Raw genomic sequence first — 71,843 nt, 5'->3', positions numbered from 1 at the left:
GAAAAGCTGTGAGCTCTGCGCAGTTCTTTACCCTTTTGCCAGATGATGCCGTTGTTTATAAAATCGCACTTCTCTGCCAGGCGGCTTGCACCCTCCGTACTAATTCACACTACCGAGTCATTTATCCAGCTTTCATTTCTCTCTGAATTACCCGTCTCGGAGTCAACCAGAAGCACCAAATTCCTGCCTTTCTGATGAATGGACAATATTGTCTGCTCTTTTCAGGGCGAGAGAAAAATAGCTCGGGCAAAGGAGAGCGAAGCCGGGGGCTTCTGGGCGGCTACCCCACGGGGAGCCTGGTGGGGCCGGTCCCCGCTCCTGGGCCGAGCCGCTCCGCTCCGCGCCGCGCCGCGCGTGGGCGAGCCGGAGGCGCGGCTGCGGCCGCGGGTGGGAGACGCGCCGGGGGAGGCTCGGGCGGGAGCCAGGCTGCCCCCGGCACGGAGAGCCACAGCCCGCCCGCCTCCGCTCCCCGGCGTGCCGTGCCTGTGTGCGGTTTGCCCGGGCTGGCTTTGGGCTGCTTCGCAGGAGGCGCTAATTAGAGTGTAACTGCCAGGTCATTGATTTCATGTTACCAGAGTTGTTGTTGTTGTTTGGTTTTTTCTTCTTCTTTTTTTTTTTTTTCTTTTTCCCTCACACATGAAATATCAGCCCAGCTCAGAGGCAGTAAGAACTGGGTTGGGGACAGCCTCAGAGATCCCCCAGACCCACGAAACCCAATTAACCTAATACACGCACACTGCTGGCTTGGGAGTTTCAAGCTCCAGACCCGCGGATCTGTCTGTTTTCCCTTTGTTGCTTTGTTGTAAGTCTCCTTCTGAAGACGATATCTGAATGCAGGGAACATTATCAATGACTTTTAAATAATAACAAGGGAAAAAATAAAAAATAATCAGCCCCGCCTCTTCCAGTTTCAATTACTCTAATTAAAAACCCGAAAGGCAATTCCTAGGCAATACCTAATAATAGAATTAGCAATCGGATCCATCATTTCACACGGGGATTTACTTGCAGGGGTTCTCTGCGAGCTCTATTAATAATAATAAAAAATCCTGCTAACCCTCTTTTTAAAATTAATAACTCTGTAATTATAATAATTTTATGTGCCTTTTTATAAGAAGAGGTTAATGTTGCCACAGTCTGGGGATGGGAAGGATGAAGTGAAGCGAAATACTGCTGCTTAAACTGACACCTTCCTATTTTATTAGGAGACATTATTATTATCAGACATCTGCAGGTAGAGAATTAAAATTAAAATCGCTTTCAACAATTCAATACACTTTTTATCAGCCATCTATCTGAAAATCATGAACATTCATCATCGGAGGCATTCTCCCTGAAAACAAGAACCCATTCAAATTTTATACAAATTATCATATTTATCATAGTCTGAAACTCTGGAGTAACATCTCCACAAACTGTCTGCTAACTCCCCAGGGAACTGAATTCCGCTCCGCAGTCGCTCAGAGCAATTCTCGCTCCCTCTCCCTCTCTCCCGGCCCTTTCACACTCTCTGCTTCTCGCGGCTCCGCAGCCCCCAGAACAGAGGAGCGAGGACGCAGAGGGAACGGGGTGGGGGGAGAAGGATGCGGCGACAAACAGCATTAAAATAACTCACAACAGGGGGAAATGCGTACCTACTTCTTGCAAGAGAAATAAGTTTCGCCTGATGTAGGAGACTCTGAAGATTCAAACTCTCTCTGCCGATTTTGGGAGAATGGCATCGGTTTATCTTTGAAGTCGATGTTTTTGCATGAGACCATTATTAGGAGCAGAATATTAGTAATAATAATAATAATAGTAGTAATAATAGCAATAGTAATAGCAATAATAATATCTGATCCTCGCCAGTTCGTTTGGGCTTTGATTGTTTGGGGTTTTGTAGGGGTTTTTGGTTTTTTGGGTTTTTTTTTTTGTATGGTTGGTGGGGTTTTTTTGTTTGGGGTTTTTTTGTTGTTTTTTTTTTTTTTTTCCCCCTTGAATTCCATCAGCTCCGGGAAAGATATTGGCTGTTATTCGTATGGGCACTAGGTGCTGGTGACAAATGACACGAATCCGTGCTTCCTGTTTGCGGGTTTGGATGAGACAAATCACTTCCCACGCTTTGCTAATGACATAAAGTTCATCAGTGCTGAATCAGGGGCTGGAGCGGCGCCGGCTGCACGCCTTGGTGCGTGCCCTGCGCAGATGCGCTGCTCGCCCAGGGAGCGGAGCGCGGAGCGGCTCTGCCCCGGCCCCGGGCCCGGCCCCGCCGCCCCCGGCCCCGCGCACCTCGCACCACGGAAAAAAAGTAGTTCCAATACAATGTTTGTTAACTAGGTTATCTAGGCTGTAGAAGATTTTAATGTTGAATTTTATAGCTTTACCACGCTCTACCGTCCTTGTGAATATTGTAATATTGCATTTTTTACAAGTTACTCTTCTGTTAATGTTCCAGCTAGTAACTTTTATAATCCTCCTCAATGAAATTTTTTTGTATTCTTCCGCACCGTTAACCTCAATGGCGGCACCTCAGCCCCTGGCAGGAGGCAAAGATGAAATGAATTCCTCTTTAATCAGAAATAATAATAATAAAAACACACACAAGGCTCCCTCTGCCTTTTATTTCAGTTTCCCTTTTCGGGGAGGGGTGATGCCTTGGGAGTCCCAGCCCCTGCCCCTTGCTGTGCTCCTTGGGTGTGCCTCTGGCAGGGCTGGAGGTGGGCCAGGGGTGGTGATCCCCAGCCCTGTCCCTTCATTGGGGATGGGGGCTATGGCCTGTCCAGCTCTCGTCCCTCTGCCCCCCACCCCCTCCTTTGCTGCTGTGTGCTGCTGGCAGCCTGGCAGCTGCCTGTGCTGCAGGTGTGAGCAGGAGGCCTTCTCAGGGCTGCCCACAAGAAGGCAAAGTTAGGCACTTATTTTCCCTCTTCTTCCTTATTTCTGTCTGTGAGCTGATTGAGATGCTCCACAGAGCAGCGGCAGCTTTAGAGCAAGTCCTGCTGGTGTCAGTCAGTCGAGCTCGACTGGCTCTCTGGTTTCTGTTGACCTCAGCTGGGCTGGAGGTGCCCAAGTCCTCGCTGTTTGTTTTGCTGAGTAGTCTGAGATGCTTCTGTAAGAGGTACATGTTCAGAAAATGCACTTGAACTCCTAATGAAGTAAATCCCTCTGGATGTAAATAAAACTGGAAATCACCCTCTCTCTTCCCCACCCTACAAGCTCCCCAACTTCTAGATACCCTTAAAAATTAATCAGACTTGCAAGCAGAAATGATCATCAACCAGCAGAAAAACGAATCATGTGGTAACAATGAACTGAGTTCCTGTTAGCTGAGGGGCTGCATTTTGAACAAGGATTGGATGCTGTTATTTCCCTTGGTCACTAGATTTTAAGAACTTTGTCTCAGGCTCAGCCTGAGTCTTGTGTCAATTAAATACTGGAGGAATTTCTGTATTAATTGCAGGGCATATGTGAGGGCTGCCCCTCAGCCTTACCTACCAGCTACCTTCAGAAGCTGCCCTGAGAGCTCTTGGAATACTGTCCCCAAGATTACCTTAACAGCAGCTTGTCTCAGTCCCATCTCCTGGAGTCAAGTGATTAAATGCAGTTCTCAGCTTTATGTATTTTCAGCTAGTACAGTTGTGAGGAAAAGCCTAGCTCAAGCCTTAGCAATAAAATGAGAAGGATGTAAAGTTTGGAAATTTGTTTGTATCTCAAGCTATAACTGACTCATGACTGATACAGATTTTGGGAGTGGCAATGGGAATATTTTGTATTTTATGAATCAAAACATTTTTCTCCTTTTAAAACACACAACAGGATTACTAGTCATTTCTGAGTGTAATTTTTCTCTTAGAAGTCTACAGCTGGCTAATCCCATAAATTTGTATGTTAGTGTTGAAGAATAACCTGAAACCAAAGCACACAAATATAAAACCACCTAATTTTTAAAAACTATTTTTCAGTTATACTATTCCTTTTTAAATGCGTTTGTTTAAAGCCGAACAAGTCGAATAGATGCAAGTTTATCTTAAAAAATAAAATGGGGCAGGTGAGATAGATTATTTTAACGGAAATGTCATGATTTAGCTAGGAAATACTCTGGTGTCACCTTGGAAGGCAAAGATACAGACTAGTTTTGGCTCTAAAGTCTTCATTTAGGAAAGAATTTTTCTTCAAAGCACCTATCTGAGAACCTTATGGGATGCCTTTCAGAAATGGTTTTTGAAGTTAGCACGGAGCAGATAAGTAGGAAAAACAGGTGTTTCTGTGTTGTTGGTGAGAAGCAAAGGCAAAAGTAGATGGAAGGTACAGAGAAGAAGAAGGAAGTCTATTTAAGCTCAGGAAGTCTATTTAAGCTCAGATCTGGGCCTTGCTTTGTTTCTGCAGTAGGTGGATCTGTTTTCCTGCCCTTTTGGATAGACTTTGGCCTTGCATTGTAAGTAGCTTGTTTCCTGGCTGCCCCCCTTACACACATCTTACAGTTTACCTCCAGTTATGTCTATTAGCTGTGACTTTTGCATGGTCTTAGGCCCACGTTGCAGTGTTTTCTCCAGTCCTGTCTGACCCTGTTGATGGAGCCTGCTGGAAGCTCCTGGCTGTGCCTGCTGTGCTCAGGCACTGTGCAATCCTGCCCCACCACCGTGTGCCTGTGCTGGGGCTGCCCTTGGCCCCTGGCTTGTTCTCCCTGAGTGCACAGCTGGCCCTTGTTCTTCCTCACAGATGTCTTTGCTTATCCCACAGAGCTACTGCAGCCCTCTATGCTTCCTCTTGAGGTTTGCATGTATATTTTTTTGAGTTTGCTGTTTCAAACAGGGGCCTGAAGGCTCCATCAAGGGATTACCTGAGGTTCTTGATACTGTTTTTTTTTATCTTGGCAGCAGTCAAGAATTAGAAAGATTACCCAAAAGCCTATACTCCTGAGTGCTTTTCACCATGAGAACTCAATAAATACTTGCAAGGCAAGAGAGTAATATTTTGTGAAATCTTGGCACTTAAGACGTGTCCCTTTTCTGTGGTCTGTGAAATCAACATTCAAAACCCTTTCCTAGGATCAGTGAAGGATTCTTGGTCAGACAAAATTTGATGGAGATATTAAGAACATTCCTTTTCCCTTTCCCTTTACAGTTTGGATACTTTTTCAGATCAAAACCTTGGTAGTCTCTGATTATTCCTTATAGGGACTTTAAACTTCTTTTTACTACCTCTTCTCCTACTAAACATCTGTGTTAGGATATTTTAGTGCCAGTATCTTCTTTTTCCCGAAGCTTTTGAGAATACTCCAGGAATGCATTGCTAGATGCTTTTCTAATATGACCATGTTTGCTCTAGTATGAGCCCTGATGGCCAAAAACCATATGAAAATTTGCAATCCTTGACTTAAATTTGGTGTTCTCTTAGTCTGGAACAGTAGCACCCATGTGTTTGTTTTGGCATGTGAAACAAAGTTAACTTGAATTTCTTCACTTTAACAAAAAAAATACAGCAGAGTTTTTCCTCATAATTATTTTCTTTTTCCTTAAACACACTGCTTCTCTTCTGAAAAAAATTATAGACAGTTTGAAGCTAGCTTATGACTGCTGAAGGGATTTGGAGACAGATCTACTGAAGTGTTTTCTGTGTAAGTGCTAGCAGTTTTGGACTTAGCACCTCATACTTCTTGGGGGCAGAGTTAGGGAAAAGACAAGACATAATTCTGAAACAAGTAAGTTCATGTAGCTGTTCTGTTACTAGCAGATCACTGACTGGTGAAGAATATATACTTTCAAATATATACTATATACTATGAAAAATTTCTATTGGAAAGATCAGTGATGAACTAGCACCTTTGGGGAGAGGAAAATATTTTTCTATGCAAGTGAGGATTCAAATTCCCCTCAGTGATTGTGTAGATGATGTAAATGTGTGTGTCAGAGACCATTATATCTTCACCCTGTCCCAGCTGCCTGTGTCAGCGCTCACACAGATCTGCGCCGTCCCCTGCAGAGGCTGGTGAGAGCTGGGGGAGTCCAGGGGGGAAAGCTCTGGCTGTCTGCTGGGAAGCTGGAGGTGCAGAGCTGTGCAGTGGGGAAGGGAGAGGGTGCAAGCAGGTACTGCTCGCCCAGGCACAGCGGGCCCCACCACTGTCATCACCTGTCGTGCTGCACGAAGGAAGGAATTCAGATATTTGCTGTAAGGTCCCTCTGTGCAGCTCACTGTGGGCTCCTGACCCTCACCTGGCACTGCTGTGGTATAAGCAGCAGTGGTGGGCACAGAGAGTAGGGCAGATTTTTTTTCTCTTAAACTGGTTTGTGAGGAATTTTTAATGTTAACTATGGTAACAAGTATCTGCTCTTTAGAACTGCTCCATGTTTCTACCCTGGTGATGAACTGTAAAGAGAAAAAGAGCTTAATTGTTAGTAAAGAGCAACTCTTCCCCTTACAGAAATGTCTGCAATTCATTTCTCAGTGAGGTTGCTTTGCACACACATAAATGAATATGACTTAAAAATATTTCTTTCTGTAGGTTTGCAGTGTATTTGCAGATTCTGCAAGCATGTTGCATGCATTTCTTGTGTTTGAGTATTAATTTGCCTTATGTTTGAAGAGTATGGGTTTTGCATATGGAATCTGTGCTGTGGTTCCTATGAATGCTTTGATGGCGAATGAATAGGAGATGGAATGTATCTTTGCAGGTGAAGGCAGTGTCACACATACACACACATTTATATGGATACAACCATGCCTGAGGGTGAGGTGAGAAGGTGTGTGTGCCTATATGACAATGCAAGTTCCCTGTGTATCCTCAAACACGTGGTGGATGCCCATATGAAGGCAGCCTGGGGATTCTTATGTGTGAGCACATGTGCAGGCGTCTAAGTCATGAGTGGGAACTTGTGGGGCACGTGTGAAAGGGACCCTGCACATGGGTGAACAGGATGTGTGGGTGAGGGAGCAAAGCAAGCTGCATGTCTCCTCCTTCTGAGAACAGGCAGAAAACTACAGTATGGGGAGGAGCTTGGCTGACAGTCTGGCAGAACCAGGCATGTTTACAGAAGATGAAGCAGAATAGACAACATGAAAGGTATTTTTGTCTATCAGCTGAAGCTTTATAGAGACATCAACAAGCTCTTGTATCATGCCAGCTTAATTCCTAGTTAATCAGCAGTCTGCTTGGGCAAAGGAAGGAACTCACATCAGGGGCTGATGATGAGCCAAACTTCCCAATACTGCTTCGAGAGCCTGCAAGGAGCCCTCAGTATTGCTCTGCCTGTGCTTGGCTACATTGCTAACCACTGGGTAATGCTCTGGGATAGCTGAATGCTTCACCAGTCGTGTTCTGGTGGAAACCACTCCTGCACAGAGAGCATGGATTTGTCCTTTTGGCATCCCTCCTCAAGTGGTGAGCAGAAGTTTTTCTTCACTGTGTGTGATTAGATACCTTATCCAGGAAAGTTTCAAGTGGCCTAAATAATCCCAAGGCTTTCATCCTCTCTTGGGGTGCTTCCATGTAACCTGCAATTTGGTTTTGCTTGCTTCATTTCCATTACATTTAGTGAGATCTTCCTCAATTGTGGTGTTCTGTAGAAATACTGCTTCTTCCTTCCCTCATTGGTGAACAAAACTCCTCTTTTGCTCATGAGCTTTGTATATTGCAGCTGAGGGCCAGCTCACTATCTTTTCTAATGGGACATTCCCATCTACTTGGCTGAAAAGCCACCTTTCTCCTTTTTTTCTTTCTAGCTGGTTTCTCTAATGCCACCAAAGTGGTGTTGGAGGGTGTCAGCCTGTTCTGTGACTGGTATGTGTTTACCACTGACTTATAGCCAGACTAATTAAAGTGCTGATTGCACAGATTCTGGCTACCAGCGTGATGGTTACTTTCTGGGAGCTACTGCCGTGGTGTTCAAATGTCCTCAGATGGTAAAAGGAAATTCTCATCTGTGGCTGGTTGAGATTCAGCCAAGCTGGCTACCATGGGGTGGAATGACCTTGGGAATGCTTTGGACATTAGTTATTTCAGGCAGATTCTGTGCATGTCCTTGTCCTGCAGCACTCCATATGAGGGCAAAGTCATCCAGGGCAAACATTCCTCATTTCTTAGCGCTTCCTGCAGGGAAAAAAGAAAAGAAGAAAAAAGAAAAATAATAAAAGAAAAAAAGACTAAGCTACTATGAATTTCCCAGGTCTTGAAAAGCACCCATGGGTAGTTGTTTTATATAGCTGGTGTTCATGTCTTTTCTGTTTTCTTATTGGTTTTTTATCATGATGAAGTATAGTGTGATTCAAACATCAAGCATTCTGGTAACCCCCCGCACACCAGCTTGCCTCCAGCTTTGCTAGGAAGACTGATCTCTTTTCCTTTTGGATGCTGAGCAGGATGGGGTTTATTTCATTCTTACAAGGGAAGTGATCATCACAGAGTGGATGCTGTGACCATAACTGTGGCACAAGAACTTGTGTTAGGCATAAAATGAGAGTATTCACTTGGCCCTGTCTTCATTGCTGAGCTGACAAAGGAGAAAATTTGGTATCATCTACTGAAATGTTTGATATCCTTTGCTCTATGTCATTAATAAATCTGAGAATTGGCCTGAAGGATACTCAGCTATTCCCTCCTCCATGCTGATCATTACTATGTTACTTTACCTTTGTTTTAGGGGCTATCAGCCAGGTTCCAGTCCACAGGATGGTGTTCTGTGCAAGCCCATCTGCTGCTGCTTTCCTACTAGGGTTTTGCCAGGCCCTTTTTTCAAGGCTACAACAATACTGCTGGACTTCCCACTCTGCTTTCCTGTACTGATACAAGTTCACTTGTGTCCCAGATCTTTTCCAACTTCCCCAGTAGACTGTCTGCCAATGGAATTTGTCACTATTACCACTGTAAGGCGGCAGCTGTATGCAAGGTGCTGTAGACACAGAGCAGGTATGTCTAAAAGCACTGAGGTAAGTGTGGCTGGAAAGTTGAGAAGAGATAAAAACAGGCACTGAGAATGGAAGTGGCTTGTAGTACTTCCCCTAACACACTCTGATTAAGAGTTCTTCATCTCTGTTTGCTACAAGGCCAGGTTAAATACTTCTGAACATTTTCCTACCTTCTTTTTAATCAAGTACTCCAGAATCAAATACCTCCATTGCTTTCTGAAGCTCTTTAACAATATTTTGTCTACTCTAGGATCTTCCTATGTAACTGCAACTTCTTTGGCCTAGGGAAAATGGAAAGCAGATTGTGAGAATATTTTGATGGAAAGCACCTGGCCAAAGCCTGACAATAGGGGAACAGCTGATGTTGGCAGGAGGAATGGAAGAAATTATCTGGAAATGGGCTCCTATTCTCTTCCATGGAGCAGTATTCCTGCTGGGTTGCTGGCCTTGGGCACGTATTCCTCCTGATGGAGCCAAGCTAGCCAAGTTGTTTCCATGGCAGTCATCTGGACTGTGTGTCCATGCAATCTCCTGAAGTCTCCATCTCTTCTGCAGTTCAGTGCAGGCTGCTCTGTGAGTATTATTGGGTAGTGTGCTAAGAGGGGGCTGCATTATTTCACATCATCTTTTAGTGTGCTAGAGGGGAGTGTAGAGATGCACAGTGACCTGCAAGTCTGAAGGACTCCAGTTACCTCCCAGTATCAAACAGGACGTGACATACTTTCCAGTTTGGCTTAGGGAGACTGATGGCAGTACAGATGAAGCCCCAGCACTGTGACCAGTGTGTGTTACTGACTCTGAAGTTTGGCAGTATTTCAGTTTCACCTCTCCTGCATCATCATTTATCCCTCTAAGTACAGTGCCTCGATGTTCTGTGACACTCACTCCCACTCCTTTTTTATTCTCCGTGCCCATCTGCAGCTCTTTGCCCCACCCTGGCAAAATATCTTGTTGGATCTTTTCACCTGGAATGCTGGATATTTGAGGCTCTTTCTATTGCTAGCAGAGCCGGAGCTGTAGTCAGAGAACCTAAGATGTGACCTGGGATTCAAGTTACATTCTGGAGCAGTTCTTGTTCTTACAGGCTGACTGTGTGCCAGTGAAGTGCCCCGGCTGGATGAATGGAAGGGCTGGAGGAGACATAAGGGAGACAGGTCAGTGAGTCAGACAAAGTTGCAGAAGGGGGGTGGGGAGGACAGAGCATGGGCAGTGAGATCTCTTTAGTAGAAACTCCTCATTGATCTCCTTGTTAATTCCACAGTGGTCAGTGCTGAGCAACTGCATATCTCATCTCTGTTCTGTCTTGCCTGGGGTCTCCAATGTTAAATGGTGCCATGCAGAGAAGTTTGCCACAGAGGAAAACATTCTGGCACCTAATAGGCTGTGGCCATAACTACTGGAGAAGGAGCTGACACTGATGGGGAGGGTGGCTGTGTTTCTGTCTCTCTAGCCTATTATCAGGACTTGGTAAATGCTCCATGTATTGTGGTTTGCTCATCTCTTCTTAAACCCATTATCTTCATTATAAATGACTCAGGGAGATGTTCATCACCAAGAAGTGGATGGGGAAGGCAGAAGAGCTATTTCTTGATCAAGTGACAGGTGGAAAGTGCCTTGGTATGTCTGCTTTGGTCCTGTCCATCTTCATGTCAGATTGAAGGGAACCTGTATAGGTATTCCAGCTTCTCTGGTTGCATCTGAGTAATTGTGGGCTCTGCCTCTAGGGCCTTGTTTACTGTTTGGGAAGTGGTCTTTCCAGTTCTCCTTCCTGTATCCAGATATGGTCCAGGACTTGCTTCCTCCTTGTCAACCCTAACTGATTAATCACCCTAAGTGATTAATAAGGACACACATTTCCTGGGTTTTTCACCCATTTTTCTTAAAGACTTTCCTGCCAGTGGTAAGGAGACTGAGATAATAAACCACTGCTGGCATGTAAGGGCCTGAGGGCAGCAAGTCTTGGAGACGCTGTGGTGCAGTTCCAAGCATATAGAGAACACAGGGCAGCTTACAGAGAGAAGTTCTGCTGTCAGCTCCAGGTTTCTTGTAGCTGAAGAGAAACACTGGAATCTGTGGTTCATAGTTATCCACACTGACACCTTCTTGGAGGTGACAATCCCAACAATAGCTGTTGTGGTACTTATGAAGCATTTCTTTGGTACTTGTGGCTCTTGTGAAGATTTCTTTACTGTCTCAAAGATCAAGAAAAGCCAAGTGAGCATCCTGATAGATTTCTCATTTGACTTGAGATTTTTGCGTCTGGTATGGTTTATGTGAGATGCAATGTGTCGTGAATCTAAGTGTTTAAGTGAATGTTATTTTGCTCACCTTTTTCAAAGGGATCATGGTCAAGTCTTCCCTTGTAATCAGTTACTCTGACCTAAGTACAAAGCTCAGGGCCAACCCCCCCGTAAAAAAATATAAATACTGACAGATGAGCAGCAGGGAGGTTTCCTGGGACTGCTGTACTGCCTGCCTGCAATAATGTCATGTTGCCTGAGCTCTTATCACCCAGTTTATTTTAAAAGCCATGTCTGGAACACATATGTTTTGCAGTCAATCCTTTCTTCCCTGTTCTATCTCACAGGGGAGTAATTACCAGCAGTTTCCTTTCACTCCCATCTTTAATGACTCCTCTAAAGAATTTGGTCACATATTTAATATTTAGACCTAAATCAAATCTAGGATAGAATCCAAACCTTCTGCATATCCATATTTGTGGCTTCACTGAGTGTTGAAGATACTGGCTGAATTTATTCTGTGTTTTTACCCTGTCTTTAAGACAGCAATAACTGTCCTGGAGATACTGTGTAAGGATGTGTCTTGGTGCTGAAATACTAGAACAAGTCCATAAAAGCGATTCAGGAAAAAATATTGTAAAGCTTCCAGATGAAGACAGCTCTCTCTTAAAGAGAGAGTGGCACATCACTGTATAAATATGGTTAGCAGTCCTAATGGGGCATTGAACTAGAAGATCTTTGTAGTACCACAGCCAAACTAGAATGAAAGTCTGATTGCAGCCAGAAATATAGCCTGGAGAATCATCTCAGTCCAAATGACTAGAACCAAGTTTGAATGGACATTAGAGAGCTCTCACAGCTGCTGAGTCTTAAATTTTTCTTGACTGCAAGGATGAGCTGTCCATTATAATTCAAGTGAAGTTTTAGGTTGAGGAAGTCAATATAAATGTGTTTTTTAGGGTTGTCATCCTTAGGGAGATGTTTTGTTCTCTCTTACTACACGATGGCAGTTCTGGCTATCACTTGTTTAATTGGACGCTGTTTTTTTTTTGTTTTTTTTTTTTTAATTAGAGTCTGTTGGGCGTTTACAACAAGGAAGAGATCTGGTGCCTTTGGACTTCTGTGTCCTTCAGTCTACTTTACTGTAGAGATGGGTCACTTGACCCTGAAGCTTGAGATTTGGGCTAGGGTTAAGACCAGGTCTTGGTAATCATGGGCACCAAAGCTGAATGCTCTCTGAGAACAGAGGCTTAGAGTAATGTGAGAGGGAGTAATGGCATGTTACCATGATATTGAGGATTATAGCTAATAGGTACATTGTCTCTGAAAGTAACCCCACCCTGAGAAATCTGAAACAAATTAATGTGTTTAAAATCAGGCACTGGAAACTTTCTTATGGTATTTTTTTTCTAATTGCTTTATTCAAAGAGAAAGAAGAGAGACAATTCTGTACCTGTTTTTCAGTTGTCTGAAGTACTGTGAAAATACCCAAGTTCTGTGTTTCAATCTGTCACGCTTTGAGAGGGCCTGGGGACACCTGGCACAGGGAGGGGAGTGCACCCCTTCCCATCAGCAGTCTTCACTCCTACCTTCCTCCTCTTCCTCACCCGACACAGCTGTACCTTCAGCTTAGACACCCATCAGCTGGATGCCATGCTAAAATGCCTTGGTGAACCAGAGCTCCCTGGTGCTGCCCCAGGTCCTGTGGGGACTTGCTGAAAGACATTGTTTTCAAGAGCAGTCAGTGCTCAGCTTTTGGGTGAATTTAATTCCAGCTGCCATGGGGTAAAGTCAGTCTGGTGCAGGGAGGCAGGAGAGAAGGAGCACTGTGTGACTGCTACAGCCCACACATACAGGAAGGAAAGATGGAGGAAAAATATAAGCAAAGGCAGAAAGTGGAGAGGATACCATTTAGTAACCTCTGAAACTGGGGTTAACCATATTGCTTCCAGTGAGGGCCACATCCTGCTTAGAGCCAGACTCATGTGAAGCTGGTGATAGCAGCCAGAATGCACCAGCTCACAAACAAACAAGCAGAGAGAGAAATAAAGGAAGGCAGGAAGACAGATGCCCCTTGGGCAAACACTTGTTAAATTGACAAACTTGTAGAAAATGATTAAGGCTCTGGCTGTTCCTAGTCCAGAGGGGCCCTGAGCTGCTGCCTCCAGCTAAGATACAAAGGTAGTTCCTTGGGAGTCTACAGTGGACAGGGCACACAGGGAGGTGAAACAATTACTGCCTGTCTCTGCGGTGCAGTCTCTTGTCAACTGTTATTTATGTTTCCCCAAATGTTGCAGTCTTCTTACAGGGAAAGCAGGCCCTGCCAATCTATGGCAAAATAATTGCAGCAACGTTTTCCTCCCTTCCTCCCTCCCTCTCTCCCTTCTTGCCACGTCTTACTCTCTTCAGCTCTGATTTACCTTGGACTCCTTTGATAATGAATTGTGATTTAACCTCCACTGAGATTTCAGATCTCTCACAGACAGGGGTTGAGTGCTCACTTGAGGACCCTGCTGTGAGCCCTGCTGGAGGCCACCCTAAGACAAGAGACCCAGGCCAGCACAGCAGATCGTGCTGAAAGCTTTTGTGCTGTATTTTGCCTTTTCTCCATAAGTTTGCAATTTAGGCAATCTAAAAGTTCTTCCTTGTCCTTCACAGCTGAAACATACTTCCAGGAAGTGTGGTTACACACCTACTCTTTACCCCTCTAGAGGTACCCCATGCTTCTGTACCTATTCTATATTTGCCTGTTATCCTTGCACTTGATTTTCTTTGGAGATCTCTATTGGGGCAGGAAAGACTCAAACCAAGGACCTCAGACTGGGACAGTTTGAGGGACAGCTAATAAACAGCTTGAAGCAGCCAGGACTGCGCTGGTAGTTAGTTAGTATGAAAGTGTGGTACAGGGTTATAGTTATGGTGAATAGGTTCTTTACCAGGAACCCCAAGTCTTCAGGCAGCCCATGGGGTTTGTTTAACAGAGGAGCCTGTGCTCCCCTCTGTCAGTGGCACCAGACAGTCCTGATGGAAGGTAAATGGAAACAAGCAGAGACCTTTGCTATCTCTTTTGGACTGTCTTAGAGCAGAGAAGCTTTCAGAGAAAGCCATCAGCACTAGGACACGGTTTCAAACTTTGGGCTTCCTCTCACTCACTGTTCTGTCCAACATCCCCCCTTCCCTTCATTCCAGATATGCATAAAGCCTGTCAGGAAGGGGTTAAGTGCTGCTTACCCCAGCCAGCTTTGCGTATTTAAAGTGAGTAAAGGTTTAATTACCAAATGATGACAGTGTCATATGGTTTTGGTGATGGCGCGTGGCATTCGATGAATGCAGAAGAGGGGAGGATGTGAGAAAGACACTGAGTGGCAGTGGGGAAGCGAGGAAGCTAAAAATGCCAAAGACAGTAAAACATCTGTAATTTGCAATTCGCTAGTGTTCGCTGATTGCTCATGGATTAAAGATTAAAATCTATTCTCTGGCAGATGGGGGAGAGAGAGAGAGGAAATTCTTACGAGCATGTTTTGCATCTGCATTTCATTCTGCTCCTCTTTACAATAATCACGGATGAGGAAATAAACCCAGATCTGGGCTGGCAGGAGGCGGGGAAAGTGCACAATATAGGCAGGACTCAGCATGCTTCTCCTGTTTGAGAAATGCCAAGCACAGAGAAGGAGCTGACATCAGGATTGCTCTTCTTGATGCCTGGGACTCTGTTTTGGCTGCGTGAGGATGAATGTTCCCATGAGGCTCGGAAGTGCCAAGAGCCAGAGCAAAGTCTTTCTTCTGGTCACCCCAATTCTGCATTCTGGGGTTTCTTTGATAGGAAGGGGACGTTAGCCATCTGTCCTGTCTCAAGGGATGACTGAGCCTGGCTACAGTGTCCATGACGTGATGTTAACGCTTGCAGGCAAACAATACAAGTAGAAATAATGTTTGCAAGTATAAATCATTTTTATAACTTCAGCTAATCAGAATCTGTCCCTTTTATGGGCATGATGAGCTCTCTCTCTTTCTCTCTCTCTCATTCTGACTCTCACACAGGGTTTCTCAAGTGTGCAGGACATTAAAAGAAAAATGGATAATAAAACCGCAAATACAAGGCCTGCTCCTTAGAGGGGCTGGGTACTCATGACTGTGGTTGGCTTCACTGAAGCCACGTTTTGTGGCAAAGCCCACAATTTAGAAAGTATGAGGCAGCCTTGCACACCCCGACAGCCTTGTGGAGGTTAGGGCACTCTCCCCCTGTGATTGAGAGCTGGTGCTCTTCTGCTTGGCAAATGTAAGGTCTGCAGAAATTCTGTTCTCTAGAAGGAATAGGGGTTGCATCAAATGACCAGGATAGCACAAAGGGGTTCACAGTTCACCCTCCTCCTGGCCCTGGCTCTGTTCTTTAGGTAGTTGTGGTTGCCAGGAAGGGCAACTTCTCCCTGCAGCAGTATAACCCAGTCTTGGTGAGGAACTGCAGTTCCTTTCTGCTCCATCTGCCTCCCACTTCAACTAGTGCTGGCTTTACTCCACACACACCAACAGTTTTTTTTCCCCATGGGATTAAAATTTTGTTGGGTGTCTTTGGAAATGTTGTCTGAACATGAAACTGCTACAGCCTATCAAGGAAAGAGTTCATTCCACGAAGAGTATGCATTACCATAGCATTTATTATATGAGCACACCTTTCTGTAAATTCATTGTCATACACTTGCCTCCATCTGTATGCACGTAGAGAGATGCTCCTAAATCCCAGTCCTCATCCAACAAACCTATGCACTCTGTCTGTTCAAGTATTACCATAATTTTTGGGTCAGAGCAGTGATGTGAACATGCCAAATGGAACTTAGACTGGGCAGGGCACGTCCAAATGTTATTTGCTGTGATTGTGGAAAAGGGCACTGGCCTAAGTGTCCTTGGAGTCCCTCTCCTCATATCTCTATTGTGTTTCCATGTCCCTGCCTTAGCTGCCACCTCCCTATGACATGTTGGTACCTGGGCTTAGTGTGCCCCTGAAATAGCCCCATGTCAACCCACAGAAAGCGTATTGTTTCACAGCCAATTTGTAAAGTGTGAAGACACACCTTGGGGTGGGGGGGCAGGAAGGGAATGCTCATGGGTGCTCTTCTGGCAGTCATGTCTAGATATTGTGAAACTGCACTCTAACTGGTGAGTGTTGCAGCTGCTCAGCCACCTCTGGGTCTTGGTTTATATCCTGTCATGGAACAGCCCTACTCTTCCTGCTCCTTGATGCTTTTCCACCCATTCTGACTGGAATGCTGGGTTTGTGCTTTCTACTGGTTGTGACAGTGTTAGCTGGAGCTAATAGGAAAACTTAACTGGAACATGTGTTTTTTCTGAGTGCCTGGTACAGCTTGCCTACAGCTTAAGAGGAAACTTAGGGCTCAGTTTAGAGTTGAGAGAATAAAAGAGCTGAGCTGTAAGAGGAGGAGGCTGGAAAGATTCTGATGAAGGGAAATGGTTTGTGCCAAGATAGATAATCTAAGTTTTTTTTTCTTTTTTTTTTTCTTCTTTTTTTCTTTTTTTTTTTTTGTCTGGGGAACAACTGGTAAGTGTTGGGATGTTGTTTAATTTTTTTATTAAACACAATTAATTTAGCTTTTGCATTTGATAAGTGGGAAGGAAAATGTCAGAGAGAAAAGAATGTGCACAGGAGGAGGGAAAAAACCCAGATGTGTGGGCAAAAAAAATTCCAACATTTGATTAAGAAGAGGAAAGTGATCTCTTTGAATTGGGTCGCTGCAGTTGGACCATTGGGAAAGCTGTGTCTCTGTTTGCAAGTGATCTGTTTCACCAAGCGAAAAAGATGAGGCAGAGCAGAAGAAAAGCTGAAGAAAGATCAATGGGAGGAGGGGGACAGCATGGCAGATTTAATTAATTACTGCATATTAAAATGTTTGTTTACAGTAACAAACAGCTACAAGAGGTCTGATGTTAATTAATTTACAGCATTTTTCACCAGTCCCTTTGCCGTTGCTGGCAGTCAAGGAGGCAACACTGTGGCAGGTAAGATAATCTCTCTTTGGATTTACAGCAGCATCTTGGGGGTGAGCTGAGGAGGCAGTGCAGCTCTGACTGGCTGCCTCTGCACAGCACAGGACTGAGGGGATCTTGTCCAGCCAGTAGAAAGGAGATTGTTTGGTAGCCTGGACAAATTGTGCTCTGGTGTAACTTGGGAGCTGGGCAGTGTAAGGGCAGGTGCAAAGCTAGGGTAGGAATGCCAGACTTTTTGGGATGAGGTTTTGGTGTCATCTCCATTGTGCTGCTGAGACAGGTGTGCTGTTGGATTGCAGTTAACTTCAGTGTGGGTTAAGAAATCTGTGCAGCTTCTGTGTATTTAGGACTGTGTAATTTGATCTTTCTAGGATTGGCATGCAGAGAATCAGTCTCCTCCATGTGTGAAAGATTCTGGAGTGATCTATTCTGCCCCAAAGGTGGATGTGTTCAGTCTCTGTGGGCACTAAGCAATTTTGTTCCAAGCTGGGATCAAGGTATTGGTAGATTGATACAAGGGGAGAGCAAATGCAGAACAGAGTTTGCAATTGTAATATCCCTGAACAAGGGATATCTGAACAAGGGCATCTTTCTTTGAACAAATCAAAGTTCAGGCTCTAGGAAAATCTGCACATCTGTCCCTCCAGCCCAGTGTGGCTTCTCTACCTGCCCACCTTAAGCTCTGGCCTCATCCTCACCTAGATTGCTTTGGAGGGCAAAAGAGAGATGGCACTTTTATACCCCTCTCCTGATTGTACAATATCTATGTCCAGATGTCTTCAAAGGGGGCGAGAATGTCTATGTGAGCTCAGAATATGTGTCAGGTCCTAAGTGCAATGTGAGCGTTCTGCAGACAGAGGAAAAATTCTCTAAAGTTATTCATAAAGCTCTGTCTGTTGCTCTGAAATGACTGGAGTGCTCACCAGAGGTCCGAGGAACCTTTTCACACACTGCATGATGTGCTTATGGATGGACAGCTAATTAAGCACAGAAAGAGCAAGGCTGAGTTTAAAACCTCTGATCCCAGATTCACTGGTGTCAACATCAGCAAAGAAGCAATACAGGAGGTTTGGTTTTCACACCTGGCTTGTTCCTCAGGCTGATAGAGCTGTGCTCTTTTTCCAGTGAGCCCTTTGTAAAGACATCTGTCTCCTGCTCTTCTTGGTAGGTCTTTTACAACCAAAGTCATATCTTACTCCTACCACCAGAAAAGCCTCACAGCTGAAACCCCAGCTGGAGTAAAGCAGCATTGTTTCCTGAACTTCCCTGGAACTCAGCTGTGCCAGCTGTGAGAGGCTGGGCCTCTGTATTTCAGCTGCCTCAAGGCAAAGTCTTCTCCCACTTTTGGAAGCTCCTCATCTGAGTTTCTCCGTGTGGCTGCAGGTGGGCTTTGTTCTTATGTACTTGTAGGCCTTTGCTGTAATCCCATAATTGATCTTTGTAGTGGCCCTGATATTGGCCCTGTCATTTTAATTGGCAGTTAACACTTGTAATTTGTCCTGACTGTATCCCGCCGGCAATTAGCTCTTGTCACTGTGGTTCACTTCCAAGTCCTTGATACCTGGTGTTAAGAGGTCCTAACTCTGGCCTTCTTAAACTGCCCTTTGCTGTTTGTAATTTGACTGGCTGTAACTCTGGACATGAGCCACTCTGCTCCACCCTGATCTCCACCATACCCTAATCCCAACATTAACACTCCTTGTAATCTTCCTTTCACTGACCTCTGCAATCAGTCCCTGTAACAGAGAATCATAACAGTAATTGAATGATAATGAGCTGAAGAAAGCACTCTAGCAGGGGGACATGCTGAAGCACAGGATTCAGAAAAACTGGGTCAACTTTTAAAATTCATGAAACGTTTGGATTAACCTTTGTGAGTGCCTGCAGATAGTCTTTACTGGGTGGGTGCCTCTTCACATCTCTGTCCATCAAGGCACCAAATAATTTCTACAACCCAAAGAGAGAATAGAGAGTCTGTGGTGGGTTATGAAATGACAAGGGGTTTTTAGGTGCTAAGTGTGGCAGGGTGAGAATGAGTTTTTCTGTAAGTACCATATTGTTTCAGAGATAAGCCTGCAAGGCAGGAAAAACCTTTGCTGACGAATGATTTCTCAAACTGTTAACCGGCTGAACATAGCTGAACATCTGGGGAAGGCACCGGAGCAGCTGTTGCTGCTCTTTAACTTTCCCTCAGCTTTGCCTTTAACCAGAAAACTGCTGGCAGAAGGCAACAAATGCAAAAAGTGGAACTTCTCAGAGCAGCTGTGTCCCTGCCCTGGACAGAGAGGTTGCACAGCCCTACAATGAGATCACAGACCACAGGGGATATGTGTTTGCACCTGGCAGTTTTAATGAGAAGATGACCTTCTAAGAGGCCTGTAGACATATGTGGCTCTTGGTCCATCAGAAAATTCCTGCTTTGTGGCTATTTGCTCTTTCCATGATTTATCCATATTGCAGTAGTTAGACAGATATCTTTAGTGACCTCAGATATCTTACATTGGAATGAAAGTTCTTCTGAAGGGGAATTGCTGCAACTGAGGTTTGAGCATGTTCCTTATGTATGGAATACTCAAACAAGAAACTTATCTTCTAGAAAGACTTTTTTGGATCTGTGAACAGGAAAAGGTAAAGGCTAAACTTGTAACAGCCTGTACTTACTATGAAAAATATCACCAGTGTTGGTGGCAAAGCAGAACATAAATGCTTCAATGTGAATGTGTTAGCATGGTTCTCCTGATGCTGTGAACAGAGGATTCAGAGACCCTGGGTTTAGTCCTTTCTGTTGTATGAACTGAGCTGAACCATGCCACTTCTCTATATCCTCTTTCTCTCTCTTTGTGTCTGGTCTGTTCGTGGTGTGACAGATGTAACATATGGGCTCCTGAGCTCCAGCTGGGCTCCAAGTGTTATTGCAGTAGGTTTCTTACACTACTGTAACATGCTGACTAGGGACAGTGAGTTATTTTATTTAATTTCTGACACATGGTGAACAAATCAGGTTAAGAGATGGCTGAATATCTCCACATGTGAGCCATGTACCTATTGCTATAGGGTGGTCAAACACTAGAATAGGTTTCACAGAGAGCTTATGGGGTCTCCACCTGTGGAGATGTTCAAAAACTGACTGGACACTACCCTGAACAACCTCCTCTTGTTGGTCTTGGTTTGGACAGGATGATTGAATATGACAGTCCCCATAATTCCTTCTGACCTCATCCAGTGATTTCATGCTGAGGTGCAGAAAGGTCCTGAAGAGGGTCCTTCTTCTGGTACAGGCACTGTATCACCAGAGCAGGGAGGGTTGTGGCTGCCAGCTTTGCATAGCTCCCACCACTGTCTTGGAGCAGTGGTGGGTGTTTTCTCTTTCCTAATGTGTCTTGGTATTTCTTTTTTTTTCTTTTTTTTTTTTCTTTTTTTTTTTGACAGAGAAATTATTTCTTTAGATTTGGATAATAATTAAGTAAAATCAATATGCAGGTTGAACTGGAAATTCTGACTCAAGTTCAGGCAGAGTGAACATTCAGTTTGAAAAGTTTGTGTTAGTTTTGACTCACAAGGGTTGTAGTGGCATTTGTTAACCATTCTTTCTTTCCCATTGTTTTGTTCTTTGGACTTCTTGTTTCTTCTAGACTGATATAGCATAGATAGAATTGAGAGCCAACTCACCCACGCGCTGAAGATGCAGCTGGAAATCAGAAATGGGCAGAAAGGCCAGCCTGGAGGTCTGAGTTGTAAGGCTTCTCTAAGTGAAAAAGTAGCCTTTTTCTCCAAGATCTCATCAGCTCACTAGACTGAGAGCTGAGACTTGAAGAAAAATTGTGACTTGTATGGGCTCACCATGTAATTGCAAGACTTGGCAGTATTTTCATCATCTGAGAATGTAACCAGAATATACCTGGTTTCTGTCTGCTTTCATTGCAAATTGTTGAAGCAGGTGCTGTATGTCATTACTGATCAGTGCAGAATGTAGTGGAGGGGACTTTGGCCTTCCTAGGAGCCCCTAGGCACTGAGATCATACTTTGTAATGAATAACAGCATATGGACACGGGGTGATCTCGGACAGGGTCTGATTGCACTCTCTCCCTGTCTAATGTCTGCAGGGTTTTTATATGAAATCAGTGAACTGCACTGATGTGTATTAGCCGAGTGTCTGGAGCATTACTCCTGATTTACACCACTACAAAAGTGATCATAGACTAAATAGGTGCAAATGTACATATTTGATGTAGACCTCTGCCTTCTTGGAGTGCTTTTGGAGTAACTTGCCAATATATTTTTGCCTGTAAAGCCTCTAATTCTTCTGTGAAGAGCAAAGCAAATGTTATTTCATGAGGAGAGTATACAACATCTCTCTTGATAGAGAGATGATGATAGAGATATAAATCTGTAGTAATAATACCAATAACAATAATTATTATTATTGGGTAATCTCCTGTTCAGGATTCTGACTGCGCAGGCAGTTACTCTGCATTTTGACAGCCTTGTGGCCAGTAAGAAAGCATTAAAAATGATGCAAGCATTTAGCAATTGTGAACTTAACTCTATAAACTTGATGGAGTGAAGAGAATCTTTTTGTTCTGTGCTGAGCTGAGAAATACTCTGGCACTCTGGACACCTGCCATCTTCCCCCTACTGCCTTTTTATGTCCTGCTGTGAATCTGCAGTATCTTCTGCAGTGGCAGCAGCTGGCAGGACTCCGGTGCCTTTACCCCCCTGACAGCTCTCTGTATTTGTACATCACCTTGTGCTACACGGCCCAAGTTCCTGTGCAGGGTTCCTTAGGGCTCCTGGAGTGAGTGTGATAAATAATGACAATAAAATATGTCAACAGTGAATAACGTGACCCTGTAAATCATTAGCAGCTAGAGCAAATGTTTCCTCTTTGGAAAACAGTCGCCCTCATGTCTGTATTATTCTTTCATCTCTTTATTGTCTTTCCCAAGCTAACATTGGGCAACAACCATACAAATCCACAGGGTAAATATGCCAGAGCACATCTACAGCTGAGTTGGGGTGTCGGTAGATGCCATTGTGCAGCCCCTTGTCCCTAGGACAGCCTCTTGTAACACTAAACTGGGTGTATTATTCCTGTAATCACTCAGTAGGCATATTTCTGAGAATGAGATCTGAGCCAAGAGCAGAAATCTAATTCAGGATCTCAGACGATCTTTCTTTCTTCTAACTGGTGGCCTTGGGCTCAGAGTGACTGACTCACACAAGGAAATGAGTGTGACCTGTGCGTTGCTACTGCTGCGTGTGCACGTAAGGGCAATTGAGTTGGTTGATATCTGATGAAATCACTGATGACTTTTTGGTGACCTCCGATGGAGAGGTCACATTTGAGACCAGGGGAATTTTTCTGCACAGTGGTCTGTCATAAACAACAGCACCTCATTTACACATGCTGGCTCTGCAGGAAACAGCAGCAGTCCAGCATTTTCAAACTTTCCTGTATGGAACTTAAGGTCTGAATATTTAGTCAACTTGAATCAGTGTAGCTCCCTGGGAATCAAGTGAGTTGTACTTGTCTCCCCAAGCTGGTTCTTAAACAGGATGCACTGAATACTGTGGGGTGCCCAGGTTTCCTATCCCATCCCCTGAATAGGTGTGCTACTTACACTAACTTTTCAGCAGCAGAATATTCTTAGTTAGTAGAAAATGTACAACTAAGAATCAAATCTTTATTTTCAAGGTTTGAAAATGTTGGTCAGAGAACAACACACATGATCTCTTGTAGGTTCCTGGAACCAGCACATATCTGGTTTGTCTGTAATTTGGTAGCAAGTGAAGAGAGAGCTGGATGGCATACTGTCTTGTTCATATACAACCACTGATGTTTGGGTATAAAGTCAGGGAGTAGTCAGAGGGATGAGGTGGGGAAGACTGAAACCTCTCCCTACTGGCTGCCCTGAAGTGGGATGGTGTGCACTCTTGAAGGCTGTGGATTACACAATGCAGAAAATAGGAAATGGTTAGGAATGTCAGCCTCCTGAACTGTGGGGCTGACAAGGAGGTGGCAAGCCAGACAGACCAGACATATCTGCAGCCTATGGCCCCACTGCTATCTTTCTTCACCAGTGAGCAGTCCTGCCCCAATCTTTGCTTGTCACAGAGCTGGCCTGTCTTTCACTTGGAAACTTAGTGCTGACAATTTGTGTATATAGGTATCTCTTGTTTTTTTTTGGAGATGCCCTACCAGTAGTGTTTTCCACTGATCTCACTGGAGCCTAACCTGCCCTCTCCCTCTGCTCTGCCAGGATCCAGTCAGCCAGGATCCAGTTCTCCATACTGCTTTGTAGTATGTGATTATTGAGTTGGAGCTATTTGTCATATCTCAGGCTGCACTCTGATTCTCACTATGGCTTCTTGTCTGCTTGCACTGAAGTTAAGGAAAAGGTAAGGAAGAATGCTGATATCTTGATGATAAGAGATGAGCCTACGGTGGAGGGAAAGATTCAGGCTCAACTGGTTCCACAGACACTGTGGTCATTGATGTCAACAGAATTTGATTAATTTCCTTACATGTTTTGAGTTGCATCATCATGTCTTAGAAGCTAATTGAAGGAACATATGACTTTCTACTAACTAAGAATTGGCCCTCACCTCATGCTGCTCCTCTGCACAGCTCTGCTGCCATTGTATATTCTTCTACTTGTCTACACCTTCCTTTGCTGCCTAGGACAGATGGACTGAATGTGTCTCCCTTTCCTACTTGGACACTAGGTAGAGTGAGCAATCACAAACTTCCAGTGGTGAAATGTGCTTTGAAGAGTCAGTGAATGGCTCTGGAAGACCCCTTTTGCATCCTGCACTAACAAATAAAGCTCCTTGTGCTTTCAAAGTAAGATTGATAACTCCTCTGACATTTCATATTCAGTATTCTGAATATTGAGAGGTGTGGGCTTCCCTTGAGAAAGATACCAATCTTTCTGCTTCTCTCCCCCTTTATCTTCAGAGAGCCTGCTGGGAGACTGAGGGGGTAGAGAGGGGGCAAGGCATAAAACAGACTTGGGGTGGGGAAAAGGAGAAAAATGACACAGAGGAGTATTTTCCTTTTTTGACTTCATCAGCAGTATCTCTCATTTCAGAGCCTGGCAAATGGAATTGTACTGCTCAGCCACGATGAATGATCTTGTTTCCTTACCCACCCCCACCTCAGCAGGGTCATTGAATTAGGCTTCAAAACAAAAATAAAAATGTTCCTGTTTTTATGGACACTGGAATCTGGGATTTGTTTCAGTTGAGAACTTTGGAGAGGTCAGAATTGGGGGAGATGAGAGAGAGAGAAATAAAGGGTGGTCAAAGTCTGAAGCATACTTTTTGTTTTTAATTTGCTATGAGTGGACAGTCCAGGTATTTGTCTATCCAGGTACTCAGGGCTTGCTTAAAGAATGAGAAATGGAAAAGGGTAGTTTGATTGCAATTCTCCCATCTCTACTCCTTCTTATTACTTGAGGTTGTGAAAGAAAAAAGTAGTGGCACCTGGAGCAATTGTGGATACCCATAAATGTAGTTCTGGACATATTTTTTCCAGGTGAGATTTGTCCTAGCTTGGTTCACTGTAAAAAAGTTGGCCCGGGCTTTCTGATCCAGCTTGTTAGATGCTGAATGGGAGATCTTAGATGCAGGTTTGTAATACTGTTTCTGTCTTATTACACCTGGAAAGGAAATAGCCTGTAGCTTCTGCTGCAACATGTTAATAATGTCTCAACTGATGTCACCCTTTGTGACCTCTGTGTCTCATCAAATCCACTTCAGCCAGAACACAAATGAAAAAGCTTTGTGTTACCTTGCTCTCTCATCTGCTTCCTCAGCCAGTTAGATGAGGTGGTCTAAATCCCAGCTAGTCTAGCTGGAACGGGTGGACAGGTGTTAAATTTTTTTTATTTCCCAAAGGAAATGTGTGTGTAGCAATGAAATTTTGGTCTGACAGCATCTGGCTGTGGTACTGGTTTGGCCCATGTTTTGCCAATGGATTGACAGTACGTTAGTGCAGGGACCCTGTGCCGTCAAAGTCTGTGATGGGCTTGTCTCCAGGTTGCTGTCTCTCCTTCATTATCCCCTGGAGACCCTGCACAGGTGCATGTGCTGGCAATCCAGAGGGCAAACCTGTGAGCAGGGAAACAGGCAGCCATGGCAGTGACATCCTGGGGCAAGAAGTGCTCTGTTGGCAGCTCAGATTTCCTGGTGAGAGTTTCCAGTGCCACCGCTGAAAAGCCATGTGGTATGGAGTGTCTCCTATGCTGCTGAGAGGTGTTCTACAGATGTAGCACTACTGGCTTGCCTTGCAGTGGCTTGGGATGGCCTATTCCCTGTGGAATAAAAGAAATACACTGTCCAGTGAAATGGGGTGGATTGCAGCCTCTTGTGTAAGAAAAAACTCTCTCTGCAGGCTATAGCCCAGGGCAGACATTCTTTGCTCACTCACAGTAATTCACCATCTCTCAAGGGACCCATTGAGCTTATTTAACAAAGGTCAGCTAAATTTTCTAGTATCCTGCTGTGAAAGCAGGATTAGCAGAAATCTTATTTATCCTTGGTATTCAGCTACTTGACTGTTTCACCTCAAACTGCCGTGCTGGCACAGTCTGAATTTGGTGTGGTTGTGGTGGATAGAATCTTGAAGCACCCACTGCTGACTTGCGGGAGGTTGCAGCTGTACCAGGAGGGTTTGATTTTCTTCCTCACTTTCCCAGCCCTGATTTTCCATGAGCCTCCCTAGGTTTTGAGTCACTCAGGCTTTTCATCAGTTTGTGCAACTATAGGTGCAATTTGTCCAATTCTGGCCTTAAAGAGGACTTGCTTTCAGATTCACTAGAGGCATTTGCACCTCACTGTGTCTGCTTTCTGCTTGAGGGACGTTGCATAAACTGAGTTTGTTCTGTTCTGTTTTCATTGCTGCTCTTCATGGCCTGGTTGTCCCATCTCAGCTGGGGTTTGTGGTGGTGGGTGCTGTGTAAAGCGTGATGGGAGGCAATAGCTGTTCTGAAGGATGCTCAGTCTAAAATGACATGACTGCCAGGTTTCCAAGATGGGTTCTGGTGTTCTCAAGTGGGGGCCTGTTAGTATCTTCCTTCTCGCTCCTATGAGATGTCTAATTTGCCTCTTTCTTTCATTGAGCTGTTGAATCTGTGTATCCTGCTTCTGGGATTCTCCTCGTCACACCAGCAGACAGCATGTGCTGTGTAACATCCACCCCTTGTCCCTCCTGCCCCAGATTTCACCATTGCCCCTGTCAGCAGCTGCTGGAACACTCAGCCAGGCTGCAGTGCCACACACCACCTGCCTCACCAGCCAGGTTATGGCAGCTTCTCTGGCTAGCTGAGGTGAAGAAAACACCAAAAGCTGTGGAGTTTTGCAACTTCCCTGATCACTTCCAAAGTTAGATTTCAGTCTTCTCTTCAACTCTAGGACCAGTTCCTTCTTTAAATAGACACTGATGATGTTCCTACCGGACAGGAAGGAGTAAAGCTTTTATTCTGAATTTCTGCCTGTATCAGGAGTTAAAAATAAATCAATCTGTATGTTTTGGACTCATGGACCCAGTGTCATCTAGGACAACTCGCACAACTTGTGTGAGTTCTGAGCTAGATGTGCTTTGCCTTTTTAAAGGAAAGGGCTTCATTGTGGATAACACCCTGCTGGTGATATCACCCTCTGTCACAAGTGGTGTCTGGGCTAAATGTAAAATCCTGACTTGCTGTGACATTTGGTAATCAAGTGTGTTCTGTGTGTTTTTGCTCTTGTCACCTGTTCTATTTCTCCTCCAGTGTTCTCCCTTCCTCCCTCTACACAAATGGCTTGTATCACCTCAGGTCTTATTTTCAAGCTGGACTCTTCCAAGGGTGTGTATTTTCTGAAGGTGCAGGTTGTATGACAATATGATAATATGATTCTGTCATGGTGGAAGTTAGTTCTGTGTAATAAATCCTGCTATTTCTTGGCCTTTGGCCCATTGGAGCAATGGCTTCTCCTTCCTATCAACTCACATATCTCCTTCAAAAGATCACCTGTTCTGAAAAACCTGTTCTTCAGTGGGAGAGATGGGGGAAATGCAGCTCTGAAGATACAACCGAGATTCCAGTATCTATAACTCATTGATCTGATGCTTGGCTTGGAGGGCAGGTGTTATCTGAAAAGGTACGCATCATACTGTGTGCTTGCCTCTCCCTAGACACTTGGATAGGATGACTTTTGCTTAGTGAAGGATATCAAAACTCCAGGATGGACAAGAACTACCTGGGTTTCAGAGTCCAGTCTCATTAGTGACAGTATCAGTCTGTGAGTCAGATGTACAGCTCAGAAGGGGCTGCAGAAATCTCATTCTGTATGCCTTAACTACTCACAGACCCCCAATACTCTGTGAAGCCTACTGTGGATCAGGCTTCAAGCCACAGTGATGAGAGAAGGAAGGATCAAAGAGCCACTCATCTAGTGGGTAAAAACACACTGATGTTTCCAGTCCACACTTAACTCTGCGAAATAAAATGAAAGAAAGCATCTTCTCAGCCCCAGCAAAGGTGACCTAAAAAATGTAAATATTATGTGGATATAAATCATCGCCAGCCTCATCTTCTCTACTGATGTTTCTTGTGTGTTCCAAGCCTCCCTGCCAGTGTGGACAACCACGACATGGAACCAGCATGCTGCAGGTGCTGTGGGGGCTTTAAAGTAAGAGGTTTAATCTACCCATCTCTATGTAGTCTTTGCTCTGGGATGATTTAGTCTCTTTCATGGCTCAAGTTGGGATGCCTTCTGCAGCACATGGACTGTCTTCATCTGTCCAGCAGCAGACAAAGGAAAGGAGACACACAGTGCAAGGAAAGAGAGGCAGCCAAAGGGAAAATAAAAGGGAGAATACAAGGCAGATGGAATTATCTTTTTTTTTTTCCCTTTCCCTTTTTTTTATTCTTCCTGTGCTCTGCCTGTTCCTGTCAGAGCTGCTGAAAATTGTTACCGACAGATCGAGTGTCTTCCAGTTTCTGTGTCAGGGAGTTTTGCCGATTCTATGAACCATGCAAAAGAGGGGTCAGGCAAGAGAAGGAGAGAGCAAGAGAATGACCAATTCAGCAGAGCTCTGGCTTTATCACTGATCTGGTCAGGTTCACTGGGTTTTAACTCCATGAGCCAGTCAGGCTTAGAAACTCACACCTTTGTTATCACCTTTCAAGAGGAGGGAGCAGGGCGGTGTGAATTCTCTGGGGTCATCAAGAAAGGCAGGCCAGAGATCATCTCCTGTAGCAGAAGCTGCCTTGCCCTCACCCTCCACAGCATGCCAGACACTTGGATGCTCTCTGTCAAGATTTATCACTATTTATTATTTCACAGATCAGAGTGGGGACAAAGGCAGGTTGGAGGAGGTTTTGGATCCTGCTTGGCCCAACTGTCATAGCTTAGAGCAGGGAGGACCATGAATGGATTAAAACTTGTCAGCACCAGGTATGATTGCTGTTTGGTCTCAGATCATGGGTCTGCTTTTGGTTCTGTGTTCTCATGGTGAGAACAGAGGCTGTATCTATGCAGGTCTAAAAGGACAGATCACCTCCTGACTCTCCCTCTGAATGCCCTGTGTGTGGGCTGCACATAGCTTGTCTTGGTCTGCTTGGCCATGAGCTCCTGTGCCTGGTGCTCTTGGGTACCCTGTGCTCAAAACGATGTGATGCAGACTGTGCACTTCCAAGGAGGGACCTTGGAGTCTTGTACCTGACTGTACAAACATATCCAAGGGTTTTCATGCTCACCATTGCTCTATCTGCATATGAAGATTATGCTGGACCTGACAGTATTTTCAGTCATGTTACAGGTGGCAACTGGAAGGTGAATGACAGTCACTGGGAGGATCAGGCTAAACAGACATGCCAGATTGGTGTAAAAAAATTGGGACAGTATCATAGAAAACTTTGCCAAATCCTTTTCTGGAAACAAAAATCAGGAACAGGAAGCCTTACAGCAGTGAGATGCTTGGGCATTTTTTCCTGCTAGAAGCTGGAACCTGGTAGCTATGACAAATGGAGTGTCTTGTGGGGAATATATTACTGCAATGGAAAGTCACTTTTCTGGAAGCTTAGGACTGACTGAGCTTGAGTAGAGGTTTTGGAGGTCTTTACTTAGTTGTGATAAAGTCTCAGCTGGTCTAGATTAGTTCATTAAATCTGGGTATCTTGCTTCTTCTCACTGCTCTGACATGTTACTGGTAACATTGGTATTGGGTGTGCAGGCCCTGGAAAGAGACCTCTGCCTGCAGAAGCAGATTCTGTATTGTCACAACTGCCTGCAGAGTGGAGGTAGAGAAACTGAAATAGCATTGCTCAGTGGCTGTGAGCCAATGGGCCTTTGGGACTCTGTTCATTTCCTGGTTGACAGGGACCACTAAGCTGTTTGGGTGCCTCTTTTTCCCTTTCCAGAAAGGGTCTGCAGTGACTCCCCTGCTTCAGAAAGGCTACAAGAGATGTTCTCCTGCTGCAGCCAAGTTGGGCTACTAGCTCAGGAAGGATGTCCACAAGGGGACCTCCAAAGCATGTGCCAAAGGCCTGGGATCCCCCCAGCACTGCAGTGCTCTGCATAACTATTTAGCTGTCCAAGCAGGCAGGCAGAACAAGCAGCCAGTGCCAGCTCTGGGGACAGGGAGGTTAGGGAATGATGTGCACATTTTCGTGGTAGCTTTGGCAAGAACAGTGCTGAATGTGGAGATTCCAGAGGACGTGTACAAATAGCAGTGGGGCTAGTGCTCCTCTGCAAACCAGCAGGAACTGGCTTTCCTGCTGATCACTGGCCTGTGCTATTCCATCACCTTGCAGAGAGTGCAAGATGTTGGTTGGGTGTAAGTCAGTAAAAATACCCCCATGTTGCTTCAGCAAGAGGTTTCTAGAATTTGGGAAGTGGAGGGAGACTGAGAATAATGTCAGCTGACTTTGCTTCCACCACCCACAGAGGGCCCAGAGGGATGTTTGGCACCTCTGTGAGTGTGCTGCATCTGTATGGGCTGCTGCTGCTTCCTGTGGGGGTATAGAGGCCTGAGCACGTGATAGGCTTTGTACAAAGCTTTCCCTTGCCCAAAGAACCAACAGTCTGAGGTGGCCTGGGATTGCTGACACAGGTGTCATTGAATGAGTAGGAGAATGGTCAATTTATGCCTCCTGGGCTCTAAATAGTTAATTGACAAATACCACCTCCAGCACAGAGTATCTCTAGGTCTCTCAGCTCCCTCCCTTAGGGCAGCACAATACCTGTGAAGGATATGGGAATCAAGGGAATGATGGTGGTGGTGCTCATAAAAGGTTCAAATGGATCTGAGCTGCACTGCAGAGGGGAAGTGATAATCTGATAGCTGGTGGTTTTGCTTTGCCTGAGTAACTTTGGTTTATGGCTTCTGACGTATTGGCAACAAGGCAGGAATATGCTGGGGGCTGGTAGATGGGGATTTTTGGAAATGTTATTGCTGAGGCAGATGATAGGTTCATCTCAGGGTGGGATATTGTTGCAGTAGTTAGTGTACAGCTGAACAGCAGCCTGGATCCTGTAGAGTACTGCAGAGTTCTTGAGCAGAAAAGTGGAGAGGAAAAGATACAGCAGACTGGGTGTGATTTGGTCCAGGTCAATAATAGAGTTTGGAAACAGTCCCAGAGCTCCTGACTCTAAGCTTCTCACCTTTCTTCAGGTTCATCTCCCTTGATGATTAGTCACTCAGCTGTGGCTGGTGAGAGTATCCTGTACTGGGATCCCCACTGAGGAACTGTAGCTCTGAGTGTTCTTAGGTTGTGTCATCTAAATAGCAGTTAGCTGCATTATGTGTGAGTGGGGTGGCCTAAAATGTCAGCAAGTAGTGTAATAGTGATGGGCTGTCTGCCCATCTGAACCTTTTTTCTCCAGTTCTGTTTCTTTTGCCTTCACATTCCTTAAACCACTGCAGAAGGTGACAAGCTAATATTTCTTGCTAAAGTAAAGACTGCAGGGTTTTTGGAAGAAGTCTCTGTCTTGTCTCTGGCATTGCCTAGGCTGGACACTGACAGCAGGAGAAAAGGGCTGGGTTCACTAGGGAAGGGAAAGGGAAAGAAGAAAGTGTTTGAGTAGGTTGTTAAATCCACAGGGGATTTGTGACCCAGGCTTAGAGACATTTCAGGCAGTTTGCTCCCCTTCCTGTAGCAATGTCACCCTTGCTGTGCACTGTTTTCTGGTGGCTTCTGTGGTGCACTGCTGATTCCCAACTGTACTGCAGAGTTTCAGAGGTGTCCAACATCCTGGCTACAGAATATGTAGAAACTGAGGAGCCATCTCCTGAATTTGGGTAGTTGTGGGCACCACCAAAAGTAATTTGATATGCAAAGGGTTGTTTAATATTGGTGCTTGTTTCAGAACAACTTGCATTGTATCTTCCAGCATTTTCTTCACCATGAGAAGAGCACAAAGTGAAAGCTGAAGTTTTAGTTTATTCACTTGTCTCCAATGCTCTTCATGATGACTGCATGTGAGATGTGGCAACTCCACATAGCAAAAGGGACTGTGTCAGCAAACATCCCAAACCAGATAAACCTTAAGCACTTGAGATTCAGTGCAAAGCACGTAGATGCCAGTTCAATTCCATTGTGGTCAGCTTTGTATTTCATGTCCTTTCTTCTCATGTGCTGATACTCTGTTTTCACAGGGTTGCCCCAAAAATTTAAGCTGGACTTGATTTTAGAAATGCAGGCTTTGGATTTCAGGAGGTACTGGTGAGGAATACAGGGATGAAGGAGAAAACAGCAGGGTGGTGCCTTCTGAGTGTGAGATCATGAGCAACAGTGACAGTATGCGTAGGTGCATGTGGATGGCCTGGAGTCTGAACCAGCTCTTAAAGGTCTGGAAGGAGTGTGTGCAGAGCAGTCATGAAGAGGAGAAGGAGAGACCTATGATCTGTACTTACAAGCTGGGGAAACTTCTATTATATGGGCATTACAATTAGCCGAGCGGGTGTTTGTCCGGAAAGTGTGTGTGAGAGGAGCGGGGGAGTCAGGGAGGGGAGAGAGCTGGCGGTGATGGGAAGGAAGGGAGGGTGCCCTGACCTCTCCTCATAGCCCTGACTGTGTCCCCATCTGAAGGTCTGGCATATCCACTCTCACTACTTAATGATAGTGACATTACCCATCCGCCCAGCATCGCGGGGCTTTTGTCTTCATTCAGGCAGAAATGAAGTTCTCCTGGGCGCACTTATCAATCACTGCAAAGCTCCAGCTGTTCCGGAGCCTTTGGATCGACTTCAACAGCCGTGCTTACAAATTGTCTCTGAATAGCACCGAGCTGAGACCCCCTTTTTTGTCATTGTCTTCCGACAAATGTTTTTTTTCGGCAGCCTTTCGCAGACGTTGCCGGCTGCCTTCTGCCGCGGTGATTGAAAACAGGCCTGTTTTGCATTCTCCTGTCGGAGTCCTGGGTTCAGGGAGCTGTCCCTGAGTGCCACTCCAGCGAGTGCTGTGCCAAAGACAATTACATGCATAGTTTTGCTGATTGCATTAAAATCATTAGAATGAAAGATTCTGAAATCGTACATTAAGGGGGGAAATTAGAAAAAGCTTCAGAGACAGACAGCAGCGTCCCCAAAGTGAGGGCAATACAATTAGCTCAAATTGTGTTACATACACACAGACTAGGAGTAGCTCCTGTAACAAATGACCTTATTATTGCTGCTCCCTCTCTCCCTCCATTCCTTTTTCTCTCCTTCACTATCTTCTCATTCCATTTTCCTTTTTCTCTCCTCTGAAACTTCTTTGGCCAGCACTACTGTTCTTCTTAATCTTCTGTTCACCTTTCTTTTGTCTTGAGGAGTGCCTGAGAAAAGGCAGTAGTGGGATCCTGGGAATGTAATATTTGGTTTTCAGAGCTGCTTTGCAGGCCATTTAAGAGGAAGTGAGCAAGTACAAACTCCAGAAGTTAATTTTCAGCTAAGCAAGAAACTTTGCTCTCCTGGGGAACAAGGAAGTACATGACTCCAAAAGCTTTGTATGTGCACCAGCCATCAAGAAGATCAAAGAATTCAGCTGTTTAGCTATAGTCTATATCCAATGCCAAGAAGGAGACTAGTAACTATGCCTGAGGTGGGAAATGTTCCTGCATACCAAAAGTACCAGCGTGGCAGGAGGTGCAGAAAGGTTAATTCTTGAGGGGAGCATGATACTTATCCGGTATGAATTCTGAGCTGTTGAAAAAAATCACATTATGCCAGGGCTCATGGGCCATCACTGTTATTATCCTGTAAATATACTAACAGAGAGAAGATGGCCAAGTAAGAGTGCCTTACCTGTATCAGTCAGTGACTGAAATCCATCCATCTCAGTTGGTAGTCAATGTCTTATCTGAAAAAGCAGTTATGCGTCACTCTGCACTGTGATACTGTACAGCTTCTCTGCTGGGGCTTGGGGTAGTTACGGTACAGGCTGTTCCCAGTGTACCAGCCTGTCAGCTATACCTGTGGATCAGCCTGCCCTGCTTTGCTGCTGGTACTGAAACATTACTCACTGTAGACCTCATCTTTGCATCCACTTGCTGCTTCCAAAGAGCCTGGACACATTGTGCAGGTTCTGTTGAAATGCACATTGAGGCACAAAGCACATGTGGCAGTGAAGCAGCACCACTGGTCCAGGCTTTGCCTTCTGCTTCACTGTTTTCACTGTCACTGTGTGGCATCCAGGGCTGTATTCAGCTGGCTTAAATTCTGCCCACATTTCTGTGCCAGGCTCCTATCAACTGGTTTTTCATCTTCAGAGGAGCTGATGTCAGTAGGCACCTCTGTGCTAAAGGATTTGAAGGCATCTGTGCAATCTCCTGGGTATTTATTGTCATCGGGGTGGGTTTTCCTGCTAACCCTGGGTACACCTAACTTTAGGCTCCACTTCTGCTCTCTGGGATGTAAGTATTGTCGTTCCTCTCAGTTTACAGCCTAGCCCAGGATCTAAAAGAAAAAAAAGAACTGCTGGGACAGACTTAGGGGGAAATGGTAACAAAGGGGAAAGCAGCCCTAGTACTACCCTGATGTATTGGAACAATCTCGGGGACATCTGAACCCAGGGTGGTGTCTTTGTATTACTAATGTATTAATAATAGCCATTCAAAGCACTGCATGTTGACAAGGCACAGTATAAATGTCATGTAAGAAGATGTGTCTACTTCTCTTAAAAGACTGTGATCTCAGATTAGACGTGATGAAGATGGAAATAGGTTTTCTGCTCATGTAAAAGTTTATGAGGAGGAGGAAGCAGAGTAGGTTGATGACATGGTGGGTCAGGGACCACAGTAAATATAAAAAACAATAATAAGGGGAAAATGAAGTAAGAGTGGGAAAATATAGAAGGGAGCAGAGGATGTATCAGTGGATTGAAATTGGTGGAAGATTTAAGTTGCTTTACTAATGTGAATCAAAAGTGTGAATGGACTATGTGGGATACGATAACCAGGAGGTGAGAGGAGGGATGTGAAAAAGAGAATGAATTTGTTACAGTAGGGCAGCCAAAACTGGAGACCAATATGACAGAGATGGAGAAACTGGGCAGCAAAGGAAATTAAGCTAAAAATACCTGTTAGAGACAGAGGAAGTGCTGAGTTTAGTGGCTTTAAGGAAGAGAGGGTTGTATAAAGTAGATAAGGAGAATTGGATATTGAATAGACAAACAGAGATACAGGCTTGAGCAGCAAGAAGAAAGTGAAGTGAGGGAAGGGGGGACAGATGAGGGTGAGGAGAGGAAAGGAGTCTGGCTTGCTCCAAAGTCCAAAGGGAATATGAAGATGCTAAGTAGAGGAACAAAGTGAGCTGTAGCCCAAATATGACCTTAAAACCAGGGTCAGATGCTAGAAAAGTGCAAGTCTTCAAGGATATATATGAGCAATCGAGACTAGTCTCAGCAGGGCAAACCTGACTGGAAACAGCTGTCCCTTATGGGGATTTCCCCTGCTTTTTTTTTTTTTTTTTTTTTCAACTTAACTCACAGGAGGGACTACCAAGAGTCTGTGGGATCTTACCTCCTTTTGTGATAATTTTCCATTTTCTTCCTAGCAACTGTTAGGCTGTAAGGGAGGATGTCAAACTTTGGCATTGCAAATGCCAGCCAACCCCTTTTCCTATTGAAGGCGAAGACTAACCTTGGCTTTTTCAGAGCGTGGCAGGAGACATTCGTTCACACCAGACTCTCCCTGCTGGTTGGAGAGTTGTGTGCAAACAGTCTACTTGTATATGGCATGTCTAAAAATGAGCAAGTTGTATTCAATCTCTGAGGGGAAGCAGCAGTAAAATTAGGTTGTAAGGTATTTAAGATTCAGATACTTTCTTCCATGACAAATTAATATTCAGCAAATGATGCAAAGCTTTAAACAGTGCCATCAAAAAAAGCTCTTTGACTCTTCTCCACTGTCTGGCCTATGTCTTCTTTGTACCCTTATCACAATGTGCCCTCCAAGTTCTGAGGTCCTATCTTGCTCTCATCCCGTGCAGACAGAGTTTCTAAGATAATATGTACCTTTGTGTAAGATACCTTCTTTCTAGAAACAAGAGAGAAGATCTGAAAAGATCACTCTCTGAGGGCAAAGTTAGCCTGTCTGCACACCTGTCTATTCTGCCAGAAATCCCACTTTTAATATGGTTTGTGAAGGTGGCTGACTCCTTGTTTGCTTAGAAATGAGGTGCAAGTATAGAAGGGCATGGGCTGGAGTGCACTGGGGCCAACAAGGGCCTGACTTGATCAACTTCAACAGGCTTTGGATCAGGCCTTCAATGACTGTTTGCATGAGGGCTGGTGTGAGTAGGCTGAGAAGGGATGTGGTCTATGGCAGAATCACTGCAGAGAAAGGATGGTGCTTTACTGGGGGTGGAAAATGGAATTGTCACCGTGGAATGAATGAATTGTACAGTTTCTCTTTTGTAACCCAGGGAATAATTAAGATAGATGGGTAGATGAATTAGCTGTCCTGCAAGGTCAAAAGTGGATTGCCTTATTACTCTATTATTTCACTGTTGTGGAACTATCACCACTAACGCCTTTTTCATGATATTTTGTACATCGCACCAAAAAAATAAAAAAAAGGGGAAAAAAGAAAAAAGGGGGGGAGATACAAATTGATCGTTTGCCGGTGAAATCAGTCTTCGTCATCGCCAGCAGTGCTTGGATTAATGGGATTGAAGGCTGCTGGAGGTTCAGCTAGAGAGACGGGCGGAAAAACAAGAGAAATTGGTTTGCACCCCTGGGAATGGAATTGATGTGACTTGCACAGAGCTGCTGCAGCAGTGGTGGCTGCTATACTGTGATGCTGTTTTTAAAAAAAACACAGAAGGGAGATGGGAGAGCAAAATAAATCCCTAGCTGGAATACTGGGTCGTTACAAACATGGGTGATAATCTTCTAGCCTGTTTGGGAGATCCAGAAGAGTTTGATTGTTGGAAGCCTTTAGGAAACAATAGAGGACAGTCTTTGAAAAACACAGCTGCTTCCTGGTGGCCTTCTGCTTCTTCTGTAGGGCTTTAAAGATGAGGTTTGGGACAAACACTGGAAGCTGGACATTATTCTCATTACTGGCAAATAATCTCAAATCTACACAGCCGGCCATAGAGATGTTCCAAATGGGTAAAGGCATTATGTGGACATAATAGAAGTAGAGGACCCCAATGATAGACATAGTTGTAGAATAACAGAAGTGATGGAACCAGGGACATGTTGATTTAGGTATCATTGGCCGGACGGTCACAGAAAGAAATATTGTGGAGAGGAGCACTTGTAGTTAGTCTTCCCATTTCCAGTGCCAAGAGGTGACACAGAGACACTTGTTTGCTTCGGATTTTTTTTTGTTTGAATTCCTGTAAATAAGGATTTTGAAAGATCTGAACTTCTGAAGGGGAGACAGCTAATTTGCTCACAAAAAGTTCTGCTTGACATTGTGCTTATAGTTGGTCACATTTTCCTCAAGAACCATGAGCAGCAGCAGAGAGGACCCAAGTCCATGCACAGTCAGTGTCAAGGGTCTTCCCTCTGGACAGGCACTCTCTCTGTTTGCCCAGTGCTAGCAGGTGATGGTCCAGGGTAGATGCAGCACAAAACTCTGAAGTGCTGAAGTTCATGCTATGCTTGACTGCTTTTAAGCAGCAGCATGCATAGTGTTTATCTGATTAGCTAAAAAGCAGTGCTATTAAAAGTGGCTTTCCAAATGTGGGAGTGGATCTGAGGAAGATGAAATCAACACAATATTTTTTTTTTTGTGTGAGCTAGAGATGTGGCAGATTGCATCCTCAGAAATATTTTCCTTTTATGCTGTTGCCTTTTGGTCAACACTGATGCCAGTTTTGAGGACATCTGTGTTTGAGATTGAAAGAGGGAAGCCCAGATTATTTCTGAAACATTTTGCCTGTGGTTTAAGATTAAAGATACCAAACTCACAGCTGTGTACCATCCATAGAGAGTCAAACCAAGACTGGATGCGATTTTCCAATTGATGACTGACTCTGGGAACATTTCCCCTAAATAAGACTATCTACAATGTAATACTGTGTAGGGCAAATGTCCTCTTTGCTTTACCTTGCTTTAGTTCCTAGGCTACGCTCTTGATTATGCAAGATGGTGTTTTAAAATTGGCTATGAATTCAAGGCCATTTATATGTCTTTTACTCTTGGAGAGCCCTTTTCTATTGATGTTGAAATTAATTTTTTTCCAGGCTTCTTGATCCAGAATAACACAAAAATAGAATGATGATTTCTAATGTATTGTATAGCTGTGAACTCTTTTCATCTCAACAACACCTTAATTCTGAAGTCTAAAGAAGGCAATTTTTATCTCAGACAACTAACAGGTGATGTCTGGACAGGTGGAAAGCCTGACCTTCCCATCCAAGATGTCACTTGACAAAGGAAGTATTTAAAAGAAAATTCATAAAGTGGGGTATGCATCCTAAAAGTTCTCTCACCATCTTTTACTCTGTTTTCTTCTGTGCTTAATGCACAGATAGAAAAGACTAGAGGGGAACTGGGAAACTCCTTTTCCATCACTGTGAACAGTACAGAAGAGAGACCTTGATGCAAAACATTACGGTGTTTGCATCAGGCAACTGGCTCTGAAGATAGTCAGGGTGAGCTGAGCCTATTTACTAGCGGGGAGAGCAGCTGCTGCACAGGGCCACTGCTGTTTCTGCTCTCAGATCTGCACTGTGGATCTTGCCTTGTGCTTTCCTGATGAGAGGTCCTTGCATGTCTGAGGGGGCAGGTCTGTCTCTCAGAGCATGCTTTCTGAACTGTGAGCTTCTATGCTGGGTAAAGAAATTCTTTAACCCTTGTGTGCTTTAGATGAGCTTCTTATTTTTACCACTAGTATATTCCAGAGCATCTCTTACTCTTGGGTTACTCTAGAAAACTACTGTTTCTTTTCCTGCATTGCACAAGACAAAGCACTAAAGGATTTCTGAGCTACAGCTGTAGCTAGTTGTAGTAACTATAACTAACTTGGAAGTGAAACCAGTGAGGAAGATCGGGTCCTGGCTCAGAGACCTTGGTCCTTGTGATCAGAAATAAGGAAACATGTAAATGTGATGGATGATCACCTGGCCATAGGCTGTGTTATCTACCATGCTCCATGGAGTTATGGACTGACATCTGCCAGGAAGGAGCAGGAAAGGCTGAGCTCCAGCTCTGCAGGTCTGTGGGACTGTGATGTGACCTGGGCAAGCCACCGCCATGAGCTGCTACCACACCCTTTCCTACAGGTACCTGCAAGGTGGGTTGGCCAGTTCTGGAGAATTCCCCACTGTCAACATCCCTACCTCTGCTTTATTTTGGGTGATGAAAGAAGACAGCTGGTTTATCTCCCAAATGAGGAAATGAGGTGGTGGTATCACAGGGATCTCTGTGGGCCTTTCAGGTGCAATCATGAGCATCAGAGGAAGGGTTTTGAGACAGCTCTGTGAGTGTTTCACACTCAATTCCACATATGTAGCAAAATAAAGGAGTAATTCCCATTGCTGGTTTTACAGCTGTGCTGTATGATTGCTTCTTTTGCCTCTTACCACTGACACTGAGACTGTCATCATTGGTAAATTGTGTTCTGGCTGAAAACTAAATTTTTAACCAAAAACAATGATGCAGGGAAACTCAAGATGCTTTTTCTCCCTAACATTTGGAAGCAAAGTAAGCTTTCATTTTTTCCATTACATTGACTATTTTGAAATTTAAATGCAACTCTAAAGAGTAGTAGAAACAAATATCTAATACTGTATCACAAGGACTAGCCTGGAGTGAAACTGTGCATTCTGGTTGCTGTGAAACACTTTATTTTTTTTCATTTTGCCAAGACAAAACTTGTCAGATTGATCCTTCTTCCTTTTTCTCCCCATTTTGAGAATACTATTTTTTGGTTAAGTGTGTGGTTTTACTGTTGAAACTTATGGAGGGAGACAGCCAGTATCATTAAGAAGTAGATCTGAGTGAATCTAATGAGGTGTTTCTTTACATTCTTGTCCTCACAGCTGATAGAAGTTCAGTGTTGGACATTCAAAGCTTTTAAAACTGTTCCTGGGAGGAATAAAGCTTTTCTTTGAATTTGAGGGTTTCATTATGTCAGCTGCATGTGATCAGGTATGCTTGACCTCTGGTGAAAATCAGTGTATTGATACCATGATTTTTCTTCTTTAACAAAAGCCCCAAGTTCTCATCCTTTCAAGTGCCCTTCCTCCTACAGCACTTGCACACCCTACTGCATGTCTGAATTTGACCCATTGGTGATGATAGCTGTTGTTATGATTTTTATGGTTCTGCTTAATCAATAGATATTAATTAAATTAAAACTGCACAAGTAGAACAAAGTGAACAGAAAAGGCACTGAAAATACAGTTCTGAACTCACAGCTGCATCTTTAAAAGCTGAAGTAATCACTTTGCCTGCTAGGTTGCAGACTCTGGTTATTATCTATGGGAAATTAAAGGTATTATTTTTACCATTTGAGGGGCTCCCATATTTTACCATTAATGCAACAGAAGCATATTGAAAATGACCAATACTCAAGTGAAGTTCAGACAAATGATATTCCCTACTTCACAGCAAGAACTGTATGCACAGGACCTTTGAGAGAAATGAGAGTAATTGATGTATTTGTGTTTTGACAAAAATACAAGGCAGACCATGCGATGAACAGACTCTTATTTGGTGATGGTAGCAACAAAGCAGCATTAAAAATGTGGAATTTTTGTCACTGCATGGAAAGCTCCAGATCCTTAGCCTGGGGGGCAGAGAGGTGAGATTTCAGCTCAACAGGGCTTTGGGGCAATAACATGAAGGCATCAACTTACATGAGGTAAGAATGTGGCCCAGAAGGGACAATTTGTCCTACACAGGAGCGAAGTTTAACCTGCATAAGTCCCATTTGTAGTGAAGCATGTATGTTGTGGTTGGAGGAACTTCACCCTTTGGAAGAAGGCTGTCAGTTTAAGGACTCAATTTACCTAGTTTCTCTTTATGCCACTGGCATTTCACTATAGACCATTGCTCATGATCTGATGGAAGAATCTGGGTGGACTCTGTTCATGATCTAAAAAATTATTTTGCTGTCCTTATTACACAGTCCTGGAAATAGCCATGTAGATTTGTGTACGTTATACCAGCTGCATACAGTAAATAAAATCTGTCAATGTAACAGGAACATGCAGAACAACTGGCAGCATCAGTGAAGAGCAGTGAGTTCCTCGAAATTCTACCAGCAAAGAATTTGGCCCTATGAGAGAAGGATAAACAGATTTTGCAATTTCAGGTGGAGAAGGAACTAATTTTGCAGTGTGTGACTCTGGAAGTGGAGTGACAGGGAGTGAGCACATGGTTCAAGCTGGGCTCTGCCAAACAGCATGCAAAGTACACTGTGCTATGTAAAGGTGCCATTGTTGTATAAGGAAGGACCTCAGCAGGATGAGCTGGGCAATGAGGGGTGCAGGCCCATTCCCCAACACCTGGCTCTGCACATGCAGTTCAGGGTTGTGTTGTCACAGGAAGGCAGCACAGGGACCTGCTTTGAGAAAGTATCAGAGACAAACCTCAGGCTAACCAAACTTGCTAATCACCTGTGTTCCCGCTCCTTGACCAAAAACTCATCAAGACCATTGACACTATGTCTCTCTACATATCTGAGGAACCCCAAATTCTTGCTGCTACCTTCCACAAGAGAGCAACACAAATGTGCTTCCATTGGTTATGAAATCTGGACTCAAAAATGCCAAAGTGGGGAAGTAATTTGCTTAAAATGTTTTTCTTTTCATTCTGAAGAGAAGGTAGATATAGAATGACCTGAAAAACATTTGCCTTTCATTGCATTTTCTCAGGGAAAAAAATTCTGAACAAGTCTAAATGCTGTATTTCTCTTATTTTTTAACAAAATGTCTGTATTACTTAATGAAAAGTATGATAATTTTAATGCTTAACATTATTCCACCCTCAAACTTAAAGAAGAAAAAATTTTCAATTTTAATTGAGAATTTTTTTCTACTTATGGAAATAATATAGTTACACATATTACAGCCTTTCGATTAGGCTATTTTGGTAATATTTTTGAACACTAAGGAAGGGAAATCACAGTAAATTGCCCTTCTCCCCATTTGCTTTTCAAAATTTTTTGCGGCTGGTATTGAAGCAAATGCACTGATGTGCATATACCAGTCACTGGTGGTCTTAATACTCTCTTGCTACTGGTCTAATATATGACATTGGACATATCAATCAGCTTCACTGTGAATTAGTTTCTTTAATTTGAATATGATTATCAGAAAAATTAAGCCTGGAATTAGCATTGTGAGATGATCCAGTCCATCTCCCTACCCTAGGGCAAGACCCATTCTACCTCAGATGAGTATTTTATAACTTTCTAGCTAATTTTCTGTCCTTAAGAGCTTTCAGTGATGGAAATATCACAGCTTCCCTTCAGCAATCTGTTTCAGTACTTCACTAGCCTGTAGCACTAGTTCACAGCACTAGGCACCTGATCCTCATGTCTAATCTGGATCTTGCTGCAGTTTGTATTCCTCTCTTTTCCATGTTGGCGTGGAAAATGGCTAATTACAGTCCTTTTTGTTCAATATTTTACCTACTAGAAAGAAGTCTTTCCCAAGCCTTCACACCTCTAAATGGAACATGTTAATTTCTTTTCATCTTTCTAGGTCTTGGACCGGTCATACTTCTCTTCACAAAGGACTCTTATTTGCCACCATCTCCCTTGGATCTGAGATCCAGGCCTAAATTTAATGTTCCAGCTGAAACCCCACCAACACAGAGAGGTCTGACATACCTGATCATCTGTGCTTCTCTTTGAAAGTGTCCATGAGTGAATTCAGTTTACTTTACACTGATGACTCTGGTTCGACTTGAACTTTTTCTGCAAAATTTCTCCCTCAGTTACTGTTCTCAATCTCACATTTGTGCCATTGATTATTCTGTAAGAGCGAGGCAACTTGTTTATGTCTGCATTTATTTGCATCCAAGGAAATGTTAAATAATTCCTTTGCAATAGAATTGAAGAAGACACTTCTGCTGCCCAGTTGGAATTTAAATAGGGAGGAACTGCTTGTGCAGGAACTTGGAAATGTTGGTAAGTGTGACTTGTCCTTCCAATAGAAAGTGTTATGACTGTAAAAAATTATATTTGAGCTTAGGGCTCACCTGATCAGCACTCCCTAGAACTGTCCAGGGTCCATCTGTTGTGAATAGTGTCAGCACTTCACTGCAGCTGTGCCATTTCTGCCAACATTGCATGGTCTTTGCAAGTCTCCTGTCCAAAAAGCAACCTAATATGAGCCTCTTGAGCTAATAAAGTCATAGAAGGTTACAGAACAAGGTGGTTTGCCTGTAAGGCAGGTAGCATGATTAACAGTAGGTATTTAATTGTTTCTGGTGTCTTCAATGATCAGCATTAGAATGGGCTATTGCCTTCCAGCCCAGATTTACTGTTGACAGTGTACCATGTCATAGCACTGAACTGTCTTGAAGGTGATTTTTGGCCAACAAAGTATCATACCACTGCATTGCAATGATGTTTTGTGACAAATAAAAAATCAACGACATGCTTTAACTCTCCAGCCATATACCTGCAGTGTGCCTTGGGAGATGGTGACCCTTTGCAGCAGTGCAGACCTAAAACTACTGCAGGTCAGTGCAACTGTACACCAGTTGTGGGGAAATGAATCAGATAGCTTTAATTTAATTTTTCATCTTAGTAAAGAAGGGGGATGTTGTGAAACAGACTCAGTCTTTCATGTATAAAAATCCCTTATGCTTTTCTTCACTGTTCCTTTTTAAAAAGATCTTATTAAATGAGGAAAAAAACTTAAAGAATTTTCTTCTATTATTTTCTCTCTTTCTTTTCCTTTCTCATGAAAACGTCATTTTGGCCAACTCAAGTCTTTGTATTTAACAAAAAAACCCCATATTTTGTTTTAGCCACGTTCAGCCCTTTTGTTAGCATTGGTCCTTTTTTACACAAAAGAAATAGTTTTGACTGATAGCTGTGATGTAGTGTTTGGAGGACACTGAACTTGGGTCCTCCAGCATTTTCAGAGCTATTTCAGAGCTACCTGCATTTTCTAGCTGAAATTGTCTGTCAAATTGATTGGAGGGTTTATGGAATTTTCTTCTTATTCTTAAATATCACCTAGTAGGGGTAGCAGGAAGAAACACCTCCCTTGAATTCTGCAGGAGAGAAATCAAGGCACTTTACAGCCCCATGGCTCTCTAGTTCACTCTAGTTCAGAGTAACTTTCTGTTGTGGTTCACTGTCCACCAGCTTTTATTACAGAGGGCTTTGTCTTGTTGGTTCTTGTGGGGTGAAGGAATATGAAGGCCCTGTGCTGAGTGTATTCCCTTCTGTGCCTTGGCTTCCCAAGTCTCCATGGCCAGTTTACTACCAGGGAAGTCTGGCTGGAGCTTACAGGCCTTGATTGGCAGTGACTGACAGATGAAGTTTAAGGTTGACTTCAATGCAAATCCAATTTTCCCTCTTTATTAGTGCTTCTTGAGTACTGTCTTGCAACGGTGAAGCCGCTGTGATTTACTGAGTGAATTTACACTTCAGTGGTGTGGCAAGAGCTATGGTAATGAGAGAAAGCCAGCTTAGGTGAGCAGCAGTGCTGCTGCTGCCACTACCACTGTGAACACCCTCCCAGCTGGCTTAAATGCCACCAGGGCCACACACTGTCGTGGTGCATCAGGCTCTCTGCTCTTCTCTCCAGCACAGTCACCTCTCAGTGAGTACCTGTGACACTGATGCACCCCTGGTAGCTCTGTGTGCACTGTTTGACCTCATTGGGTGGAGTCTTGGGGCTCCCATCATTTTACTGTGTGGTGTTGCTGAGCTGGAAAACTTGTATATAAAGGTAGCATTCCTCCTCAGATCCAGGCCTCTTGCAAGGCTTAGGCTTCCATTAGAAGAAAAGTTACATGGCTTATTTGGTTTGAACATCCTCCATCTGCTCATGCAGGCGGATGGCTGATTAGTGAACTTATGACTTTTGTTACCACTCAACTCTGGACTTGAGTGGAAATATTTACCTCTACAGCAGAGAGGTTAATATTTTCACTCAAGTCCAGAGTTGTGACTTTGGCCTTGATTAAATAAGCGTGGTGATTCTCACCCTAGCAATATCAGCAAAGACAAATCTCTGTGAATCTGTAGGTCTCCAAGCTCTTAAGTCTGCTTTTGAGATTTGAATTTTGCACTGCTGGTGATTCACTTCCTTCTCACCCTTCACAGTGTCCCATATTGCTCACCTAAATTTACCCTCCCCTTCTTCATGCCCATCTAGTCTTGGCTTATGTTTAGAGAATTTCCTTGGAGATTGGCCCATCCAATCTTTTATTCAATACAGATAATTGTTTCCATGTCCATTTGTATTAAAGTGTGTCAACATTGTATTAGATGCCAACCAACACATATTTTTCTTCAACAGACTGGGCCACACTCCTACTGCTCAAGGTAAGGCAAGGCAGGACTTTCCCTGAGTGCTCTCTGTCTTAAGCAGTCTCCATGGCTGCAGAGGCAAGAAGTAGAGCCCAAATTCCATGTCATCTGATCCAGTGCCTTGGTTGTTGTGAGCTTCTCCATACCTCTCTTTTGGGAAGGCTTTTTTTGCTCCCCAACTGCTCTTAAGATACCATCAAACTGTCCCCTCCTCAAGTCCTTTGTTTCAGGGTGCTTGTACTGCATTTTCCTGCTCTTTATTTCTTTATTACCTCTTGCTGCAAAGTCCTTGCCTCACCTAATTGCAATATGGCTTGGATCCATCTATATTCTTTCTCTGGGAACATTCCAGCATGCTGCTCTCCTCCCTTTCTTGCTTTGAGGCATCACTGCTTTTGTAACTTCTCTTGAGCTTTGTGCAGCAGAGGTGAGTTGGAGTCTAAGCTTTTCCCCAACCCTACCTGTCCTACGTTTGCATCTTGGGCTGCCCACCAGGCTTAAATATCTACTGCATGTGGTCATTAGATTTTTTTGAGTTCAGTGCCTTAGACAAGGTTATTTGGGCCATTAATGTGGTAACTTAGCCTAGCATTTCTGTCTAGCTGGCTTCTTTCCTGTTGCTGTTTTATCATCTTCAACCCACAGGATGGTGTGGAATGGGTGTGGGACATTGTCCAGGGAGGTGACTGAGAAGTGTTTTGGCCTCTGGGGTGATGCTAGTGAAGGCTACTTGAGTACCCTTCTCCACAAATATGTGCCAGGCAGTGTTGGCAGGTCCTCTTGTTTGGTTTCATTTGTTTGCTTTTTGTGGATTTTTTTTTTTCCAAAAGGCAGCAGTAACAGCAGCAGCTGTACGGGAATGGCACAGCCGCTCTATTCCTGGCCAAGAACCCTGTGAAATTAATCCACATCTCACTGAAATCCTACCCCGCTTTCGGGTCACTGCCTCGTTCCGGCACTGCGGAAGGCAGGGATCCCGCAATGATTTATTACCAGCCCCAACGCACATATTATTATGAAATGAGTTTATTACACTCTAAATCTCCTGTTAATGTGCTACTGTTTTAATCCCTTTATCCAATTTTCAGTCTCTCAGGCTTGGCTGCTGTTCACTTGCACAAAACTCTCCATTCTGAAGGTTTTATTGTACGATATCCATATCCATTTATCCTGCTTTAAGGCTGCAGTGCTGAAGCTCTGGTGAGGAGGGGGAGCATGAGAAAAGAATGGGAGAAGTAGGAGGGGATGGTCCAGAGTCTGTGTGTAGAGAAAGGAGGAAAACAGTCTGGCTTAGCCTGTAAGGGCATAAAAAGGGGTTGAAGTGGATAGAGGAAGACAGTGGGGGGAAAGAAGAGAACTGATTTTAAGGTGAGCAAGGATAGCCACTAAGTCAAGGAGTAGGGAAAAAAATTGAAGGCACTTTGGTAAATTGTGTTATAAGTGGATAAGAGAAGAAGTGGCCTTCTCCTCTGCTTTGAGAGCACTATGAATCAAATAGCTCTAGCAGTGGAGAAGAGAGGGCAGAAACAGAGCAGAGGCAGAAAATGAAGGGGAACTGCAAAAGAAAGAGTATGTGGAGGGATGGGAGAGGAGGAGCATGAGTCAGAGTGGGAGGGAGGAGACCTGAAGGAAAGGGCTTTTAGAGATTCAGGGTGAAAAGAACATGCTCTGGGATGCACAGCAAAATGGTTTGGGCAATATGGCAGTGAGAGGAAACCACTTTGCTGATTTCTGCATCAGTCAGAAAGCCATCCCAACATGGACAGAAGGAAATGCTTCATGAATCTTTCTGTGGTTCAGGTCTGTGTTGCTATGGAGAGGAGCTCCACAAAGATCAACTTTTCTCTCCTACGCCAATATTCTCAACCTTGCTTTTCACCCTGGGCCCTCCATCCTGGTGACTGTCCCAGCTAACTGTCTGGACATGGCCTGCTGAAGGAATGAGGTGATTCTTGATGTTTCAGATCACTGGTTGGAAAGAGTTTGCTCTACAGTGATGTTGATGTGGCAGGTGATGAGTGTTGGGTACTTCCAGTTGGTGCTTAGACCAGAGACATGGGTGCAATACACTTAAGATGAGTAAATGGGTCTCAGAACAGATCCCTAGAGACAGCATGCCACTCCACTGGGGCAAGTGCTGTAGTAGCTGCTATTTTCCTTTATCTAGCTAAGATCTAATCTAGAGCCACACCCAGTACCTAGCAGAACCCAGTATACAGACCTATGCTTTTCCAGCCCTGCTCTTGACTCCAGTTACCCATGCACCAGAATACAGAAGTTGCTTGAGCTGGGGGTGGAAAACTTCAGAGCTGTCAGCGTGTGGTTGCCTGTAGAAATGAGGCAGGATGGTTGGGTCCCATGCCTGGATCGGCTGTTGGCTTGCTGTAGCACCCGGGGTACTTTCAGTGCCTCTGTGTCCTGCTACAGGATGAGCACAATCATCCTGACCTATCTTGTCCTTTTATAGGTAGAAAGGAATAGGTTGATGCACATGGACAGGTACTTTGTAGCTGCCAACTGTGGCTTGCAGGAACCTGTGAGGAGAGTTTTTTTTATAAAACTCCCTAGGTTGCATTAAAAAATCACAACCATGGAGCATGGTGATAAGTGTCTGAACTGGAAGGTTCCTCTGCTGTTTTATGTCCTCTTGTACAGATCTGTGACATACCACACACTGTCCAGTAGACATTTGGGCAAAATTCTGTGTTATGATTAGCACAGAAGAGAACATGGTAGAGCACAAGGTCATTAAGTTTGTTTTTGATGCAATGCCAATCTTTATGGCTTTTCCCCAATAAACTTCATTGTACTTTTAAGACAAAATGAGAACAAAATTATGCACCAAGTTTGAAAATTAGGATATAGGACAAGGGAACCCAGATAAATAAAACTCTCCAGAACTTCTTTGAGAGGAGTGGAAAAATCCCCAAACTTTAACCCAGAATAGAGAGGCAAAGAGGTTTGCTTAAAATAGCACAAGCTCTTGTGATGGAACTGCTGAGTAGCTAATGTCCTTGGCTTTTTTAGCTAGCCAGTTATTTAAAATAGCTCCTGCCCATAGTGTTTGCTTTATGGTCTTCTTCTCCTTCCTTCCACCTACTCTCTTTCATTTTCTCCAGAGAGATATTTTATCAGATCTCGCCACTGAGAGTTGGAGAGACAGATTAAATGAGATGGTTAGGAGGCTAATGTTTTTCAGTCAATGAGAGAGATTCAGAAGCTGAAGAGGCTTCTTGTTGTAGTTCAGCCCATGCTGGAGAGCTGGTCTTGTTGCACTTTGGTGTGCACTCAGGAAGAGAGAGGGGAGGGGAAAGTAAGAGTTGAAGATGAAGGTCTGATCCCAGCTCTACTTCCAATCTTACCACTTTGGGCAAGTCAAAAACCTGTTCTTATGCCTCAGTTTGCCTTCTCTACAAGGTGATAGTGACATGGTGGAGGTTACTCAGTGGATCACTCGGAAGCACCTGAAGAGGATGAGGTCTGCTAACAGCCAATGTTCATTTGGATGTTGTTGCTAATATAGGCTTTAGGTCTTTAATAGGCAGCAAAAGCCTTCCTCTGACTTTGATGAGGATTTCTTCTGGGTCTTGCCCTGTGTTTCATGGGGGACTGATGAGCTTGGACAGGGGAAGAACTAGGGAAAGCCATCAGCAGGAACCAGTGCCTTGGTATTCATCCAGTGCACACACACAGGGATCCTGCCAGGTCAGGATTTCACCAGGCCACCGATTCTGCGTTCATAGTGACACCCAGCTAGCTTCATGGTGGCACTTCCTGAGCTCTGCTACTGAGCTCAGCAGATAGCTCAACCTTCCTTTTCCTGCCCTCTTCTTCCTCATCCCTCCTGCTCCTTCCTCACCCTTCGCCCTGCCTGGCTCTCTGCCCTGCTCCTCTACCTGGTTGCTGCATTTTCCCTCTCCTCCCATGGCCCACTCCTCCTATTCTCCCCCTCTTCCTGTGACTCCAGCTCCTGCTTCCTTTTTGTCTCACACACTCCCCTTCTCCCACATCCTTATAGCCTCCCCCCACACTCCTGCACTCTCCCTCTCATGTCGAGGACTTGCCTCTACTCTCTGACACAGAAGCCTGTATCACTTCCAAGGCTCCTGCTGTCAGCTGGGGAATAGATAAAGATAAATGATATTATGTTAAATTCCACTTAATGACAAATTTTTAATTTTCTGAACATGGTCATTTTCTGGCTAGTGAATCAAGTGTAGGGAGCTAATTACATGAAGATCTGAACAAAAATAACTCCTAATTTTCAAGGATAATGGAAGAGAAATGTTGGAGATTAATGGCACTATTTATCTTTTTTAAATTTCTATCTTTCTCTGTGATAGCACTGCTCCCCAAGGAAAATATTCATAAAATGAAATTGAAGTCGTAACTTAATAGGTTATTAAAATTTTTGAGTGCATATCACTTTCCTTCCGCCGCACTGTAAATTTAAATTGAAGTTTGCGGCTCCTCGAGTCACCAGCGGAGTTTTTTTTATGATGGCACAATAGAGGGAAACATGCATCTTTGTCAGGAGGTATTTGCTATTCTAATTTTATGGCAGGCCGGATTATCAGAAAGGAATGTCAGAGCACGGGGAAGCTGACAACACTACAGCCTTCAGCCATGTGTTTCCATTAACGCCCAAAGCCGTCCAGGGGTTTCTCTGGACTGTTATTTTCCATTTCAGTCTTTTATCTTGATTTAAAGTGAGGGCGCCGAAAATTCAGCTCCTGTCATTTTTCTCACTCTCTCTCTTTTTCTCACTTTCTCCCTTCCCACTCCTTTTTTTCTTTCTCTGTCTCTGCTCACAGCCTCTCTTCCATATTTTTTCCTTTTTTTTTTTTAATCCTCCCCACACAGTTTCTCTGTGTCCCCATCCCTCCCTCATGTGGTCCTGCTGTAAAGCTCCAGGGAGTGATGTCTGGGGATGGGGGCAGGGAGGGTAATTTTGCTTGGTACTCTAGGAAAGAGGCTGCCTAAAGGCTCCATCTAGGAGTGTGGCAACCAGTGTGGCACCACTGCACTGTCCTGTGTGCTGCCCTGTGCCATGGTTTTAGGTGGGTATAACTATGATGCCCATTTTGGCTGTGTCAGGTGTCAACGCCAGGGATAAGGTGCTTGGTGGCATCAGATCCTGCTTCCTCAGTGGGAGGCAGCTGGAGCAGTGGATATGGGCAGCACGAGGGAATATTCAGTCCTTCTTTTCCACCAGCCTTTTGGGTAGCCTAAACCACCTCACTTCACCTGCCTTTCACTGCCTCTTACACTGTGGGGCAGAGAGTTCTTACACTGGTGCTCTGCTGGACTTTCCCAGCCACTGCTCAAGTCTACTGCAGGTCAAGGCACTCTTCAGCAGGGTTTCAATATACCAAGTATGGGGCTGATCAAGCTGGGCAGCTCTGTTGGTACGTGTTGTCCTCTTGGAATTCTCCCTCATCCCTGTATGGCAGGCTGGACTCCTCTCTTTTATCAGCAAGAGCATCTTCACCTCTGAGGCTCTGAAATTTTTAAACCATAGACAGCACAAAGCAAAAAATCCTTTTAAATGAAGGTTTATCTGTCTCTGAATCACAAGACTGGTACAATTCCTCTTAGCTGAAGTATCTGAACCTGAGCTTGGTCTACAGGGATTCACTTTGGGCTTGTTCTGAATGGGAAGGGGACAAGATGTTTCCACTGTCCCTGGCCTCGGCACAGATGGGATTTTTCATGCTCTTTGTGCGAGTGGATTAACTCAAGGCAAGAGAAAAAGACTTGGGGTTCAGACATTTTCTTGTCAGCTCATCTTTGCATCCAAGAGAGCTCTTGCATTGTGAATGCACCAGCCCTGCTGTTCTGTGAGCCTCTGGGCTGGAGAGGCTGGACTGTCTGTGTTTCCATGCACTGCTACATCGTGCTCTCCCTGCTCAGTATTTGAAATGAGTTTTCACAAGGAGCTCTGGAGTGCATTCCCACAGATTCTGACTTCTAGCAGAAACAGGGAATAGGGGACGTTCTAGCAGGGCCTACTCTCGCCCTGTGATTCAGTGTGCTTGGTACATGCCTTCTATCTGAGGTCTCAGTTTTGTCTTGGAGACAAGTGGTGATTTGCAGTTAGGAGAAGGGATAATGTGTTGACTCTTCTGGACTGAATGTCTGACACTTGTGAATAGTTTGCACTTGATGAGTTTCCTCTCCTCTGTTGCCCCGTTCCTCAGTTGGTGGCATGTGTCACAGTGAACCAAGGAAGATGGGCAGCCTGGGGCTTAGGGGACCCTGCTTCACCTGTTTCCATTTCTCAGGCACATCTCTGAGAGGTTTTGTAGATGGCTGCCAGACTTCTCCCCTGCCTCAGTTTCCTTGCATCTCTGTGTGACGTTCAGAGTCCTGTGGACCGTGGTGGAGACATGCTAAACCAAAGTTAGACCTTGTGTGTGTCAGCGTATCCTCCTTTCTCTCACCCCCACCTTCTCAGCAGTGAGGCAGCTTTGGAAGATAAGGGTCCTTAAGGGATGAGGAACAAAATAAATGGGTTTGCATTTATACAGCTTCTCTTATTTTCTTGGCCCATAAGGATTCTGAGTAATAAATGAAACACGACTGCTATCTGTATGACTGATCTATTTGTATAATTCTGTCTGTGGACTCAGACCCCAGAAGACACATCCAAAGAGGGAGGGTGTAGGTGGGAGGTATCTATCACTGACAGAAACTTCTGTGCTGGAGTTGATGACAGCTCTTTCCCAGCATGTGGGGTAGGCCAAGACTTGACTGCCGAAGATGTGAAACCTCCTTGGGAACAGTGTGGCAACAGAATGGAAGTGGGAGATGGAGAGAGTAGTTATGGTCCCTGAGGAAGCACCAGTGACTTAGATGCTGTGCTGGGTTGGCACAAGAAGATGCTGGTGGACAGGGTGTGTGAGGCCAGGAGGTCCATGCTGATGTAAATCAAGACATTCCATTGTGCCTGCAGCGTAAATCAGCAATGTGCCCTTTGTGATCACTGGGCTGGCCAGTCCTGCCTAGGCAGGCACTGGTGGCTTTCTGAGCTGCCTTCTCACAGCTTTTCCTTTCACTGCCTTCCTCCCCTCCATATCTTGTACTTGATTTGATCTTATTAAATTGATACATAGATGTGATCTGGCTGGGCCATAGTAAAGCAGCCCCGACCCTGGGAGGGAGAGGAACATCCTACCTCCCTTTGCCAGACAACGAGGCCAGTCAGCCCTGGGTAATTGAGCTTTAATAGACTCTGAGAGGGGTGTAGCTCTCCAGGGAGCAGCCTCAGCTGGCAGCCCAGGGAGGACGGTGCCTATTGAAAAAGGCTTTTGCAACAGCGGGGAATGGTCTCAGCTCCGTGCGGAAAGATGAGGCAGAAAAATCATCAACAGGAAACCCTGAACTCAGCCAGTGCTCCTGTGTAAGTGAGCAAGCTGGAAACCTTTCACGGGGAAGTCTGAGGTTTCTGAATAAGAATGTACACTGGCATTATTTGATGTTTGGTTTCTGCAGCCCTATCCCCCTCCTCTCTGTTTCATGTGCACTTGCCATGTGGTCTGTTCACTTGTGTCTGCTTGTATTTGTCCCATGGGACATTTTCACTCCAGGATATATGTTTTTTTTGTCCACTATAAAGATATTTATTGAGGTCCCTCAATCTCAGTGAGAAAGTAAAAAAGGCCTGAACTTCGTGCCACAGGACTGTTTCCCTTATGGGCAGGTAAGAGATTCTCCAGCTGGAGATGTGAAGGAGGATGTGATGGACAAGCCAGACTCCAGCACTGCTGACTTCTCCCAGTTGAACGCACTATTTCAGTAAAAGAAGAATGTGCAGGATCCTTCTCGTGTCTTTGAAAGAAAAACAACCTGCAAAATTTCAAATTAATGAAAGCCCAAACCAGAGGCACCTGGCTGTACTCCTGTTTTCTGGTGGAGCTGGAGAGAAAGTGCTGAAGATGAGCTAAGCACAGAACACAGCAACCTTGCCTCTGCGTCCTGTGCCCCAGCAGAGAGTGACATCCTTATGTGAACATTGTCCCATCTCTTTGCAGGCTCTTTCATTAGAAGGGTAACATTGCTTCATCCAAGTGTTGGTAAGGTCCAGGGAAGATAAAGATTTACCTCACCACTAAGATTGTTTGTCTCTTAAGTTTATGAATTATTCTCAGATGCATTAGCAGGTGATTTTTGGATGTGACTTCGGCTCGTTAGACATGGCTGTTATCAGGTTTCATGTGATGTTCCATGCACTAAGAGCACTTTCTCTGGTGTTTTGTGACTGAGCACACATATGACACTATTCCATGAACAGCACTCCTGTATCATAGCATGTACTACTGTGCTCCTAAGCTAGTGTCATGCGAGTTCACCTTGATTTGTGGAGATGCCTTCATGTATATTCTGCAGAAGTGTTTTTGTTGGCTTAGAGGTCACACACACTTTCCAGCTCATCTGATTCATGTCTTTCACCTGAAAGCACATCCACTTCTGAGTAAATTCCACACCCATCATGAGCAAGCCTGGCTTCAGATTGAAAAAAGGGGAAGATGTGTGAGTATTTGAACAGCACTGAGATGAAGGTGTGTATGTGGATTATTTAGGCTAGGACATATTGGCAATGAATGAAATAAATACATAAATTAAGAATACTTAGAATATTCTATCTGCTGCCTTAAAACACCCCCATATAGATGGAAATTGTATCTAGGCAGGAAATATTTTTTTTCCATGAGAATTTGTAAACTGCAGTTACTTCTGCGGCAAAATGGGATACGAACTAAGAAAATATAATGATTTCACAAAGAAATAATTTGATTCTCATCCTGAACTTATCTCCTTTTTCCTATACACTAGTCCCAACATTTTATACTGGATAAAATGAAATATTTTGTTCCCAGAGCAACTTTTTACTATTTCAAAGTCACTTTTAAGCCTAAATGATCTAGAACTTAAAAATGAAAGTAATTTTCAATCATAAAACAAATGTTTTTGTTTATAAAATGTTAGAGCTGGATGTTGCAATGATTCCACAGATCTTTTTTGTGGTCCCTCCTGAAATTGCTTCACAGAGAGAGAGTTGTTAGAAATTGACCGCTCCCTTTTGTTTTAATGAACTTATACTTTGAGAAGTACAAGGTTTTCATGGAAAATCTGAACACAGCTACAGGGGGAAAAATTATGTTACATAGTGTCAGCATTTCTGAATATTTTCCCCCCCAACATCATGTCCTGATGAATTGTGAGCTCTAAGCTCAGGGGAAAAAAAAATAAACTCTCTCTAAATCTTTTATAAAACTAGAGTGCAATGGAGTGAGTTGTCCAAAGGTGTGTGAGTCCTTCTGTACATGGCTGTATCCTTCTAGAAGACGTCATGATTTTTTTTAAACCAATCTCATGATTTTGGAATGAGGAGATGGTCTGATTCATCATTTTTAAGTGCTTAGTTTTAACAATACTGCATTATTCCCAGATAGCAGATGGGAAAATGGAGAAATGTGGTGAATTGCCAGCAGCAGAGCCAGAAATAGAACCCAGATGTCCTGGTCTTGTGTCGAAGCTCCCTGGTCTCTCCAGGAGGGCAATGAGGAGGCTGCAGTGCCGGGGGATCTTCCAGTAAAAAGCCAAGCCCTGGTGGGCCCGGTGAATCACCTCAGCTCACTGATGGGTTGTGAAGCACCAGAACTTAGTCCGACTGTCTGTCTGTCAGCAGAGCAGTCCGTGGGTCTGGCTGGCTGTGAGTGTCCCGTGCCCACGTGTGGCTGTGCTGTTTGTTCACACGGAGCAGGCAGGTCAGCTGTGTGTGCCTTTTCCAGCTGGCTGCGTGCACGGCACAGGTCAGCTCGCCTGTGGTTTAGCGTGGCTGTGGGAAGCTGCCGGCTCCTGTGTTTAGCTGCCTTCAGGCCTAGCTAAGCCGAGGCAGTGTCTGGCTCCCCAGCCACAATCTCTCGTTAGAAAGAAATTAAAAGCCACTCAATTTTGGCTAATATCCCTCTGTAGGCCTTTAACTCCACCTGTGACTAACCCATTCATAATAGCTCTGTTTTAGTGGCTTGGGTTGATGTATCCTCGATTAATTTGGGAGGAGAGTGGCAGGGCCATATCTCTTTGTCTCCCCCTCTCTTAATCCCTGTCCTACAGTCTGTCTTCTCCCACTATTTCATCTCTGCTGTCACTTCTCCATTCATTCATCCTCTTCTCACCCCCTGACTGCTTTTTTCCCCCTCTCACTTTTTGGTGTTTTCTTTCCCAACTCCTGTTTGTCTGCCTTTTCCCTTTGTTCTCCCCATGTCCTTTAACCTTGCTCTTTCCTCCTTCTTTTTTTTCTTGGACAGTATTGCTTCCTTTTCAACTTTCCTTTCTCATCCATTTTCCCCCTCATTTGGACTCCTTTTTCTCCCCCCTACCACCTCTCCCCCAGCTCTCCTCTTGTGTCCTCTTCCTCCTACCCCAGGTTTCAGATGCTCGTGCAATCTCTCTCCCTCTTTGTTTCAGTCACCCCCACCCTGCTCCCCACTCTCGATTATTATTAATGATAAAGGCTAAAACATCACATCAGTAATTTCTGAGTGAGTTTTGCAATGAAGCTGGGGCCTTATCAGCCCCTCCCGAGTGCCACAAATTTTACTTTTGCAATTTCACGCCTTTGGTTATTATCACGCTGCTTCGTCCCTGCTCTGCCTCGCGCTTTCCCTCCCCCCCTCCTCTGGAGAGAGTACTTAAACTTGTTTTCATTCCCTTATTCTTTATTTTTTTAATGTCCACTCTCTCTGGAGCCAGTAATGTTCTTCCTCTTTTTTCCTCTCCCATTTTCTGTTAATTCTGTGCCATCTGCCTTAGCATCTGTTAAAAATAAAATTTCCCTCACAATGAGAAGCCCTCCCTGCCTTGCCTCCATCCCCTCCCCCACAGTCTCAGCCCCCCTACTTTTCCTACCATGGTTGTTGGAGGCTGCTGCTCTCCCTCTTGGGGTACCTCTTCATCCCTCTTCCCATCTTCCCTCCTGGCTCTCTGGGCTGGCTCAGCAGCATCTGCTGGGCAATGGGGTGGAAGTGGCAGGAGAAGGGAAGAAGGAGGTTCTGGGTGCAACTGAGTTACTCTCACCCCCCACATGCATGTGAGTGTTTATGTGCACGGGTCTCTTACCTGTGGGTGTTCCTGTGAGCCTGGGCAGGGACAGTTAGCACTGATGTGGTGAATCAGCCCTGGGACAAATCCTCTCTCTGGGACTGATGAGCGGGGCCACCCTGGGAGTAGGAGAGGGTCTGGCTGCTGTGTAATGCACCAACTCTCCACCATCTATGCTCTTCAGGTCAAGGCTGTTTTGACCTTAGCTGTGATGAGGTGTGGACTTGGTTACTGTGGAGTAAAGCTTCTACCAACCTGGTTGACACGAGCATGAAGAAGCTTTCCTGGTCCAAAAAGAAAATTTTGTTGATTTTTTTTTTTAGGAGTGAAAAGCTTTTGACAGCCAAATTTACATTAAGAAAAGGGCCAGACCTCTGTGATTTCCCATTTTAATCAAGGTCTTGATTGTGGGTCTGATACCCATGTGAAACCTCCCTCTGTGCCTTAGAAGGACTTTGCTGGCTACTTCTCCACTGAAAGTTTAGGGGATAAGGAGATAGAGACTCTGGTTACCATTAAAAGTTTCTTTTGTGATTTCATATTGGATGGCTTGGTTCCCTCATCAGGAGTTTGGATCTGTCACAGATTCTGTTGCACTGTTGTGCCACAGAACTGCCTGACTCAGTTGTCCTGATCCAAGTCAGACTTAGAGTTCAAGCAGGGATCCAGCTCTTCCATCCTGCTCACCCTGACTCGGTGGTATCTTGGGGCATGTCCCACTTTCAGGATCAGGCCCTCCCTCTGTTTGGTCATGGTATTTGTTGGCTGTGTTGAGCGCAGTGTTTTGGGAGATTCGGTTACACAAGGCATCAGTGTTTGCAAACTTGCTGACAACAGACCCCTGCTCACATGCTCCTTCTTGAGGCTTTTGCTCCCCAAGGGCCTTCAGATTCTCTTCCTGCAATGCAGATGGAGCTTTGAAAACAACCTGGCTTAGCATCCCTTGTGCTAACTGTGCCATGTGCTCATGATCTCTGAGGCAGTGCCCTGAGACTTTGTTGTTTGTGCCTGCCAGGAAAATCATGCTTTCATATTGTTGTGTGTGCCTTTATGTGACTGTGTGTTTGGGTTAAGGACCCAGATGTTGAGGGTATGTGTATGAGCCATTGGGTGTATCTGCATGTCCAGCTGTAGCTGCCTCCAGCAATGAACTGTTGCCTTTGCAGATGTGGACAGGCTTTCATTTATCTCTGAAGCCAAGAGTGGCCAGTGGGTGCATCTGTGCTGAGCCAGGGGTGTTTGCCCTGTGCTCTGTGTGTGCCTGTCACAGGTGTGTCAGTGGGAGTGTATGGGAGCCCAGCTCCCTTGGCAGGTGTCTTTGGGTGCTGCTGGGTGTGGATAGGAGGGTGCAGGGCCATTCACCTATGTCCACACATGTCTGCTCTGAGCCAGAGGTGGGAGCCAGGAGAGTGCAGGCAGAGGAAGACCCCAGTGAGTTTACATGAAGCAAATCCCAGGCTCTGTCTCCCTGCAGCGCCTCCATTGCCAGCCCCACTGAAGGGGCAGAGAAGCAGCGTGGGTCTGCTGCAGCACAATAACCTCTGCGGCTTTGATAACAACAAGCCCCCTTAAACCCTCTTCCTCCCCCAGCTCCCCTTTTCTCTCTCCTGCTCCCTTTGAGCCCTGCCGACAATAGGCAGGCCTGCTGCAGAGCTGCCCACAGCCCAGGCAGGCACACAAAGCCGCCGAGAGCTTACAGGAATTCTTTGGCAGGCTGCTGGTTGCTGCGGAGAAGAAGAAGGGCCCTTCATACTCGGAAGCTGTCTCATTGCCCCTGGCCCTATTCTCTTCCCGTGTTTGATAGACACTGAGCCACGGTAATCTCTCTCTGCCCCGAGGGGAACAACAGCTTTTGTGAAACAGATTTTTACAAACTGTTTTGACCCCACATCCCCGGTGCCCCCCCTTGCCTCCCCCCTTCCCTTCCCTCCAGTTCACTGGCTGTATCAGTGTCACATAATTAAATCAGCTTTCCTGTTTGCCTCTGCTTCCTGCTAATTGTTTGCTCACAGCTAGGATTAGCAAGTCAGGGTTATTTTTCACATATCCTCATACAGGTTTTCCTGCTGCAGGAGCCCACTTTATGGTTCTTGGCCTCCCTACTAGCCTGCTCCTCATGCACTATGGACAAACAGCTCTATGGGCCTTGGAGGTGCAGGGAGATTGCTGGGCTTCCTGAGAGAGTCCTGGCAGTTATGCATGCTGAAAAGGGCAGAGAATCTGTGTCAATATTTCTTTCACTCTCTCTTGCAAAACAGGCTGAAGGAGTTGGAGAGTGGGGATGAGTCCACTGGGCACTTGGTGAGCCTAACACCCATTCTCAGAGGCTGGTCAAATGAGGAGCTCCTCAAATGGAAGCTCATGATAATCCCTTTGGGAACTGCTGAGCCACACCATTTTAATGGTATTAGAATGAGGGTAAGCCTAAAGCAAATACTTGGAGTCACTATTGCAAGTGCATCACAATATAAGAAGTCATCTCCCATTAGCTAAACCTACATAGCTGCTCCGAGCTCCACTTGCAGCCTGCCTCAGCTAGGAGGCAAAATGAACCAGCTTACCCCACCTTTAGTCTCTGCACTCTGCAATTCACAGGAGTTAAAAGTGGGTTGCAGAGCTCAGCTAGCACATTTCAAATGATCAAGGCATAGTTACAACATCTTTTATGAGCCAGGACTTACATCTTCAAGCCTGATCAAAATACTTTAATAAAATATCTTGCTTTGAAAGGAGGAAAATAATTATTTGATTCAGCTGATTAACACAGTAAAAATATTTTTGCATTAAACACTTGGAAAAGTTCACTGATTTTCAGGAGGAGGAAGTGGAAAATATACATCATATACCTTGCTGTGTCCTGCAGACTTATTGCTGGTATGGCCTTGGTCTTTCAGGAGTCCAGGTGATTTAAGGGGTTTTTTTCCTTATTGGAGGAAATTTATACTGAAATCCATCAAATGTCGAGGAAAAGTTTACATGAAGGTGATGACAAGATTCGGGTTTTCACCCACTTTTTTTTAGGGTTAACAACTTCTTTCCTAGTGCTACTAATTGGTCTTTCACTCTTTGATGATGTGAGTTAAAGATTTAAAATGGCTTTAAATATAAATTGAACTGCTATTTTCTTTTCACTCCATGCTAAACCCAAACATTTTTAGCTGGACATTTGCAGTCTCTTGCCCAATGGATAGAGAAGTCTTGAAAATACAAATTTTGTTTCCCTGTAAGTTCAGAGGTTAGTAATTGTAATAAGAATTAAAATAACAGTCTTGTGTCCTCAAAAAAATTAAAATATCTCTAGGTTCTTCACACTGAAGAAAGAAAACCTTCCTATTTGATATAGACCTTTTGATTTTTCACTGCAGCTGCTTTCTGACTCCAGATTGCTTAATGACTAATCCTGGGCACTTGGTATTCCCCAGTTACTCTGAATGCAAGTGCTCAACTTTTCCTCTTTGCCACATTTTCTGTTGGGAGATTCCCTCCCTGCTCTCAATATTCTTATATCCCTCTCAGTTCAGTACAGATTTGGTAGTTTCCGTGTGGGAAAATGGATTTAGTAGGAAGCACTTGAACAGGAAGATGGCTAATACACGGAGCCCTGTGTGATGAAGACAGACACCTTTTTAACCACACTCTCAACTCTGCACTACACTTGGAAGTTTACCACTTGGAAGTAGTTTGTGAAGGTACAGCTGAAACTCTGCCTTCTCCATATAAGCATCAAAGGGTGTGTTTTGCCTCTGGCCCCCTGGAAACAATGTTGGGACTCAAAACTGGCTTTTCAGTCTTCCCTTTCCCTAGTCAGAGGATATCCTTCTCCTCCAGCAAGGGAATGTGGACCTCTGTGCATCAGCCTCCAAGAAGCTCTGGTGCCGTGCTAGAGCCTGAAGCTGAGCATGACTCCGTGTCAGCAGGCTGGCCAGGGCCTGGCGTGAGGGAATGCTCTGCCATTCCACTCCTCCTTTAGATCTGCCATCCAACTTTCCTGCTAGTGCAGCATTGATGGCACCCTGAGTAAATGAATCTGCTTTGTGTGGTTGCTAATTAGTTGGCTAATTATTAGGCTGACTGATGGTTTAGTTGATGATTCAGTGGTTGCTGGTAGCTTCATCATATGGATAAAAGCATCCTTCATGTGTTTCCAAGGGAATGTAACAGATACAAGGGTGGAAGGCAGAAGTTTTTCTACCTACTTCTTTGCCTGGATGGGTTTTGCAGTCTGGGACAAAGATCTTTTCCTCAGTTTCCCTATCAGTAAGTTGGAAGTAAACATTCATAGCTCATTGAGGTGCTATGGACATTAATTAGTTCCCGATTGTTAAGGGTTATTTGAAAATATAAAATGCAATTGTCTGATTGCCCAAGTAACAGGCTGGCTTTCTGGTTAGCAGGATGGCTAGAAAATTGGTGAGTTACTTAACTAGCTGGGTTAATGACCTGGTCCCATTTACAATGGGAACCAAATCATACTAGGACATTTCTGCTCCGCAGTATGGAGCTTTATGGTTTGTTTTGGGTTTGTTGGTGTTCCCCCCCCCCCTTTTTTTATTTTTTTTTTGTTTCTCTAAGATAATGAACAGTGGGAACAATTTTATTCCAATTTTATTCAATATAATAATTCTCGCTCCAGAATTGTTGCAAGGTTGAACTGTAATTTAGAGTTCTGTTTTGGAATTGGTCATTGTTCAGGTTTGTCTCCTTGGAACCGATTTCAGCCCACATGAAGTAAGCCTGAATGAATCAAGAGGGTTTTTTACCCCGTAGCAAAGCGCCTGGAAGGCGGTTTGGGATGGAGGTGCCCCCGAGGGAGAGGCCGGTCCCTTCCCGGCGGCTGCTGTGCCCCGGAGCGGCGGGGCCGCTCTCCGCGGTGCTGAAGGAGCGCTCCCGTCCCGCCGCGCTGGAGCGGGGCTCTGCCGGCTCGCCGCTGGTCCGGAACATCACCGCACAAAAGAGCCCGTGGTCTGGAGAGGCCCGCTGGCTGCAGACAGGCCACTGATACATGGGGAAAATCAGATTCGAATTCACGGGATCGTTGGGACGGACTGGCCCCGAACTCCAGTTCTGACCCATCCCAGCTTTTCGTGAGAAGTAGTTCCAGGATTTTCTCATCAGCTCCCCAAGGCACTGCTTCTTCAATCAGTACAAGTCTCTTGAGCTACAATGGAGACTGAAAGTACCACCTTTTGGTACGATCTGCTCAGTCTTCTTATTGTCTGCCCTTATTTTCTGTTCCTTATGATGTTGTCAACCACTAACCCTAAGGTCTCAGATCTTGCAAGTTAGGTGCTTAGTTGAAGTTTTACATTTATTAACTAATTTATATCTTCTGATGGAATATAATTTTGAATAATTTCATATTATGTGTTTCTCTGAGCAGAGCTATCATGCCATGCTCTGAATCAAAAAGTGCTGGAATTTTATAAGGGTTGAGTTTTATTTAGGAGATCTTTAGCCTCCTATCTTTGCTCCCAAGGAGAGATCACAGTTATGTAAGCAATTCTGACAGATGTTTGTCTAATCCATCCTTGGAAACCTCTAGTGAAGTTATCCTCCTCTCTCCAGGCAAATCTATTGCAGTACTTACTCCTCTAACATTCTTGCCAATGTCCAGAGTAAATCTCTTTCTGTTGCAGTTTAAATCCATAACTTCTCTTTGTATCTGGAAGTGACATGGAAAAAAATTATTCCTTCCCTCTTTCGCCTATTAGTAAACTGCTGCCATGTCTCTCCTCAGTCTTTTTCTTCGCACTAAACAATTCCTGTTCTTTTACTCATCCATCTCATCTTCACAGATGTCTGATCATATGTTCCCCACTCGGAGGATTTGGAGTCCTGAGTAAATTTACACGGTGCTTAGATTGCCCTCTATGGAAGCAGCCCACCTAAGGAGGCCTTTCTGGGGTCGATCATAGTGGGAAGAGTAACTCACATATCTGGCAAGGGACTCTACTGTTCATATTCCTGGTGTGGGGACTGCTTTTTTTTCCCCTGAAAAGCTTGGCATAGTTGACTCATGGATGTGATTCATCATCACTCCAAGATACTTTTCTGCAAATCTGCTGCTTCCTAAATTGTGTTTGCATAGCCAATTATTCTTGACAGTGTGGTGCCTGGTCTCTTCTCTTTTGGTTTGATTTGAGGTGAGACGGTATGAAGTTTTCCTATGTGTTGGAAAAACTAGCTAAGAATATCATCCCCCCCCCCCTCAATAGTTGCAGTAGCAGCAAAACAGCATTTTCTTTCCATCAGTGTGGTGAAGATCTGATTACTTCTGTCTGGCATTTATGTCTATTCCTTATAGATACGTCTTTCGTTACAAGTATTTTAAATAAATCTCCCATCCTCTCCACTTCTGAACCTGGATGTGCTCAGGAGCAGAGTGAAAGACATTTGTCTGTATGTCCTTTGCCTCTTTACTTACTGAACCTGCAATGAGTCAGGGGCCAGTGAAGAAATGCTCATTGCATGGTTATTGAAAGGGGAGTTCCAAAGAGCTGTTGGAGGAGTCACTTTGCCCCAGTAATAATTCACTAATTTTTAGGGTCGAGCTTTCCCCTGCTTTGTCTTGAAGTGTGGCTCTGAGTCACAGGTGTCCTTGCTGAATATAATGGAAGCTGTGGAGCTTGCAGAGTGAGTTAAGTGCACTCAACACATAAAGGGATTCCACAATGCATTAGATGCCTCTGGATCTTAATTCCTGTGTGCTTCAGTTCTTGTCTCTAGAATGGAAAAACCAAATCCCATTTCTGGAAGATAAAGTGGGTTCAACTCAGAAAGGCAGTTGGCCACTTTTGTCATGAACACCAGTAAAAATGGCACAGGAGAAATAAAGATTCAGTTTCGTATCTAGAAAAGGGTTTGTACAGTGCCTAGCACCTAAGTGAGCAAAGAGAAAATAAAATAAGGGCAGAGCCCCTTATTAAGGAAACACCATCCTAAGCCCTAGATTAAGGAGCCATTTCCTTGGAAAAACAGTTGAAATTGTGTAATTGAAGCTGGTAACACAATGTAATGTGTATTTAGGGGCTTTAACACTATGAGGCATTGCATCCTTTTGGTTGCTTAGCCTTGTGCTTTGGGCAGGATCTGTTAATGCTTTAGGCAGTGATATGTGTGTGTGTGTGCGTGCGTAGTGGAGGAGTCACTGCATTTGGTTGCCAGAAAAACTAATTTGGACACCACTGGAGCTGTTAAATGCTGCTTACCCTCTCATGTTATGGCAATATCTGGGGAATGGGAGGAAAAAAATCTCAAGAAGCTCTGTATGGTTTATTATTTTTCAGATTTTGACAGAAGTAAAGGTAAATTGAAATGTAATATTCCAACAACAAAAAAAGGATAAATTTTTAATGCTCTTGTCATCCAAAAAAGGGATAAATTTTTAATGCTCTTGTCATCCTCCTCCCTTCCCCTTCTTCCAGTTCTGGAGCAAATTTAGAGTTGGTTGGATTAATTTAAAAGGTGCAAATGACCCACTGCCAGCAAAAAATTCTGATTTTCCCTTTGACACAGAAATCAGCTCCACTGTGGTGTCCTGTTGGTAGCTGTGATAATGCATCACAAGTTTGGTGGAGCCTGTTTCTCACCCATGATAGGCAATGTCTGTATCTAAATACAGGCTCAGGGAATTTATCTTTCTCATGAGCCCTTTGTTAGCTGGGGGCTGATGAGTTTGGGCTGGTGGGATCCTCTGTTACTTGTTGGTGGCTGCTGAAGACAAGCAGACTGGTAGGGCTATCTCAGCACTGGGAGAGCTGTGAAGTGACACCAGAGCAAAGATGAAGCGGCTGGGGCCAAACTGAAAAAAGAGGAGGAGAAGAGGGAGCAGAAGCACATCTGACATGCAGTTCAGGTCCCTAGTGATAGTATTGGCTTATGTAAATGCTCACCAAAGGCACACAAAGCTGTGACCAAGGTCCTTCCTGCTTTCATCAGGAATTGAAAACATAGGACAAGATAAACTCTGGACTCTGAGAGACCCAGGACAGGAGAGGGATGGCATGTATTAATTGTGGTGATCTGCATGACTCCCTGATGAACAGAGATGGTCAAAAACCTTCAAAGAAAAGCAGAAATTACAATTCTGCCTTCATGGAAATATTCCCACTCCACCAACTGTATTAATGAAGTTTGGAATAGTATCACACCACACAGCTGGTTGCACAGGAGGGAGCTATCTCATTCCTGTGATGAGGTCATGTATCCCCACATTTGGATGTTGCAAGAGCTTGCTCTCTTCCCTGCATTGCCCTGAAACAGTTGATCTGAACCACAAAGTAGCCAAGGCAGTGTCCCTAATGCATGAGCACGATCTGTTCTTTTAAAAGTACCTGAATGCTTCATCTCTACTTAGAGAATTCTTGGTAATTTTGTATTCAATATCAAAGCTGTAATCAGCATTATGTGTCTTTTAAAAGCATAGAAGCTTTTATTCTGATCCTGGGTGATGTTTGGTCTACTGTGCTGGAGGATGACTGCACAGCCTGAGGTTGGGTCCTGTGTTTGAGTAACAAGGCCTTTATTCCAGGAGAAGTACTATTTATGTCTTCTTCCAGGAAAAAAGATACCCTCATCTGGTAATGAGGAACTGGTAGTGAAGATGTCCATGTTGTTTAGACACCTACAACAGAGGTGAGGCTGGGCTGTGTTTTTTGTCTCTCTGAAAGTCCAGATTTTTCCAGTTGGCAATCACAGACATGTACTAGGAACATGATTCCCAAGAGGAGCTGGAGTGAAAGCAAGCTTTTAAACACCCCTTAAAGACGACTTCTTTCTGTGCCTACAAATATGGCCTCTTCCAGCTTCCCAGTTTGATCCTAGAGTGCTACGTGACTCGTGTCCACCAGAGGGCATGTGGGACATTTTCTCCTCCGCGCACAAAAAGGTAAAGAACAGCTTCCAAACAAGTGCCCTTCCAAAATGGGATCCTGCACTGGCCGCCTTGGTGCTTGCCATTGCACTTGGAATGCTGAGCAATGGTGGTTGGGATACGGAGCTGCCAGCAGGAGGGCTGATGTGTCTGAGCCACTACTGCAGTGTGCGGAACTGGTTTGGTGTGACATGGGCTTCTGCCTGTGTGAAGGGTTAAATGTAGGTCTTTGTGGTGCCACGACTTTATGGTTCCCTAGACTTGCATTTCAGACCCCTGTATGTGCACACGTGTGGGTACATCCATGAGAGAGAGACACGTGTGCACATGCACATACTCACACTGGCCACAGAAGAAGCTGTATCCACACAGGCCAACTCTATAGCTTGCAAAGTAAATTAGTCTTAAATGACTCTTTGGAAACAAAATAAATCAAATAGCATAATAGTACCATCTTTTTATCTCATTTGTTCCCATACAATTAGTAGTTTTACTGCCATGTTGTGACAGGTGACTGTGTTTGACCTTTGCCGCTTGGGTGGTTGGCTGGTGCTCAAACTAATGAAGACCCTTAATGGATTGGCTTTTGTGAGGCTGTGAGCGGTGGGGTTAAAGAGAAAATGGTGCCTTAGACAGAGTCCAGAGAAGATCCTTCAATTAAACCTGAAGTCTATTAGCAAAGAAATATTGAGGAGGTTGAGAGTTAGCAATGATTTAACCAGCAAGTCTTCCTTGTGAGTCATTAAAAAAAAAAAAAAGTAAAAAGAAAAAAGAATCTCTCTGGTTATTTATTGTTGAGTTGTGGTTGGACTCCCACCCTCATATGTGAGAGGGTAGGAGCAGAGACACTGGCTTGGAGAGGCTGGGGCCACAGGGCCTGAGTCTGAAGTTTGTTAGCCCCTAACTCCCACACAGCTGAGCTTTCCTTGGACAAAAAAGTGAGGAAAAATAAAGCAGTGGCAGGAAAAAAAGGAAAAGTGATTCTGGGAACATAAAAACAGATCTCTGGGATAAATGAGACTGTTTGGAACTTAATGTTTTTCATGATGTAAATAAATTACAGTGAAAGTAAAGGAGAACCCTCAGCTTCTGGGCAATGAGTCAGAGGGCAGAGCTGAGCTGTAGAGTGGGAATAATAAACAGGAGTGGAGGGAGGGTGATGAAGAAGCTTGTGCAGGACAAGCAGGATCTATCCAGAACACCACAAATGGACACAACAAACTATGTTAGGTGTGGGGGCAAGCCCCATTCTGTTAGCTTCCATGTCAGAACCTGAGCATTCCCTGTTCCTCCCAGACAGACTTTCTTCCGTTTGTTTCCATGTCTTGCTTAATTTTCAGCCTGAGCATCACCTTGCAGCAGTGTTCATGGCCTTGAGCAGAGCTGGGGCTGCCTCTAGTCCTCACCAGTCATTTGAGTGATATACTGTCCCACAGTTGAGAGGAGGGAGATGAAAAGTATCTGATAAGGGAATGCTTGAAGCTGGTTTTTCTGGTTAGAGGGATCTGTCACAGAATCACAGAACCTGCTGAGCTGGAAGGGATCAACAAGGATCATCAAGTTCAACTCCTGGCCCTGCACAGAACACCCCAAGAGTGACACCATGTGCTCGAGAGTGTTGTTCAAGCACTTCTGAACTCTGTCAGGCTGGTGCTGAGACCACCTTCCTGAGAAGTCTGTTCCAGTGCCTGACCACCCTCTGGGGGAAGAAGCTATTTTTAATTTCCAACCTAAATCCCCCCTGACTCAACTTCAGGCAACTACCCTGGATCCTGTCACTGGTCACCACAGAGCAGGGATCAATGGGGTCAGACCCACAGCCCCTCAGCCCCATGCCTGTCCATTGTCCCCAGCGTGTGGACATTGGCCTGCTCGCCCTGGCACGGTCCAGACAATTCCAACATTCTCCTCTCCAGGGCTTCTGCTGGGCACCCTCTGGCTGCCATGGAGAAGATCCTAAGGCAGAGATCAATGTCTGCCCTTCTTCCTCCCATGAGGAAGTTGTAACGTCAGTGAGGTCTTCCCTCAGTCTCCTCTCCTCCAGGCTGAACAGCTTACTCCTCGTATGGCTTCTCCTCAAGACCCTCCACCAGCTTTGTTTCTTTCCTTTGGACACTTTCTAATAGCTTAATGTCTATCTTATATTGCAGTGACCCAAACTGCCCACAGTACTCAAGGTGAGGCTGCACCAGTGCAGAGCAGAGGGAGACAATCACCTCCCTTGACTGCAGTCTATCCTGGCTATTTGAAAAGGAGTGGTTTCACCTGCTCCAAAGGTCCTTAGGCACCATGGCAGGCCCTCAGAGCTGGACTTAGGAATTGTCAGAGTCTTCATCCCCTCCTTATCCATCCATCCATCCATCCATCCATCCATCCATCCATCCATCCATCCATCCATCCATCCATCCATCCATCCTTTCACTCCTTCCTCATGGAGAAGCTCCTTCCTTGCAGTTACAGTCTCTCTTCTTCTCTTTTCTTTTCTCTGACTCTTAGACACGTGGCTCCCCCCTCCTCTATCCCCCTACTTTGGGGATAATTTAACATGTTACACACTAACTTTCCAGTAATGGCACTCTGGCTTTTTGAAATTCTGCTTCCCTGTTTTATGGCTGGGCGTCTAATGGTTATCTCGCAGCCCTGCCTCTGGCAATCATGTAAGGAATAAATAGAAGCTGACACAGTAATTTACTTAAATCTTCTCCACACTTTTGCAGCATTTTCCTCCAGAGGATACCCCCGAAACAACAATTATTTGAAATGTCATGCGTTCCTGCCCCTAGGCTACCGACAAATGAACATTAAATCTATTAACAACAAAAAAAATTAAATGTTTACTTTTCTGCGAAGGTAAAGGAGAAGCTGGAGAGAGGGAAGGATGTCTCCAATAAATTTCTTCTCAATAATAAAGAGGTGTAGTTAATGTTCTCTCTAAGCGGAGTCAGCTTGCAGCCCACATCCTATGAGGACAGAGATGTGATGCCACAGTGCTGCCACACAGCCTTTCCAGGCCAGCTCCAATAGCCTCATTTTTCCAGGCCAGGGAGCTCAGTTTTAGGTTGGTATTTTTGCAGATTAAGTAAGATGTGAAGAGGGCCAGAAGCCATGAACAAGGTGGTCACAGTTCTCAACTTCTCTGGCTGCTGCTGGTGCATGCCATGGGAACTGAGGAGGTGGGAGAGGAAGCATTACCCCTTGGCGAAAGGAGGCTCAGAATACAGCTCACCTGTTTCACAGAAAGGAAAACTGAGCATTATGGAACTCTGTCCCTACATCTTGTACAAAATCTAGCCAGAGGTAAGGCCCAGCTCCTCTTCTTTTCTGTCCTAGGCTCCCACCTCTTTGCTCAGGTTTCCTGAACACAGGTAAGCATCGGTGTGGAGGGTGGGGCCACATGAAGGTGAACTCAGCCCTGCACATGGGTCCTGGTGAAATATGGTGGGTTATGTGGAATATGTGTTACTTTCTGAAAGGTTCTATCTTTTTGATAGCAAGGATTGTCTTCTTCCCCGTTCCAGATCCAGCTAAGTGCCTGAAGTTTAATGATACATGAAGAGCAAGGTAGATGTTACATCTGTGGTAAGTCAACTCCACAACATATATACTCCATACAGGAAACCACACGGCTCATGAAGTACAAAGCATGGGCTTTTCCCTTGGTCTTGATGCAGATGTCAGAGCACGCTGTAGACTCTGGGGTACAACCTGCAGGTGAATTCTGTCTCAGTATTGCAGTGGATTGATTTAAATGGTTCCACTGCCAGACAAAAGTCTAAGCACCACAGCAGGTTTATGTGTTATTCTAATATAAAGAAACACAGTTATGTGGTCTAATTTATTGAGATGGACTCTTAGATAGCAAGTAGTATCAATAAGTCAGTGTCTGCCATTATAAATTGGAGGGCCTCAAATACATGTTATTGTATTGTTGAAAAAAAAAAAGGAAAAAAGGCAAGAACTTGGGAAGAGCATTCAGCAAACTACTTTGCATTATTAAACTTCCTCCTGTAACGTCTCCACTTTGATCTCTTCTCTGGCCAGATTCAGATCTCAGCTCCTGATTTCCACCAAGGAAAGTATACAGGGAAGCTATGTGCCTGCACTTTTCTTTTTCTAAGCTTTGTAGCCTGTTCTTGTGCTCTCAATTCCGGATAATGCTGGACCCCTTTTATCCAGCCCCTCCTCTCGCCCTTTCAAGTGAAAAGAAGACTCCTGTGCCCCCCCATCAAAGTTAAAGGGAGGCTTTAGAGAGGAAGGCTCAGCACGCTGGGGCTCTTGAGCCTGTTTTTAATCTCTTTTCCCGTTCCTGTGTGCCTCTGTGGCTTCCCTGCCAGTTTCTTTGTCGCCAAGTTTCTCATTTCCTTTTATTTGTGTGTGCGGGAGGTTGCCAGGCTCGCTGGAATGCATCTGAAGTCATCTTTGGGGGACACGCCTCAGACCCGCCCCGGGTGATCCATGGCTGGGCAGGCTGGAGCGGACTCGCCCGGCTGCAGGAGCGGGACAAATCCCACCCTGCGCTGCCCCGGTGTGTCCAGGGCCGGCCGGGCGTGGGGAAGGATGGAGGTCAGGGAAAAGGGATTGAGAGAGAGCACCTTGACCTCTGGGGCTGCCCTGCCCGGAGGAGAGCAGAGACATGAGCAGAGCTTGGCAGGGGAGGGGCCCCCTCTGTCTCTGCTCCTGCCTCACCTCGGCTGACCTCAGTGCAGTGCCCTGGCTCTTGGCCACGGCTACCCTGCTCCATCAAGTGATGCTGGGCTGAAGGTGTGGCCTTCAGCTGGATCTGGGATGTGCTCCCAAGATGAATATGAGCTTCTTTAGGCTCCTGAAGGACAGAGTTGGAATCATACTGGCAAAGGGAGGACTGTGAATATTGCTCCAGAGTTGAACATAATTCTGAGGAATGCATTGGTCTTAACAAGTGACAAGAGAGACCACAATTGTGTTCATGCTGCCATCCCTTCATCATGAAGGTACTTCAGTGGACAGCTCATCTCTCAGAGAACATGGAAGGAGGATATCCTGAGTGGAATGAGACATGGCAGGAGCACACATTCACTGCTGCAGTTTGTCTCAGCTTTCCCTATGCCTCAGCTCTCCCACCAGAATGGAGCAGGGGGCATCGCCAAGACTTTCACCCCTCCCAGGATGTATGGGTCTGGTTTGGCACATTCCATTCATTGGGATGGCATTACCATTCATTTATCTCTGAAGCAGTATTGGGGAACTGTAACACAACTGCATCCCCTAAAGTCAGTATTAGCAGCCTGTTTGCTAGGCTGTGGAAATGAAAGAACAGGTAAAAGGATGGGACTGTGCCCAAAACTTGGGTATCTTGGAGACTGCCACTTTTTTTGTGATTACTTCACAGCTTCCGAAAATTCCCTATACCTTCCAAGGTTGATGTCTGTTGGTCCAGCTCTTGACACTAGAAAGCAACAATCTCAGGTTTCTTGGTACTTTTTGAGTTTCACCTGAATTCCTGGTAAATTTCAGCAAAGGTATCTACCCTTGGTAACATTTTTTGTACATTTATCAGCCTTAGCCAGCCTGAGCAGTCTGGACTGCAGCCTCCACACATGGACCCAAGGCTTATTTAAGCTTCTCCATGGGCCTTCAGCCTCTGACTGTGTAATGTTGGACAAGTGGCCTTTGGTGGATCAGCCACTGTTGTACTCCCTATGGGTCTTGTTAATCCAGATGCCAAGGTATGCTCTGACTTCTCAGCTCGACCTTGGTTCTGCCTTGTGGTCTGTGATATCCTGAAAACAGAAGTTACTCACTAGAGGAATTTCCAGTGGAAAGGACCACAAAGAGGTGGAGTGTTTTTGCTTAGGATGGGTCTGGAGCACCTGGAAGTGGCAGGTTGCTGTGCAGCAGTCTGCAGCAGTCCTGGTTGGCCTGGCACATGGTGCAGTGCTAAGAACACTCAAGCTTTGGTGTTACTTTCTGCTTGTGGGCACAGAGAGCAGCAGTTATGCTAAGAGCCTTGTCCTGGCTCAAAGGCCTCAGCACTTCTGTGGGCGTGGGTGGTCACTGCTGTGCTGCACAGAGCAGAGCTGCCAGGCTCTTGGATAACAGCCAGCACGTCACTGCCCCAGTATCTGCCAGATCTCCCTGCTTCTTTGTTCACAGGACATTTGCACTGCCATTGTCTCTGCTCCCTTTGGACAGACCCATGGGGTTGTGCAACTCTGAGCCTGTGCAGTGTCCACCTGGAGGTAATTGTTTTGGTTTTGCACCTAGAACAGTCTGTCAAACTGCAACCCCAAAACTCCTGCAGGAGACCAGGAGATTGCATCACATGTCAAGAAAAGGACTGACTGGTAACTATATTGCAGTGAGCAGAAAATAGTCACTTGCTGTAAATATTCTTCTCCGTTTTGTTGTGGTGCTGCTATTTCAACCCGGTTGTGTAGCTATCTTTGCAGAGAGGCTTCTGCACTTGATTTTTTTTTTTCAAGGTACTTTCTTGCTGTACATCTGGCAGTTCCTGAATTGCTTTTATGGAGGATTCCTCTGAAATTTCCAATACATTTAAAAATATAAAATGTGATTTATTAATTAAGATATTGTGAAGAGATCTTCTGATAAAGCCAATGTCCTTTTCAGGTGTTAAGAACACTTCTATTCAAGACTATTTCAAGAAATATAGCTTTTGCTATATCCCATTTCTATTCTGTCTTCTTTTGTCAATCTCCGATTTTTCCTTTTTGGTTTCTTTCACCAGGATGGGTTGCTGTAGGATGGCAGAGCAGAAGGAAAGCACATCATCTAACCACCCTAATTCTCTCCTGCTGCTGCTTGGCATCCACACATACTG

General features: G+C 44.7%; 1 long non-coding RNA gene across 1 annotated transcript; it reads left to right on the top strand.

Moving 5' to 3' along the window:
* Nucleotides 1-38,659: 38,659 nt before the first annotated feature.
* LOC135449918 (uncharacterized) lies at nt 38,660-42,499 on the top strand. The gene is made up of 3 exons (XR_010440897.1): nt 38,660-38,835; nt 39,584-39,692; nt 42,254-42,499. It is a non-coding gene; the product is annotated as an uncharacterized LOC135449918 (long non-coding RNA).
* Nucleotides 42,500-71,843: the final 29,344 nt, after the last annotated feature.

Source organism: Zonotrichia leucophrys, chromosome 6, assembly GCF_028769735.1.
Source record: "Zonotrichia leucophrys gambelii isolate GWCS_2022_RI chromosome 6, RI_Zleu_2.0, whole genome shotgun sequence".
In the NCBI taxonomy this organism is placed as follows: domain Eukaryota; kingdom Metazoa; phylum Chordata; class Aves; order Passeriformes; family Passerellidae; genus Zonotrichia; species Zonotrichia leucophrys.
Note: the sequence above shows the minus strand (reverse complement) of the source record. Positions and strands in the feature narration are given on the sequence as shown.